Source organism: Grampus griseus, assembly GCF_964374135.1.
Source record: "Grampus griseus genome assembly, chromosome: 6".
NCBI lineage: Eukaryota > Metazoa > Chordata > Mammalia > Artiodactyla > Delphinidae > Grampus > Grampus griseus.
The window spans coordinates 79214775-79286863 of NC_139000.1; the positions used below are offsets into that span (position 1 = coordinate 79214775).

Consider the following 72089-nt stretch of genomic DNA (forward strand, 5'->3'; position numbering starts at 1 on the left):
AGTACATGGCACTAGAAGAAACACTTTCAGTCTCTTTTGAAAGCATCTCTTCATCAGCCTCCTTAAGGTTGTGTTCCCTAGAATTCTCACCTATGTCTGCTTCTCTTCTTGCTCTACCTCCCCTCTCTGGGAGATCTCATCCATTCCCACCGCTTCATTACTACTCTATTCCCAGTGACTCTTAAATCATCTCTCTAGCCCCAATTTTTTCTCCAAGATGCACACTCCTATTTCCAGCTACCCACTAGAAATCTTCATCTGCATGGTATGCTCTATTCCATGCTGTACAAAGAATTTTCTGAGGTGATAGAAATGCTTTCTACCTGTACTGGCCAATATGGTAGCCACAAGCTTCATGTGGCTACTAAACGTAAATAAAATTCCAAAGTTCCTCAGTTTCACTAGCCATATTTCAAGGGGTCAATACCCACATGTGGCCAGTGGCTACTATACTGGACAGCACAGCTCTAGGCAACTCAAACAGTCTCAAACTGAACTCTTTTTCCTCCTCCAACTGTCCCTATTTCTGTATTTCCTACCTTGAATATTGTCACCATGTGCCTCTCACAGCCCATTCTTATCAAAATGGTGCCCAAATCTCATCTCATCTACCCCAGAAATCTACTCAGTCTAGCGTCTCCTGGATCCCTATTTTCACTGTTCCACAGGCCCTTTTGATTTCTGGTTTGAACTACTGCAAAGGGCTTCTCAAACAGTTTTTTACTGAGCCTTTCCCCACTCCAAACCTTCTACATTATCTCTACTTGTTTCTTAAGAGCAAGACTAATTGTTCCATCCCCACCTTCTTTAAAATTCTTGTTGGTGCCCTCCTATTCATCCTTATAACCCTAGCATTTAGCATAATCTTGGTCCACAGGTACACAGCATCTGATGAATAAATGAATTTTACAGATAGAAAAGCAAAGAGATAGCCTCTTGCCTAGGAGAGAACTGTTCACCTATATGAAGTGCAGATGATCTTTCAGAGAAACAGAAGCCAGCCTACACCAGGCAAATACTAGATGCTTTAATTTTGCCCCATGTCTATAGAAAGCACACCACCTAACTGGCAAACATCGCAGTTGCGGCTCCTACTGGGATGAATTTAGACTCAGGCCTTGGCCTAAGTTGAATTCTATTTCCCTTACCTCTTGCTTTTCTCATGCACAGATCCAATGGTATTTACCGTTCCCCAATATCCTTGCAAAGTAAAGTAGGAAAGAATTTACTTGCTTTTCTCATGCACAGATTCAATGGTATTTACCACCCAATATCCTTGCAAGTAAAGTAGGAAATAATTTACTAATTTCCATGACATTGTAACAAGCAACTGGACTTTTTTAAGTGGCCATATAACACTTACTGTTTTCCAATACCTAAGAGATTCAGGTATTGACTGAAAACTCAAAATGAGGAATTAATCATTTACCAAGCTTTGGTTCTCTTCTGTGCATGAGTCAGCTGCTGCAGCAGAACATGAGTGTAAAGGACAAGATATAATACCAGTGACACAACTACCATTTTCTTGTCCATCCTGTATCTCCCACCATCATCCAGAGTGTTCTTCCAAGTAGAGAATACTTGACTGCCTCATAGATCATTATCCTCAATTCCAATCACCTTCACCTCCACCCGTTTTCGTTACTTCCAGTCATGGCTAGAATTCGGTGCTCTCTAAAATATTTTTTCAGTCTTCTTACTCCTGTCCCCACTATGCCTACTTGAACCTCACTGGAAAATAAATCCCCTGATATCTCACTGTTCTCTAAGTATAATGGTCACCTCATAGCTTCACTTCCTTCCCTACACAGCCCAGACACCAGAATGCACCAATTCAACTACACTCACCAGTATCTCCCTCAATTCCCTTGCCCCTTTTTTGACTACTTACATTCAGCGATACGTCAACCATACATCCATTTGTTCATTCACTGTAGAAATACTGAATGCATACTAGATGTCCAACATTAGTTTCTGCTTCTATTTCCATATTGTTGAATGCTACCAGGGCAAAATCACAAATTTCAGGGTCCCATAAATTTAAACATCCCAGTATCTCAGGTGAGACCTCAAAACTCATCAGCAATTCTTAACTAAGCCTCTCTCCACGACCCTCAAGGAACATTTTTCCACTCCTCTCCTCAAGCCCAATCCTACTCGGGATGCATCTTTCTCAGAAGATGGCATTGCTTCCTACTTCATGGAGAAAAGAGAGGCTTTAGAGAATGAACTACCTCACCTTAATCATCTACCCACCAGTGTCTCTCTGCATTTTTACTTCCTTCTGCCACTTTGGAATAAGACTCGCCTCTGCTTCTATATCCATTATTAATTCACATACCCGTTTTCTGGATCCCCTTTGCTACAGCACTTACCGTTCTCCTTTATTTTCAACTTCTCCCCATTCTAGGGCCTCCTTCCCCCAAATCTTCTCTCCCTCCCACCTGAAATTTTAAAAATAAAGCAAACTCTCCTTTCTTTGGTTTTATACCCTCACAAGCTTGCTTCTGAGCATGGAATCAAGAGTAGATTGTCTAGTGACTTCTGTTCTTTCTCACGGAGAAAGTGGCTTTAACAGTCACATGTTTGCCTTTGTGATTTTTTCTCCCTTTTGCAGGATATACAAGGCTGATAACTCACTGACACATTCTCACATGCAGGCAACCTTGCAGGCCTAAAGAAGCACTTTTGAAACTATTTCAAACTTACATGAAAATTACAAGGAGTACAAAGGATTTCTGTATGTTTTACCCTCGTTCACCAATTTTTAAATTGTACCACAACTTATCATTACTCCTCTCCAACTATATACGCATCTTCTAGAACCATTTGAGAGTAGGTTACATAATGATTATGATTTACATGCCCATGTGGGTTTTCCTAAAAGCACCAATCACCAGACGTGTCTATACAATTTCTAGTCTCTACATTATCATAGTAATTTAAAATGTCACCATTTCGATAGTACACAGGTCTAATGAGGTTAATGTTAGAAATGGATCCATGCTCAGGAATTCCCTGGTGGTCCAATGATTAGGGCTCCACGCTTCCACTGTCTTGGCCCGGGTCTGATCCGTGTCGGGGAACTAAGATCCCACATGACGCGCAGTGTGGCCAAAAATAAATAAATGAATAAATTAAAAAAAAAACCAAACAACAGAAATGGATCCATGCTCTGAATCCTGATGAAATCTGGTTTGTGTGGAGGAACCCCTTTCCATTTCTCATCCCCTGCCCCAATTCGTGGGGACAATGGGGTGCTGGTGGTTTCCAGTACGCCAAAGCACCTTCTGAAAAAATTTTCCAAGTCCAGAGATGCATTACCAGCTGGCTCAGGTGTCCACAGCCTACGGTAGAGGGGACTGCAATTATTCCCCGTGATGTAAAAATAATTCCCAGTAAGTACAGGACATCACCTGACCTTGCATAAATTCTGCTCCTCTGTACACACCACCTATTGTTACTACAGACTAGATGGGTTAGGGAAGCCCTTGGGTTGCCTCCCCCAAGAGGCAAGGCCAAATTGGACTATTTAGACAAGGAAGTAATAATAACAAGTTTTCCAGTTGTGAATCCGAGGATGAGACTGAGCAAGTGCTTGCCCAATGAATGAGCAAGTGCAAATGCCTAGTTGCATTTCCTTTACAGAAATAAGTCACAAAAACACTGAAAACCTGAGGTAAAATGAAATGTCTCATGGACAACAAATTTGGATGAATAGGCTAAACGAATGCAGTTAGGTTGAAAGTTTATAGAAAGTATAGCTCTGTGAAAGCAGAAAGCAGGTCTTAGCCAATTTAAAAAATCTCTAGCACCTATACATCCACCCAATAAGCGCTTTAAGCATATCCTATGTGAAAGAAAATAGAGAAGGGATATAGCAGAACACACACAGTTGCCAAAGAACTTTCAGACTGGTGAGAGAGAAGACATTAGTAATCAACTGCAACTTGTGATGCATACCCTAAAGGAGTCCAGGGTTGTTAAGAGGAAGTAATTGAGAGGAAATAATGGAGTGGAGGGGCACACTTTAACATTAACCTAGTTTAGCCAGAGAATTCAGTTCCCAGCAGAAGAAAAATGCTATGCATGAAGGCTCTGAATTAGTAGGGAGCAGCACCTCCACAGACCTGAAGCTGGCTAGTGTGGCCAGAGCACAAATGAAGTGAGAGAAAATCTAAAGATGGACTAGAGTCTAATTAAGCAGAGATCTGTAATCCATATTATGTTGGACTTTTGTTTCCTTTTAATAAATATCCTAAGAATAATAGGAAGCTACTGAAGGATTTTAAGTAGAATGAAAGGGGGAAAAAATGTTTTTAAAGGTCTTTTGAAAGCTACATCAAGAATGGATGGAGGTAAACAGTGGATGCAGGCAGACCCATTATGGTAGTACAGGTGAGAGATCACGGCTGCCTAGACTGGATGATGGTACAGACACATTAGAAATATTAGAAAAATATCTAGTGACCAAGATTTAGTGACTGGATGAGAGGGCTGAAGGAGAACGAAGAATCAAAGACTTGGAAATTTTTGGCTTGAACACCTAAGAGGATGATGTGATGGTGCCATGTATTAAGATGGGTATTCACTAAAATATCATGCAAAAGCAGAATGTGGAATACAACAGCATTCTTACATTTTTAATACTTAAGAAAAACTACAGTCATTTCATAATTTCAAAGTATATTCTTTGATCAGCTATAATCATCCCACAATGTCTCAACATCTGGGCTTACTAAAATTGTGTCAACTTTAGATTCTCATTACTTTATAAACCAGTTTCCTACTGCCCTTAGGATAAACACAAACTCTTAGCGGGGCCTACAAAGCTTGGTCCCTCACTCTCTGTCCTTTAGCTAAGCCTGCTTCTTTTAGTCCTTAGAATATGCCAGACTCCCTTTCTGCCTTTGGATCTCTGCACATCCCCTTTGCTGACAACTCTACTCCTAGTTAATATCTACTTGTTCTCTGGATTTCAGTTCAACCACTACTTCCACCTGAGATTAGGCCCCCACTGTATGCTCTTACAGGAAATTATACTTTGTCTCCAGAGAGCTTATAGTTTGTAATGTTTATATATATATATATATATCTCCCATGAGGAAACGGAGCATACCTGCTTTGTTCTGTCACTGAATCCCTAAAAACCTGCCACACACAGCAGACATTCCAATTTCTGTTGAACAATGAATGAACATGGGAGCAAGGCAAAGTGACGACTAAATTTAGATCTCATCCAAGTTCTGCTGTTCACTGGCAATCCTACATCAGGCTATAGAGGTACAGCAGTTTTTATCATCTCTAAACCAGAAGAAAACATAAACAAACACAGCCACTTTGTGTAAAAGAACTACCAATATAAAAGAAGTCAAGCAAGAGATATTTTGTTTTTAGCAAGCTACATACTACATAACCGCATTTTGCTGAAGACAGCAAATTAAGATACTCTTCATAATCAGATTAAAGAACTAAAATAATCACTAAAACTGTGAGGTTAAATGTAGTTCACATTAAAACTGTGAAATTCAGTATTTATAACACAAGGATATCCTTAACTATTTACAAGAGTTTAGCTCCACTAAAATAATTTGATTTAAAAAACAATCAATACTGCAAAGGAAAATTTTTGGATTGTTTTAAAGTGTTACTGTTTTATTTTTTCTTTTGTTGAATACACATTTGCTTTACTGGCAGTCCAGATAAACAAGTATATAAAGGAAATATTTAAAGTTTTCTTTTGGCAGATGTCAAGATAAACTGTGCAGATAAAATTCCTCAATTTAACCTGAAGAAATGGTTTGAATCATACAAATTTTTAAGAAGAAAAATAAAGACTGTCCAAAGGGATTCTCCTAGCTTATAACACATTTCCAGAATAACTCTCAAAAAAAAATTCAAAAATACTCATTGACTACTTTAAAAATATGTCAATACCATATGGCTTTATGAAATAACTTCTAAAATTTATATTTTTTATTTAAAAAGGATCCCAAGTTTTAAATAAACTGCTAGCAATATCATTTTCTTCACTTAAAAGTGCATATCTCTGAGGGTGGGACATACATATTTTTTGAACAAATAATGATTTTTACAAATTTTTAACACACACACACACAAAAAAAAATCACAAAATTTTTTTTTTTTTTTTTTTGCGGTACGTGGGCCTCTCACTGTTATGGCCTCTCCCGTTGCAGAGCACAGGCTCCGGACGCGCAGGCTCAGCGGCCATGGCTCACAGGCCCAGCCACTCCGCGGCATGTGGGATCTTCCCAGACCAGGACACGAACCCATGTCCCCTGCATCGGCAGGCGAACTCTCAACCACTGTGCCACCAGGGAAGCCCTACACAAAATATTTTTAAGGGGGAAAAGAGTTTTTTCACCAAGTGTCACCTTTAAACAGACTGCAGTAGATGACATTGTTCTTTTTTTTTTTTCCTTTTTATACCACTAGAATTCTCAATGAGACGCTTTGGCAGTTTTAAGACATATCATGGTCTCTACCAAGAGACACTGACATTAATGATATCCGTGGAGATGGCAATCGCCTTGATGACTCAGTTTGATAAGAGACATTACTGGGCTGGCTCTCCAAATCAGAGGCAAAGGTGCTCTCTTCTCTTACATCAAGAGTCTGTTCAATTGAAGCTGCCTGGGGTGAAATATTATCTACAGTTTTGTTGGCATTATTCAAGTTGTTATTAAGTGTGGTAATGTCACACTCCTTGCCCAGGACACCAAATTCATCTTCTATTGTAACTACATCTTTAGTTTCAAATGGTCCCAAGGAAGGAACCAAAAATTCGTTTTGTAGAGGGTCTTGAGGACCACTAAGGTCACATTCTGTATCCTCCTTTACTTCAGAATCCTTATCACTGTCACTGTCAATGGTAATCACAACTGGGGAACGTGAAGCATTATCACCATGGTGTTTTTTATGCTTCCTCTTATGTTTTTTCTTTTTCTTTTTATGGTGTCTAGTTGTATCGGTAGCTTTCCCTTCATAAACTATCTCTACACTTAGGCTCCGGGTCCTTTTTCTTCTCTTGTGCTTTGTCTCTCTGTCTGATGATCGGCTATCTGAAAAGCTGTCACTCTCATTTTTGTAGCTTCCATCCAATTTTGATGAAGATTTTGAGTAATGACCTTCCTTTACTTTAGAAGCAAATTCCCGAGATGGTTGAGCCACATCGTTAGAACCCTCCAAATGCCGTGTTTTGTATTTTCGTTTCCCACCAGGCTTTTCATTTCTCACCCGGTCAGGCCCTGTAGACGCAGTCTTTGATCTAGTACTAGATAGGCTCCTTGATCTATGCCTTTCATAGTAGTAATATTTCCTTTCACTGTGGTTATTTTTTTTCCTAGCATTTGTTCTTTCAGAAAAAGACTGAATTCTAAATTCTGGACTTGAAGATTGTCTGGAATAATGAGCTCTGGACAGAGTCCTCCTCCTGTAAGATGATTCATAGCCATCCCTGTCCTTGTTTCTACTATAGTAAGTATACTCCCACTTGTATCTGCTTCCATAATTATTTCTTAAATAGTAACGATCTCGATTTCTGCTCCGTGACCTTCTTTTACCACGATCACTGCTACGAGATCTTGATCTGCTTGTGCTTTCACTACTTAGAGATAGAGTTTGGCTTCTTCTTGACCAACTGCTATCTCTAGTTCTTGATCTCTTTTTGTCTCTTCTACCTCTGGGTCTGCTACTCTCCCTGCTTCTGGATCGTCTGCTTTTCATTCTTTTCTTCCCATGATGCTTCCTATGATTCTTCTGATCATGCCCACTCCTACTCTGGGAACATGAATCTGAACTTCTGGATCTTCCCCTCCTTCTGTGTCTGCGGGTATATGGGGAATATACTCTGTCTCCTCTGATGGATGAGCTCAGGTCTCTGGGAGAGGACAATGATACAGACTGTTTCTCTTCCTTCTTTGATTTGATTCTTGTACCAGAATCACAATGACCTTTATTTATTTGTTCATCCTTTCCAAGGAGAGAGTGTGGAGATGAACATCTACTAACATCACTATCACCAGAACTGTAAGACTGCTCTTGTTCTTGCGCCTTCACGGTCTCCATTTTCTCGTAGGAACCTAACTCCTCAGAATCAGAGGACAGTTCAACAAGTTCTGGGGTCCTCTCAGCTAGTGGTTTAACAAACCCAACAATGACACAATTATCTGAAGAAGAATCACTGTCATTATTTATGTCATCATTGGTTTGTACTGCTTGCATCTGAGATGTGGCTCTTCCTGTTACAAGTTCTTCATCTGAACTGTCGGAAGTATTTAAAAGGGAAGACATGGCAGCATGTACCTGCTCTGAGCTTGAATAAGATGGCCCTGGAGTTTCATCATCCCATGGTGCCTGACTAACAGTAGCTACATTAACGTCCAGCTCTTGGGTCTCTGCTTCATCGGGAGATATTGTTATGACCGAAGAATCAGAATGGCTACCTTCTTCATATGAAGGAGCAGGACAATCATAATTTGCATGCTGGTCAAAGGCTGCCATGTTAAATGGAGATCGGGCAAAACTGATAAATTCGTGTATAAAATGCTCAGTCCGATTAAGTAAAAATGGCCTTAAATCAGACACAAATGCCTGACTCTCCAAGTCATAGCGAGTAACATTACTCATGATGATATGCTGGACAATATTCACTAATGATCCATGAGCTCCAAACAGAACTGTGAGTTCACGTTTTAACCAGGGGACTAATCTGTGAAGGCAAGCCGGATTTCTACGGAAAAATTCAGCTGAAATATCCCTATAGCGGCCACCATCTTCAATATTTCTAACTCGAGCACCAGCACGATAGAGAGTTCGCCTAAAATTAATAATATCCTGTTCTTGAATTTTCCGCAAAGATCTTTCATCTGCAGTAGCTGGCCTCCGTATTGCAATCTGTCTCATAAATGGAGGAATTTCACCATCTCTAGGTCTTGCTGAAATGCCTAACCCTTCAAATATTACTCCACTATCTGGTGGAGTTGTTGTTCTTCTATTCATGGTACTATTAGGTGAATAAATAGAAGCACTTCGTTCCCTTGTCATAGTTGTACGATAGCGGAATCGTCGAACATCAGGGGTAGCAAAAGAACCATTGTATGAAGGCCTTAGGACATACTCCTTGAAGTCGTCTTCTGCCCTCACAGAATGGAAGATAGAATCAAAGGGCTGTTTACATAGTGGACATTCAGCTTTGTTTTTTGACCACTCCTGTACACAGCGAAAACAGAACTTATGTAAACAGCGATCTAAGTAAGACACATTATCAAATCTATCCAAGCATATAGGACACTTAGAATCAGGAGATGCATCAGCTGGTACTGTCTGTTGCAATTTGCTAGTGCCAGCTTTAGGTGAAAAGTTGTCCATTTTAAATTCCTTAGCGGCTGATGCCATTATCTGTAAAAGGGAAAAAAATACATCAGTAACCTGGTAAAAAAGAAATGACTAAATCTGAAAAAAATGCAAATGACTGTGAAACATACTTTGGTAAAAATAGTTAAGTAGTTTATTGTCCTTGTAACATAAAAGGGCAGTGTAGCATAGTAATACAGTACTTAAAGCACAAGCTCTAAAGTCAGATTTCCTGGGTTTGAATCCTGCTGCCACATTACCAGTGTGACTATGGATTAGTTACTAGTTACCGTCCTTATGCTTCAATTTCATCTGTAGCTCACTGATACTTGAACCTGCCTCACAAGATTTGTGAAGACGTTTAAAAAAAAAAAAAAAAGCCCTTAGAAAAAGTGCCTGGTCCACAGTAAGCTCTCAAATATTATATAATATCCTATTATTCTTTTTTAAAAAATAATTTGATATATACAAAAAAGTACAAAAGAAAATATAGCAAGTACCCATGTATCCTCCACTCAGAGTTAGCAGCTAACATTTTCTCATGGTTTTTCCAGATTTTTTTAAATGTCCGTTTATGTGCTTCCCCGCCGCCCCTGCCATCCTTCTCTAGAAAACAAAAACCAAAAATATCATAATTCTCAGTTGGAGTTATTTCTACACATGGTTTTATATCTTGCATACATATGCCCCAAACACTACGGACTACTCAATTGTTTTGTTTGTAGTATTATACATGTATCTTTAAAGATAGCTTTAGGGAGAAAATTTGCATACCAGAAAGTTCACCTATTTGAACCAATTCTGTGGTTTTTAGTGGAAGATTCTTTCACACAGAAAAAAGGATCTGTTAGTGACGATTAAATGAAATAACAAAATATAAAAGCACTCATGGGCAGTGCCTGGCTTATAGCAACTGCTGAGTAAATGTTAGTTGCTGTTATTATTACTACACTACTGATATACTACACTATTCTTACTACACTATTATATTCAGTTCATCACGGACTCCTTTCAGCATCCCTAAGAAGCTTTTCTTTGCCTTTTAATCCAGTCAGTCACTAAGTACCTTGAAATCACGTTTTCAGCCTCCTTCCTTACCTTTTCTCACAAGGATCACTAGAATCTTAAAGATTAGTTCTGTTTGCTTTAAATTTGTCAGTTTATATAGACCCATAACTTACAAAATGAATTTTCCAGAGCTGAAATCTAGTTGCATTACATTTTGGCCTTGTTATCTTAGAAATCTCTCTTTAGATGCTTTCTATACTAATCATTTTATAGATGTTATATATTAGTTTCTTCCTTTATGTTTTCCTGGGCCTATTACTGATCTTTCTCCACCATCACAGAAAGTCCCATCATGAGTCAACTGCTATCTAGTCAAATAATAGAATTGCAATTTTCTAAGCAAGAAACTCACTGGCCATACCTAGGTCTAACAAAAACAAATAAAGCCCGCGATAAAAACCTATCAATATTATTGTAAAATGTAAGTACTTCACCATAGACTTCAAATTAAACTTGCTCATCTAGGGCATCTTAGCTTTCTCAGAGCTATAACTTAATAGGAAACCAATTAACGCTGAACAAGTTTCTTCAGGGGGTTCCAAATACTTCCAGTCCTCTGTTTCTAGAGTGGAAATGAAAAATTACCTTTGTTCTTAAATAGAAGAGAATTATAAATATATTAATACTAATTGCATTTTTGCTAATATATTTAAAGTCTGGAACCTTAATATTACATAAATTTCTCAGCATTTCCCCCTACTTCTAATATTTTTAAATTCTCCTACTCAGGAGAAAAAAAATCTTTATAATAAAAACCATTAGGATAAGAGACTGTGCATGTGCATTAGGGGAAGGAGTGAAGAGTGAACAGGGCACTGGAGAGATTATCAGATCTGGATTGAAGACCAGGTTTCACCTAAAACTAACTCCATCAACTGGAGAAATCCACATTAACTCTGGACTTTAGTTTGCTCTTCTATATAAAAAAGGGATAACTAGAATTTAAAAAAGACTGGTGAAATTCAAGTTAATACATTTTATCTTAATTTGTTTCTTTGGAATACAAGATTTTAGTGTTTACTAAACATTTCCAGTTCACATAAAAATTACAACCCAGAATGCATTCATTAAAAAAAATTATTTGGTAATAACTTGAAGTTCAAATAAAACAAAATCTCAACTAATTATAATTTTAGTCCTCCCTTCCCTAGTTTTATAAGTCTGTTAACCAAATTGACAGCAGCAGTCTAAAGAATGATGAGTAACATCATCCATAGTAGGTAAAAAAGAACAAATTATTAGTCCTGTTTTGTATTTCTATACAGGAATATCTTTCGGTACAAAGAATGGTATTCATCGGAAACACCAAATAATAGCAATGAATATAAATCATCATATAAAGGATTTACTCTTTCAAAATCATCACTAAATACTAAAATTAAAATATTTGCTAATTCAAATGAAGTAGAATTACCACATGACCCAGCAACTCCACACCTATCCATGCAAGAGAAACAAAAACATGCCCACACAAAAACTTGTAAGTGAAGAGTCATAGCAGTATTTGTCCTAAGAGCTTAAAAGTGGAAATAACCCAAATACCCATCAACTGATGAATATGGAATCTCCATACAATGGAATATTTGACAATAAAAAGGAATAAAGTACTGACACATGCTACAACATGGATGAGTTTTTTCATTATGCTAAATGAAAAAATATCAATCACAAAAGATCACATGTTGTATGCTATTTTATAGGAAATTTACAGAATAGGCAAATGGATAGAAAGCAGAATGGTGGTTGCAGGGGGCAGGGGTATGAGGTTTCTTTCTAGGATGATGAAAATGTTCAGTTAGAGTTGCACAAATATACTCCATAAATACACTAAACACCACTGTATTTTATATTTTAAAGAAGTGAACTTTATGGATGAAATATAAATTATATCTCAACAAAACTGTTTCAAAAATACAAATTAAGGCATAGAACAGGGATGGCTAGCAGACAGATTTAAGATTTGAGGTCTGCGGGAGAGTTCCGGGTCAGGTAGTAAAGGTGGACCTGATGATAGATTTAGTGCTTCAGGTTCTAGAAGAAGTCTGTGGTAAAAGTTTCTCTATCCCGGGCTTCCCTGGTGGCGCAGTGGTTGAGAGTCCGCCTGCCGATGCAGGGGGCACGGGTTCGTGCCCCGGTCCGGGAAGATCCCACATGCCGTGGAGCGGCTAGGCCCGTGAGCCATGGCTGCTGAGCCTGCGCGTCCGGAGCCTGTGCTCCGCAACGGGAGAGGCCACAACAGTGAGAGGCCCGCGTACCGCAATAAAAAAAAAAAAAGTTTCTCTATCCCAGCACTCTAGGAATTAGGACTTCAAATTAATTTCCCCATAGGGGATAAGTTAATCAGTTCTTCTGAACCCCTTTCCTTAACTGCCTCCCAAATTCTAAATAAAGTTTACCATCTTTAGAATAAATTAAGCAAAACCTTCCCTTCCCCAAATCTTCAAATGTGTTGGCTTTAACAGGGATAAGAACCCTCCATATCACATGTTGGGGGAAATTTCAGATAATCAACGAGCATACATATCTAGGGAAAAGGGATGGGGGTCGGGGTGGACAGGTGGAGGGTGATAAAGAGTCGGGAGGCTAGAATCTAAATTAGACCACAAACCGGACATTTAAAAAACTGCACAGGGATACAAAGTAGGAATGCTCTGCAGAATTAAATATTTAATAACACCAGACTTCCTATAAAAGTCATCTTCTACGGCATTCCTTAAATTATCACTGTATATACAATTTAATCACTGGCTGATTACACTGACGGAGTGATGTTAATTCTAATGTAGAGCCAGGGCTGAGAATCAAAACCACTTACTAATGGCGTGATCTTGAGGAAGTTATTTTATTTCACAAAATCTTACATTTTCTCAATTCTAAAACAGGCTGAGTAACAGTACCCACCTGAAAAGGTGCCTGTGTGAAGGGATATATTCCACATAAACCCGTAGCAAAGTGCTTGGTGGGCTGTAAGAACTTAATATTGTTTTCCTATGTTATGTGAAAATAAAGTTAATTTTGATCATTTCCATCATCCATAACTGATTATAAAATGCCCAGAAAGATGACAGTCTATAACAACTAAATAATTTTCATATTAATATCAATATTGTACTTAATATATCCAAGCAAAGTGGCTAAAAAGGGTTCACAAGTGGATGAACTAGAAATATACCAAATATTAAAAACAATTTGGGCCTAATCTTTTGTGACCTTAAAGAAATCATGTATGTCTCTGAACTGCAATCTAATCACCAATTCCAAGAAATCAAACAGAAGTTATAGTATCTACTAACCAGACCCTAGAAAACTTAAATACTGACCAGACCCTACGATTTTAATTCCAGTTTCAGCAATAAAAAGAATTGCTTGGGAACCATTCCCCTCTAAAGCCACTCATTCCAGATAAGCATGACTGCTTTGGCTGACTCTGTAGCTTTCAAAGTCATTGACTAAAAACAAGCTAAAAAGCCCAACCCTCACCGCTACTAACTTAAATCTTCGGTAACTCTTTCTGAATTTATCTTAAACAATCTTTAAAATTACCTACCAAAAATTCTATTCACTTTTCCTCTCAAATCACTATTTGCCTCATCTCAGTACTGCCCCCTTCCAGTCTACCAATCAGCAGCCCGTGAGGAAAGCGGCGCTGACTTGATGGATGAAGAAGTCACAGGCTCACGCGGTGTAAACAGTGCACAAACTCTAACAGTCACGGCGACAGTCATTTCCTTTGGTTGAGAACTGCCACCTGCCAGGATCTAAGATAAGAACCGCGTACCTTACATTATCGCAACGAACTAAAATACCGTTACTCCCGTTTTACAGACATACTCAGAGAGGTTAGGGGCCCGCCCAAGGTCACATCTCTGACAGCGGCGATGCCACGACTCAGACTCTAACGTTTTGTGTTTTGTGTCGGCTTTTTCCCCCGGAGACCAATCTCCTTCCAGTACACGGCTGGGCTGGCGCCCTCGGGAGTGCTTCTCCGAAAGCAGCCTTCCCCCGCCCACCGGCACGGATCCACAGGTGCGCGTTGGGAGCCGCCGGGACGCCGGCCTGCCGGGCAGCCACTGCGCCTCAGGCCCGGACCGCAGCTCCCTCGACCCTGGGCCTAGCTGCAGGCGGGAGCTCCAGATCGCCCAGCCCTTCCGACCCCGGCGCCCCATTGTTCCCGATCTCACTCACCTCGGAGGATACCGGCGCAGGCCCGGCTGGGGAGCTCGTGGCAAGCTCCCGACGGCCCAGAAAGCTGGGTCGGTGACGGCAAGACCCGCGAAGGCGAACCCGGCGACTTCTCCGCCGGCCCTCAGGAGCGGGAGTAGGCAGGGGCGCTTCACCCTCCTCGCGAGAGAGCGGAGACCCCGGCGGCTGCTGCGACCCCTGCGACGTAAAGAGCTCATCACCAATGGTTGCTTGGGGGTGGTGGCAGAAAGCGGTGGCAGAAAGCGAAACCCACTCCGCGACCCCCAGCAAGTCAAAACACAGCACCCGCCTGCGTAACGCATGCGCGGTAGAGGACGCCGGCACCGAAGGCGGGGCTTAGCGCGCTCGGCCCGAGCCCGGCCCTTCCCCCAACCCCCTCCGCTCCTGGAATGAGAGAGGCCTGACCCACCGAGGCAGAAATCGCTATTTTACCGTCACTCTGGTTGCTACTAATCTCTGGGGATTACAGGGGCACTAGTTTAAAGTTCGCTTCTAATTTACCCGGAAGACACGATAACTAGCTTGGTCTCATTTAAACCTCACCAAACTCTGTGAGAAGTTTCTAAAGCTGTATCTGGTGTATAGATAAAGGAACTGAGTTACCCGGAGGTTAAGGGACTACCTCCGGCTGCAGAGTTAGGAAACAACACCGGGATTCGAATGGAATACCCAAATCAGAGGCCTACAGTTTTCAGAGACAGATCAACTCCAGTACAGGGATAAACAGGGATTCAACCTAAGAGAGTAGGGCCTTGAAATCTTCCCAAAACAGATAACGTTTTTACCCTTCCCCACTCTCCGAAATCTGCATTAAAACTCTGTTTAGGCGACAGCTGAGATTACAGAGACATAACGTCTGGTGCTTAAAGCGGCCCTCTGCCCCATTCTTCGCCTCAAACGTGAGTATCCCGAATATTCCAGGGCTGAACTTGGCTCCGCGTGCCAAACTCTGTCCTTCGGTTTAATATTTGATCGTGCTACCGTCCTAAGCATACAAACGTTCAATACTTGTTGATTGGCAGCTACATTCTGCCGAGTAATTCATGCCACGTTATTTCTTTTTCAGAGTATCACTGACATCAACAAGCCATTGCGTTCTCAAACACTTGTTTCTTGAAGAAAAGCTCAATTAACAGGGATTCCCACAACGATTCGTCAGTTATATAAAAGCGGGTGGTATTCTTGTTTACAAAGATGAATACACGAACTACCTACATTGTGGGAACAGATCCGGGAGGAAACATTAATTCTTTGAGCACGAGACGTCGGCGTAGCATTTAAAACGTGGATTTTTCCAAATAAACTTTTAAATGCACACGACGGTACCTTATCTCGTATTAATACTGCTCTGGAACTGAAGGAAGACCGGCTGACGACGAGTCAAGCCTATCCTTCTAAGTGGCAAAAAACACTTCCAACATACTTTCTCGTTTCTCTCACCTCCTTCCCGAAAGGCGGGCTTGGCCCAGGGTCACGTGACACCGCCCACAGCTCCGGGCGGAAGAGGCCGGCCCAGCCGAGGGGAAACGCACCGGAAGGCGAGTGGGCGGGCACTCGCGCCCGGCTGAAAGATGGCCGCCACCGCCCGGCAGCCACCGCCCCGGAGGTTACTCTAGGGCCTGCGGCTTCCGCCCGTGCCCGCGGACCGCCGCCGTCTCCTTACCATGAAGCCAGTGAGTCGCCGCACCCTGGACCGGATTTATTCAGCGGTAGGTCCCGGGCCTGGAGGGGCTCCACGGAGTCGACTCCTGAGGCCCGCGGGCGAAAGCCCGCTATTTTTTCAGCGCCCAGAAACTCCAAAATCCATTGCTGAATTAAGCCTTTCACTCCCTCACCTCGACTCCGCCTCTTCCGGGAGGACACGCTCTTCCGCTTCTTACGTAAGAGCGGCTTGGTGTACTCGCTTCCGGAACCACATTTATACGAGTTTGTCACTAAAATTCCCACCAACTTGATGGGGGGGAGGAGGAAGTGCCGCTCACGTGTTTTTGCTTTTACTCCTCCTCTTGCATTTCTTAGTTGCTCCTCGCGGTCGTATTGCTCTCCTGGGGATACGTCATCTATGCATCAACTGTAGCTGCACGACGACAGCTAAGGAAGAAATACCCAAAATCTTCGGGATAAATGAAAATTTGTAATTCCTCTGGATTTGATTCTATGCATATACAATTCTTTACCTCATGCTTATCTGACACGTGTCTCGATTTAAAGTAAAATCTTTAATAAAATGCTTCGAAATTCATATTTGTATACCGTCCTTTATAATAATCACTAATATGCTACTTTTTCATATACTTAGAGATTTGTCTTTTATGTTCCCACATAACAAAGCAACCTACATCTAGGCCTTTTAATCTGAAGTTTCTAAAATACTTCTTTTGAAATGCTTCAGAAAGGCTTTAAAAGTGTGTGGAACTTCTGTTATTTGTTTATTGCAACATTTCATTACATTGTATACCTTCACATCACAGTAGATTAAGTACTGTTTAAGAAAAAACTATCATGTGACTAAATAATTTTCTACATGCTGTTTTCCAAATTAAAAATGGCCAGAAAAAGTAGGTGATTGCCCATACCATTTTTTTAGCATGTCCAGTTTTTACTTATTGTTAGATAAGTCAGAGTCTCAAATTCTACAGAGGGAATCATACAGTTTGGGAAGAAACAGACAACACACATCTGAGTAAACTTTATTAAAGTTACTTTTCCAGAAAATATATTCAGTAAGTGTGGTAATATAGCAACAAACTTGGGCTCAAACATCTTTGAAATTTTAAAAGTAATCTTCAGTGATGTTGATCAGGAAATTCTTTCATTGGTGGGATTACTTCTCCAGTTTCCAGAATTGTATCACCCTAGAAAAACAAAGATGCATTAGTGAAAAATCTTGTCTGCAGAGGTGATAGTTCCATTTGGTCAGTTCTATTTGGTCATCTGGAAAATCTAGTTCACTTCTGGCATTCACACTTTAAAGGGACAGAGGCAAAATAGAAGCTGTCTAAAGATGAGCAACCAGTATTCAAAATCTTAAGGTGTAAGGGAGAGAATAGGGAAAGTTTCACTCAAAAATGACTAGAAAGGACATGAAAGTTGTCTTTACAAAGTGATAAAAGGATAATCTTTATTTGCTTGGCCCCAAGAAATAGAAGCCCTAGAAAGCTGCAGGTAAACATCTTCAATATAAGGCGGTAATGTATTCCCAGCAACTGAATGTGTTAGGCAGTCACCAGTTTACCGTTTGGCTCAGAATGGATATTAGAAACAGAATGCAAACTTTCCTTGGGCAGCTGGTTCGGGTGTCTTTCCAAACCTAGATGCAGTGTGTATGGCAGAATGGGCATGGACTTTAAAGCCAGAACCAAGTAGTGTGAATCCTGGAACCCTCCACTGACAAGCTGTATAATCTTAGGCAAAGTACTTAGCTTTAATTTCAGCTCTCTGTTTAAGACAGCAGGTTCCATCAGCCTGATAGTCCATGAGTTGACTTAGTAGAGTAGAATTATCCCCATCACCACCTACCATTCCTTGACCTGGTATGGCTCAGGACTGTATAAATTTGTATTACGTTTAAGACATTATATACTTGGGGGAAAACTTGTTACCACAGCTAGCATTACCCTAACACAGAAATTAATAACTTGAAGTGGTACTAACGCTGCTGTAATAAAAATTGAACCACATGGCACTGACTTAGCAGTGGGGCTACAAGGACACTGGCATTGGAGGCTATAAGATGGAAACGAAAGGCACTAATAACTTAGAAGCAGACTGTCTAATGAACTTGAGGTTCTAGGAGAAGTACCTGAAAAAACGTTATAGTATGTGTTTAACTACTAGTGGCTGCCTTAGTAATGTATTTTAAGAAACATAAGCTCAGGTAAGAAGTGGCTGATTTGAGAGGAGAAATAAAAATAAGAATCTAAAAATTCGGGACCTTGCAATATTAGAAAATCAGATTGATTGTTTCTGAATCTCTAAACAGTAACAACACTGAAAAGATTCTGAGAAACAGAAGCCCAATAAAACTCAGTAAACAGAGGGACCCAGCACCGTGGCAAAGATCAGACTGAAACAAAGGTAGCCCTTGAAGTAGAGTGTGTTTCTGGTGGCTTCCACATAGCTGCCTCTCAACTGAGTTGAGAGAGGCAGTAGAATAAGGACAAAGAAATGAGACAACAATGTATAGAAACCACAGATACTGGCATGTGGGACTGACTAGAAGCAAAAAGATTAGACTCCTACCAAGTATTTTTCTTTCCATGCCTGCCAAATGTGAGAACTAGATGGTCAAACCAAACATACAGACAATAAAAGCCTATGACTGTTTCTGATTAAAACAACCTGTGGCCCTCAACCTTCTGTGAGCAGAAGGTAGATTTTAAAGGTTGTACAACCCTAAGGAGGGCATACTTCCCAGTACTCATTTTAGATGTGGTCTAGGTTGATAATGGAAAAGAAAGAATCCCCCTAGACTGAGCCAGGGGCCAGGAAGAACAATGAACAAAGGTGTTCCTTCCAGAAGCAAAATCAGTTCCTGTTCAAGTAACTTCCCACACACAGGGGTTAGGAGGCTTTACAGTGTTTGACCACTGGGGTTTCAGAGCCAAGTGACTGCTATGCTGTCCAAATTCCATCGTTGAATAATGGGCGTGGTTGGGAGGCAAGGGATACAGTTTACTTGCCATTGATCCTCAAATCTCCAAGAGAAGAATCTCCAAGAATAACCCTGACGGATATTACTATACATCATCTGAAGATCTTAGGTTGCAGTGATGTAATGGGACCTTGGGGTTTCTCCCTAGGAAAGGGACTTGTGTTACGTGTGTGGGAAGAAGGAAGCAAAGAGCTATTTGTTGACTAGAAGGATACACTGTGGCAGAGACTCCAGGTATGGGAGGCTGAGAAACATAAAAAAGCACAAAGACATGTGGGATCATGAGAATGAGTTCTGGCCGACAGGACATGAAGAGAAGTGATGTAAGCTACTTCCAAGCTTAGACCTTAAAATCATCCCCTGAGACATCCAGCCCTCTCTTTCCCTATGATCTTGGAGCCTCATAGTCCCAATGGCCTCACTATAATTGTCTGACCTATGCTAGTCTGTGATGTCAATAGGAAATAAACTTTTGTTAAACCACTGAGATTTGGGGGTTTGTTTGTTACTGTCTATCCTATTCTAAGGTATGTACAGATGAGCATTCTTCAGGTCTTCAAAGGGGCAGCTTCTCAATGGTACAGAAACAGGAAAGAACCACAGTGGCAAAAAATACGGAAGTAGGAGAGATGCTATGGAATCACTATATGGTCTTCTAAAGAGAGTCCTCCTTCTTTTCCTTTGAACAGTAATGTCAAAATAAACAATAAACAAATGTATAAATGGAAGAATAAATAAATTACCTAACTTGTTGAAACCAACAAGATAATTGAGCCTACCTAGGCCCTGACACACATCAATTATACACAATGAAATACAGAAGAAATCCCCTACTATTTCCTAAAGCAGAATTCCAATTGGAAGAGTTAGCCAATTTTGGTAGTTCTCCCTAAACTTCCCTTCTGTTGCAGTCGTCAGTGGATTACTGTGACCATGTCATTTGATAGAAGCAAGAATCTACATCAAGTTTTGTTTTCTAAAATTATATAACTTAGAGCTTGATGGTAGTTCATTATCTGTGACTAGAAATGGAACAAGAACATAACATGTATTTGACTCTGCTAAACAATAACCTCACAAACAGCTAGTAAGATACCAACGGACTAATAAGTAATCTTTTAATGATGAAGACTTATTTTAAATTAGGATAATAGCCTACATATTCATAACATAAAATTTAAAGCACACATTGACAGATTATAAATTCACAGATGGAGACGTTACGGTCAAACTGCCATAGGAAATGATAGTTTGGAAATAATAACAGAGGAATTTAGTTGCTGTTACAATGCTCAGGTGTCTGCTCAGGCTAGTGCCCTAAGTCCTTAACCCTACGTGAAATGGCACCAGTGAAAAACTGTTCGTACCTTCAATTCACTTTAGGACTACAAAGGTCGCACAACCTTTACAGCCAGGGTGAAAAGAAATGTGCCCACATCCCAGGTTCAACTGTAATTGCTACCTCACATTATTTCCTCCTCTTTTTTTTTTTTAAGAATATACAAAACAGGCACTTAAACTTTCAGTGAGAAGAAAGGAAAATTTTAGTCTAATGATCACTTGGGAAAGGAAAGAGAAATATAATAAACAGAAGAAAAACCAGAGATGTTTTAAGACTTACTGGGAATAGTCTGGGCTTCCTTTCAACGATGGCATATGGTTTTGTCTGCAATAAAAGTAATGCTCTGTTAATTATAGTTTTAGAGTTTCTTCTAAAATAAAATAGATCATATCCCGATTTTTTTTTCAGTAGAAACGCTGGCACCAATTTTTTTTCCTTTTTTTTTTCTCATATCCCAAATTTTTAACTTAAGCCCCAAACTTTCACTAAGCTCCAGACTCATACATCCTATTATTTACTCAAGATCTCTACTTGATCAAACAGGCATTGCAAACTTAATCAGGTCCAACACTTAATGTCCCTCAGTGCCAAACTGTTCCCTATCTCTGTAAATGGCATTTTCACTCTCCTAGTTACGAAGGCCCAAAACCCTGACTCCTCAGCAGGAGGAGATTTTATCCTGAATCTAACTGCTTCTCACCACCTCTAGTACTACTACCCTTGTCCAAGCCTTTATCATTTTTTCACCTACTAGTCTCCCAGCTTCCGCTCATGCCCTCCCTAAAGTCTATTCTCCACACTGCAGGCAGAGTAGAGTGATTTTTTTAAGATGCATCACTCCTGTTACTCCTCTGCGCAAAGTTTCATAATGCTTCCAAAAAAAAAAGCCAAAGTCCTTGCTGTGATCTCTAAGAAACGATCTGGCCCTTGGCTACCTCTCTGATCCTCTCTCTCTCTCTCTCTCTCTCTCTCTCTGAACTGTAGCTGCAGTGGCTTCTTTGTATTAATACAATCAGTTAGGCCTGCTTGTGCCTCAGAGCCCTTATGCTTAATGATTCCTCTACGTGAAATGCTCTTCTCCTAAATACTTGCTTGGTCCAGATCCTCATTTCATTTGTGTTTTTCAAATAGCACTTCCTCAAAGAAGCTTAATAAAAATAGCAGTTCCTGTCACTCTCTAGTCTTTTACCCTTAGTTTTTCTTCCATAGACTTATCACCTCCTATAACATTACATACCTCTCTGCTTATCTGCTTATTGCCAGTCTCCCTAAACATTTCACGAAGACAGGAACTCAATCTGCCTTGTTCAGTGCTATACCCCTGTGTTAAGAACAGTGCCTTGCACATAGGAGGTGCTAAATAAATGTACTTATTAAGCATACACATCTGTACAAGATACCACACCAAAAAATTTAAAAGATTATGGGCATGATTTAAGACTCAGGCAAATTGGAGCCAAAAGCAGGAGAGAAACTCAGAATACAATGTGAGGACATTCAAATGTCTCTAAAAACTGGCCAGAGGCAAGAAGATACTGAAATGTCTTCAGAGAGAATGTTGAATTCAATTAAGCATAAAGGTGTTAGCTGAAGTGAACTGGGTGCAACAGTAGAGGATGCAGGCCTAATCAAACCAAGACAAAGAATAAGGTAAAAGAGAGGCTTTGGGACATCTACTGACATAAAACCTTTAACTACGTCCATCTGTGGCTCAGGAAAAATCACCTAGAAGTATGAATCCCTCAGGTAAGCAGCCATATTAATGTCTTGAATTGTCAACCCAGTAACTTCAGCTTGTTAAATTTTCTTCTCTTAGGAGATAAGTGTTTTTTTAATCCTAGAAATATTTAGTTAAATACAGATATGACAAGATAAATTAACCCAGGGTATAAACAGATGAATGTCAAATTTAGTAAGTTCTGAAAACACTGGGACAATCCATATATTCTGATATAGAGTATCTGTAATGTTTAAGATAATCAGGCTATTAGAGATTCTAAAAGATTAGTTTTAGGATTCTAGTTAAAATGTGTAATTGATTTAGATGTATGATTTTTAAGTTTAAAAAGATTTTCCTTTTTAGGGTCATTAATATGTCCTATAAATACTTAGAAATAAAACTCAACTTAATTTGAGTTATTTCTACCTGAAAAAGTATCTTCTGGCTTCACTTTACTTTTTCATTCCTGTTATCTCTGCCCTAACCAGATTCTCATCAACTAATATCTACTAAACTGCAATAGCCTCCAGCTGATTTGCCTGATGTCAATACTTTCCTCCCTCCAATTCACCCTACATATCAAGGTTTTTTATGTTTAAATATATCACTTTATCAACTCACTCTCCTATTTAAAAATGGAAAGCTTCCCACTGCCTACCACGTAAAGTTCAACCTCCTCTGCCTAGCTTTCAGGACCTTCCATTTATTGGTTCCACCCTACTAAGCCAAGAGACTCGCAGTTCCAGGCAATCCTATCTTCGGTAAACAAGACCATGCTAACTACTAACTCCTTGTTTTTCTAACTGGAACAGATTTTCTCCTCCATACTTTTACCCAAATCATACCTATCTTCCAACTTTATTATAAACTCCTTGAAGTCAGGAATTTCATCTTATATATTCTTTCCACAGCAATAAAGGAAGACATACTAGGCATTCCATAGTTGACGATCAACAGAGGTAATCTTAGTGAAGAAAACAAAGGTGTTGTCAGCAATCAGAAATTTAAAGAACCCACACAGTCAACAGAGAACAAGTGACATAAGAGTGAATTTTCTGAGAACCCCACTTATTTGTTTCACTCTCCTTTCATCAGGCTACAGGAAAGCAAACCTCAACTGGATTAGCTACAATTTGTTACGCAGTCCCAAACTTTTTTTTTTACTGAATCACTTCATAGTGAATTGCTGACTGGTTTATTACTTTAGTGTGTACTTCCTACAAATAAGGACAATATTCTTAAAATAATCACAATACAGCCATCAGGATCAGAAAATTAACATTGATATATTAATACCTTCTATCTAGTCTGAAGAACCCATTCAAATTTTATCACTTGTCTCCATAACTGTTTGGAGTTATCAAAAAATCCCCCCTTATATAACCAGTTCTCCATCCATCGTGTAGGCTGTTTAAAGTTCTGACTGCCAATGCCATCTCTTTTTTTTTTTTTGACGAAGCAGATTGTGCCCATGAATCAAGTTCACATTTAGTTGACAAGTCCTTTTAGTCTTCTTCAATCTGGAACAAATCTTCCATGGTTCTTTAACTTTCATGATCTTGACATTTTTGAAGGTAACAAGCCAATTATTATGCAGAAAAGTCCATCAATTAGATTCAGCTTATACATTTTTGGCAGGAACATCGCAAAACATATTGTTTTCTTCTTATTGCATCCTATCAAGTAGTACTCAATTTCAGTCTGTCCCATTATTGGTAATGTAATTTAGATTTCTTGATTAAGATGATGTCTGCCAGGTTTCCTCCATCACAAAGTTACTCTTTGTAACAAATAAGTATGTTGAAGGTAGGAATTTGGGGATTAATGTTAGCACCTTTTGATGTTCCCTGGCTGAATAAAATATTACTATGATGATTCTCAAATGGTGACTTTTTTTGTCCATTTCTTATTTACTCTACTGTACAAAAAAAAAGCTTTCTCTTCTGTCCATTTATTAATTAATTTATATGAGCATGGACTCATGGATTTGCGTTTTATTTATCCAGCTGGCTCTCATCTATTACTATCATTTATTTTGCTGCTCAAATTTGTTCCAGTGGGAGTCTTTTCAAGCTGACTCTGTCCTTTTGATTCATCTCCATCATTCTTTGAACACACTTCTTTACTTTCTGGCACAAGCTCATCTTGTACTTTCCCTGCCCCGGCCCTGGAATCAGCCATTTCTCCAAGGAGCTCTGGATCCTTTCAGTGGAAAACTATATTTAGAAAGTAAGCCCAGCTGCTAGATGTGCTAGTTATTGATACCATGGGGTAGCAATGCTCACAGGCCCTATCAATGGACAGAGCTAGGTAAATCTGCATTTACAGCTATATTTATTTCTATATTTATCAATACATACTAAAAATCATGAGTCACACCAATACTTCCAATTCCATTCCAGTACCACAAGGTTTTCTCCCTGTATTCCATATGCATAACTCCCTTTTCTGACAATGAGAATTCAGGGTTCCAGTATCATCAACATATGTTCTCATTTGATCAACCTTCCTGTATATAACCAATCTCCTGTCATCTCCACCACCACACTCCAGTATAAATAACCTCCTCACCTCATTCGGTTTCTGATACTTTACTTTGGGTTGCCAACTCCATCACTGCCCCAAACCACACTCCTTCCTGATGTCTTCCTCCCCTCACTCAGGTTCCAATATCCTACACCAGGTTGCTGACACTGCTGCCCTCCAAACAGGTACACTCACCAATTCCCTGCCCCCTTACCCACTCAGCAACCCACTCAGGATTTAAGCCTCCTCACTGGGTACAAGAATGCCCTCCTCACTCTTTGGGTTACAAAACTCCATGCTGGGCAACTACCAACACTCTCCCTTCCATGCCACTCCCCAAAATGCACTCCTTCCTCATCCTGCCTGGGATTTAACACCCTACACCAGGGTATCCCTAGCCTTTAAAATATGGCAACAGACTCAATTCAATGCAAGATCTTTCAGTGAAAAAAATTCAAGCTTTTGGACATGCCGAATTCTAAAGAAAGTAAGTTGTGAAAAACCAGACAGAGCAAAGGAAAAGGAAATGATGACAAAGATAACCTTTATCTATTGTGAATTTTATCTTATACCAGATCTGTGCTCAAAAAAAAGGAGCAGAAATTATTTTCTCCCTTCCAACTCAGGACGCTGAGTTTGCACCAGTAGTATTAGGTCAACTACATTTCTGATCATTTAAACATTGTTTCATGAGGAAATGCAATTCAAGTTGTAAACAACTAATATAAAGATCAACTTTTTGAAAAACCATACATTACCTAAGTTTCATTAAACCTTTTACCTAAAAGGATTCAAAGTAATTCCAAATCAGTTATAAGTGGCAGATTATTTCCACTAAGTAGAGCCGGGTAAGGCATTGCCACATAGGAAATAATTTTGTACAATATTAAAAATAAATTCTGAAAAATACATACTTAAAGCACACTTACATTCACATGATATTTCAGATAATAATGAATAATCCAGAAAGGGATCAGTACATGAGTAAAAGCAAAGATACTGTGTCGGTACGTCTTATAGATCTGGGGGAAAAAAAACATACACAAAATAGATATCTTATTTTTTATACATTTGTGGCAGAAAAAAAAAGCATCAGTGATATAAAAAATCACGATTATTGTAAAATCTCTAAATGCTACGTATTTCCATATAGTCTGTACACCGAATATTTTTACTAAACATAGTGCCTGCTAGGTGACACCTACAGAGTTCAAAGCAAAGGAGGCTTAAGAGAAGCAGCATTTTGCAAAACTATAGTACTGTATTTATAAATATGTTTTTTAAAAGACTTCTAAAAATATCCTTATTATAAGTTTGTTTAAGATAAAACATGGCATAAATAATGAAATAATTCTAATCAATTTAACCAGAGTAATCAGAACTACAGAATTTTCAGGTAAAGTCATTTCCCTAATTTATCAATTTCAGATATCCATAATAAACACCACTTGTATCATTCTACCTGTAGGGCAGACAACCTTAAGTGCACTAATGCTGGAAAAAGAATGTTTTACATACTGGGATAAGGGTGTTCCAAGCTCACTTTGAGGTGCCTTCAGACACAGTATTTTTAAAAAGAAAGGCAAAAGACATCTAAAAATGGAACTTTTCCATGGCAGCCAATTTGACTGAAACAGACCTATCCTGTCAGGGAAAAGACAATCTAGATTCTAAGTGTTGTAACAGATATGATTATGAAAGAAAAAGTTAACTCAAAGTAAGGTAAGACAGATTTCAACAAATGATTATTTACTTCCTTACATCACTGGCTGACGGGTGGGATGTCAACTTTAAACCAGTGGCTGCCAAATCAGTTAAGTAATGCCAGAGATACAAAGGGTGAGAAGAGAGGAGAGTTCAATTAGAGTTTAATTTTACCATCATAAATAAGTATCTAATACCACTTTCTTAGAAAAATTTGCACCAGACTTTGTAGCACAATAAAATACACATGGATTTCAAAGTGAACTTCTTCAATTCCTAGCCCTGGGACCACAGGTAAATCACTGAATTCCTGCAGGTCTCCGTTTCCACATATTTAAAACGAGGATTAGGGATGGTTTCTACCTTATGGAAGTAAAAAAATAAATAAAGTAACACGTGTAAAACCCTCAGCAAAGTGCCAGGCACAAAGTAAGCACCGAAGTGTTCCTTATATTATTACCATTATTATTAGCCAAAGTTGCAAGGAATTCTGAGATACAGCATTCATCATTCATAATTGATGTGATTTAATTAACGACCTCAAGAAAATGTCAGGAGACCCTGAAAATAAAGATAGCACTTGAGTGAGTGACTTTCTGCAAAGTCCAGGAATGGCATTCTTAAATGAAAGCGTGTGTTCAACGTACGTAGTAGCGGTTAAGAAAGGGGGCTTTTGAATATGACTCACTCAGCATACCAATAGGACCCCTTCTTTAATGGTCATTACATAGAGCTGTATTACCAGCTAGAGGCTCATTGTGCCTTCTGGTAGTCGAGTGCAGAGTTAGTTGGTCTCTATAATCTCAACCTCAAAAATCAGACAAGTGTCTTCAAATACTAAAATCATTGAATTTTAGCTCTAGTGAATCCTTGGCCATCATTCTGAGGGAAGGTCTCCACAGTCAAGAGAGAAGCAAGCCTGCAGTGTCCTGTAAAACCCAGGCGAAGATTCGCCTCCTTCTCATCACATTTGACAGCCAAAGGACAAGACCATCCCGAAGCCATACAAGCTCCGGACTCTGACTCCTGACTCCCGACTCCCAGCCTATGATTCCTGGGACCAGTGAGCGTCCCAGCTAAACCTAAGTCTCGGTAGAATCTGATTCTCCCTTGGGGAACTACCGGAACTTTCGGGGGTGGAGCGAGTCAGTCCCTAATGTGGCTACAGTGAGCAGGCGTCCCAGCAGCCAGGCCGGGGTCCGCGACGGGGCGGGAGTCAGGGTGCGAGTGGGGGAGGGCCGTCACTCACCACGTTCTTCCAGGAGGCCCCGTCCTGCAAAAACTTATTCCAGAATTGCTCCATAGGCCACATCCTCCGCGGGGGCAGCACCGGTTCCCGGGGGCTCAGCTCCTGATCCTTCAGCCATCGCCTTCTCAGCTCTCGCAGCTGCTGCAGCCGCAATTTCTCGTCGGACGTATACCCTGACATGTCGCCACTGATACCAAGGCAGCAGGATACGGCGCGCCCCCGAACCAGGGTCTTGTCACTTACGCGCGCACTTGCACTGCAAAGCGACCTTGCTAGGACGCCAGGGAGCGGCGCGCCGTTAGGACGTCACTCTGGTCCTGCCTCCGAGCGGCTCCAATCTGCGCGTAGTGGCTGGGCATGCGCAAAGCCCTCCACACACCTTCCGGGTTTACTGGCCCAGATTACCAGTGGCGGCAGTGATACCTCAGTTACCGGATGAGGAGGAAAGTGATGAATGAGAGAAAGTATGAGAGCTCAGAGGACTAGAGGTTCTGATAAGGAAGAACTGGTGCGCTGGGAGTTGGAAGCGTGAGAATATGTGATTCAGTGAATGTGACTTCCAAATGCAAAATTCTTCCTTTGCCTCTCCCACCTTGCAAATCCTCTTCCCGTGACCTACAGAGTCTGTGGAGACCCGTTACATCTAAGTTTAAACCCCAGACTTGTCAGTGACTGGTAAGGTGACCTTGAGCAGCTGTCTCAGTCTGTTCTTCCATCTGTACTGCAGAAGTAAAAAGAGTCTCAATATCTAGCAGAATTATACACATTCACACTTTGAGCCAGCAATCCCACTTCTAGAACTCTATCCTAAAGATATCGTGGTAAAAGTATGCGCAAGACTATTCACTGCAGCACCATATGTAATAAAATACTGGAAATTGCTCCCAAAGTTCCTCAGTAAATGGCTACTTGAATAAATTATGGTAAACTAATGCAATGAAGTGCCCTATATACAACTGGAGTGAGCTCCTGAATACATATATTGTTAATTGAAAAAAGTTGTGGAAAGAAGTGTATATAGTATGCTACCTTTCATCCAAAAAGGGGAGGGTGGTAGTAATACTAAATAAGTATATATATATATACATATACTATATCTAGTAATACTATATATATATATATTTGCTTAAAGTTTAAAAATAACAGAAAGGAAAATTACTGATTTTTTTAATGTTACTTGAGGAAGAGAGGAAGGCAGTAGGCTACAAGAGACAGAGATAGAACCTAAACTTCTCTGAATTTATAAAAAGCAGCCTTTAAAAATCAAAAGAAAAAATACATGGGTCTAACTGATCTGCTTGTTGGCATAATTTCAAAAACACACACCATTTCAGGTAACTTTAAACTATGAAATTACTGTACATCCATAGAGAGATATACCTCAAAGAAAAAAGAACTGAAAAAAAAGAAAAGAAAGCAGTCAAACTGTTTTAAGTGATCATATTGTTGGTAGTGATGGTAGTGGTGCTATTGTTAATGTGACACTGAAAATAAACATTTATGCCGGGATTTTTTTTTTTTTTTTTTTTTGCGGTACGCGGGCCTCTCCCTGTTGTGGCCTCTCCCACTGCAGAGCACAGGCTCCGGACGCGCAGGCTCAGCGGCCATGGCTCACGGGCCCAGCCGCTCCGCGGCATGTGGGATCTTCCCGGACCGGGGCACGAACCCGTGTCCCCTGCATCGGCAGGCGGACTCTCAACCACTGTGCCACCAGGGAAGCCCTATGCTAGGATTTTTGTTGTGGGAGAAAGGAGATACAAATGTAAATTGTATGAGTTTAAGTAAAAACTCTGTAGTCCTAAATTTGGACAGGAATAAACAGTATTAACTCATGATGTATTTTATCTTTAAATAAATATATAATTTTATCTTAACTCTGCCTATGAAATGGCCTAAAAACTATGGCCAACCCAGTAACCATGAACATCTTTAGCTCCTAGATTGTGATCTCTAAATACCATTTTCCATTAAAAGGAACCAAGACTCCTTGGAGCAGCAGTTCTCAAAACATTTTGCTCCCCAAATCTCTTTAAATTCTTAAAATTGTTGAGGGCCCAAAGAGTTTTTATTTATGTGGGCTATATCTATTGATGTTGACTGAATTAAAAATCAAAATATTTCAAAATAACACAGTATCTATTAACAAAAATTAGTGAGAAGAGTACAATTGTTTTACATTTTTGTGAATCTATTTAATGTCTGGCTTAATAAATGACAGCAGAATTCTTAGAACTGCTTCTGCATTCAATCATAATATCGCACATCATGTAACCTTTGGGAAACTCTGTATATATTTGTGAGAAAATGAAAGTTTAAAAGGGCAAATAGCCCTTAGTATTAATATGAAAATAATTTTGACCTCACAAACCCCATGAAAGGATCACAGGGACTCCCAGGGGCTCCCAGATCACACTGTGAGAACCATAACCTTGGAGAAATAGCTAATTTCTGGTTCGAGTTAAGAAATATAAAATAAGCCTGGAACAGCTTGTCTTAGCAGAAAGCAGGGAAGTTTTTAAAGACTAGTAGGGTCATGTCAAAAAGATTCAGGAGAGAACTTCAATAGACTTACGTTGGTCAATAAGTATAGTGACTTCAGTGGAATGAAAAATATCAAATACATTCACATACATAATTTCATGATTTTTTAAAAACTTATTGATCACTTCTTGATAGTATTAGGGAACCAACTCATTATTTTGAAAACTGATAAGTACAGGAAAAATCAAGCATTTTTCTGTCCTCTTTATATCTTAAAGTAACATCTTAAAGTAACAAAATAGTTGATGAGGGGAAATTTATTCAAAGGAACATGAAAACCTAATAAAAGAAGAATGGATGCAGTTAGAATATCACTGTTTTGCAACCGTTGGTTTATTAATCAATCAATGCCCCTGATTATCTGGAGGTTGACATCCCAAAAAGAGAGCAACTGCGCCTCCTGGTGGAAGACTGCCTCACTGCCTTGTGAAGTAGCCTTGCCAAACAAAAAATTGAACTTGAATCTGATCAAGTTTCTCAATCTAACCACTCACTTAAAGGAAATATAGGGGAGAGAGAAACTCCTTATATGACACCAAAATGATACATTCAGACAAATCTATATTGTAGAAACTTTAGACACGCAGCTTAGTTTCTTAAACAAAAATATATGGAGGGGAAAGAGAGAGAGAGAACCTATAGATTAGGAGAAAAAACTTAATAAGAAAACAAACAACGCAATTTAAAAATTGGCCAAAGACCTTAACAGACACCTCACCAAAGGAGATATACAGATGGCAAGTAGGCATATGAAAAGATGCTCCACGTCATATGTCATCAGGGAAATGCAAATTAAAACAATGAAATACCACTACACACCTATTAGAATGGCCAAAATTTGGGACACTGACAACATCAAATGCTGTGGGAGAGGGATGTGAAGGAACAAGAACTCTCATTCACTGCTGGTGGGAATGCAAAATGGCACAGCTACTTTGGAAGACTGTTTGGAGTCTTCTTCCAAAATGAAACATTCCCTTATCATAAAAGCCAACAATTTTGTGCTTTGGTATTTACCCAAAGGAGTTGAAAACTTACATCAACAAAAAAACATGCACACAAATATTTACAGTAACTTTATTCATAATTGCCAAACTTGAAAGCAACGAAGATGTCCTCCAGTAGGTGAATGGTTAAATAAACTGTGGTACATCCAGACAATGGCATATTATTTAGTGACAAAAAGAACTGAGCTCTCAAGCCTTGAAAATACATGGAGGACTCTTAATTTCATATAGCTAAGTGAAAGAAGCAAAGCTGAGAAGGCTACATACTGTATGATTCCAACTCTATGACATTCTCTAAAAAACAAAACTATGGAGACAATAAAAGATTAGCGGTTGCCAAGGGGGTGGTGGGGACACCAACAGGCAGAGCACAGAGGATTTTTAGGGCAGTGAAAATATTCTGTATGATACTATTATAACAATGGATATGTTATTATACATTTGTCCAAATCCATTGAATTCACAACACCAAGAGTGAACACTATGGACTTTGGGTGATTATGATGTGTCGACGTAGGTTCATCCTTGTTTAAAAAAAAAGTACAATTCTGGTGAGTGGTGTTGGTAATGGGGGAGGCTACGCATGTGTGAGAACAGGGGATATGTGGGAAATCTCTATACATTTCTCTCAATTTTATTGTAAACCTAAAACTGCTCTAAAAAAATTATTTTTTAAAAAAAAGGAGACAATGAGAGAAATTTGAACACTACCTCAATCTTTTATGATATTGAGAAATTTCTGTTCATTTTTATGGGTGGTGATATTGTGGTTATATTTTTAAAGGGGAGTTCTTATCTGTTAGAGATACCTTCTAAAATACTTATGAAAGAGAGGGTATGACGCCTGCGATTTCTTCTAAACGATGGAAGGGGGAGGAAAGAAGTATGGCGAAAATAAAATTAGTAATGAGTGGTAATTCTTGAAGCCGACTGATAGGTAAGTAGGGGTTCATTATTCTCCTCTCATATACTATTTTGCATATGTCTGAAATTCTTCCAAATAAAAGAATTTTAAAGATTTATGCAGCTGACTTAGGTTAGGCTCTCAACTCTGTCATGATGAGATCCCTACTGAATACACTGTAATGGCCTATATGGGAAAAGAATCTAAAAGAGTGGATATATGTACATGTATAACAGATCCACTTTGCTGTACACCTGAAACTAACACAACATTGTAAATCAACTGTACCCCAATAAAAAATTTTTTTAAAAAAGAATTAAAGCCACAAACAACAACAGCAAAAAACAAGTGTAAGTCCCTGAGTGCTAATTATCTCCAGAAGGGCTGTGTTTAGGTCCGCAGTGAGGCATTTGAGAGCCCAAATAAGCGTTTCCTTTGTGAGTAGAGTTAAAAGACCCCTAGCAGTTTCTTGAATCTGGGGCCTTCATGCTGACTTGCTCTGGAGCCCTACCACACTTTCCCCCACTTTCCACCATCACCACATTTAAAAAGGAAAACAAAGAAATGAAATCAACATTGTTTTGGAAAATATATTCCTATACCACTGGCTACTGCCTAACATATTTCCACCCCTTCCCATTTGCCTATGGCTGTGAAATCCATCAAGATGAGTTTAAGAAAAATAAAGCACAATTGGGGAGCATGTCCAGCTCAACACACCTAGGAAATGGACTCACAAAATCAGACGGTTGGCAGCACCTGGATTAACTACTTGATATTCCCACAAGAGGTCACTCTAACTTTCTGAAAAATCATAAAATCAATTAAATTAGGTTTTATATAAGGTCTAATTAACCAGCACATAAAACTTGGAAAGAGCTAAGGCATGGTGGACAGGGAAAAGAAGGGGCCAGGGGATAAAGCGAGAAGTTGTCTTCTGTCAGTAAACTTACCTCTTCAACATTGGATCTGTCTAATAAGGGTCTATACTTCCAGCTATGTTTTTATAAGCCAGTTCACTTTGACCCCTGTAAGAGTGCACTAGTTGGGGAAGACATGAGATTGAGGCCATGGATTTCAGGTGATGTGGGACAGAAGGCTGAACTGTGTGCAGGACCTCCGCTCCCTCCCAACACGTGCACACACACACACACACACACATACACACACACACACACACACACGAGTCTGAGTCTGCCAGCAGGAACTGAGATGAGCGTTCCACATCAAAGTTCCCTTTCCTTCCTTCAGTCAAAATTTAAAAACCCTTGTGCTGTCTTCACTTTAAGTACTGCTTAAGGCTACTGTTGAAAAAATATTTAATTTCCCTACAAATTCCTTTATCTCCCAGTAAGATTCTTTCATCTTGTACTTCTGCTTTAAAGAAAAACACTGTATCATCCTACCATACAAGGCATCATTATTTCCAAAACGGCAAAGGGGAAAAGGATGCTTGCTTATGTTGGTCAGAAAAATCTGTGAAGCTGCTTAAGAGGGGGCATTCTCCTACAAATCCCTATTCTGAAGCTTTTTTTTTTTAAACCAATGTTTTAGGGGTGTACAGAAACTAATATAATGAGCAACTTCATGGTGAAGTTCATTACTAACAGAGGCAGAATATCACACACCGTGTGCCACAGATAAAGATCAGATCAGAAATAAATGAAAAAGAAATGAAGGAAACAATAGCAAAGATCAATAAAACTAAAAGCTGGTTCTTTGAGAAGATAAACAAAATTAATAAACCATTAGCCAGACTCATCAAGAAAAAAAGGAAGAAGACTCAAATCAACAGAATTAAAAATGAAAAAGGAGAAGTAACAACCGACACTGCAGAAATACAAAAGATCATGAGAAATTACTGCAAGCAACTCTATGGCAATAAAATGGACAACCTGGAAGAAACGGACAAATTCTTAGAAAAGCACAACCTTCTGAGACTGAACCGGGAAGAAATAGAAAATATGAACAGACCAATCACAAGCACTGAAATTGAAACTGTGATTTAAAATCTTCCAACAAACAAAAGCCCAGAACCAGATAGCTTCACCGGCGAATTCTATCAAACATTTAGAGAAGAGATAAGACCTATCCTTCTCAAACTCTTCCAAAATATAGCAGAGGGAGGAACACTCCCAAACTCATTCTATAAGGCCACCATCACTGTGATACCAAAATCAGACAAAGATGTCACACAAAAAAAGAAAACTACAGGCCAATATCACTGATGAACATGGATGCAAAAATCCTCAACAAAATACTAGCAAACAGAATCCAACAGCACATTAAAAGGATCATACACCATGATCAAGTGGGGTTTATCCCGGAAATGAAGGATTCTTCAATATACGGAAATCAATCAATGTGATGCACCATATTAACAAGTTGAAGGATAAAAACCATATGATATTCTCAATAGATGCAGAAAAAGATTTTGACAAAATTCAACACCCATTTATGATAAAAACTCTCCAGAAAGTGGGCATAGAGGGAACCTACCTCAACATAATAAAGGCCATGTATGACAAATGCACAGCCAACATCGTTCTCAATGGTGAAAAACTGAAACCATTTCCTCTAAGATCAGGAACAAGACAAGGTATTCACTCTCATCACAATTATTCAACATAGTTTTGGAAGTTTTAGCCACAGCAATTAGAGAAGAAAAAGAAATAAAAGGAATCCAAATCAGAAAATAAGAAGTAAAACTGTCACTGTTTGTAGATGAGATGATACTATACATAGAGAATCCTAAAGATGCTTCCAGAAAACTACTAGAGCTAATCAATGAATTTGGTAAAGTAGTAGGATACAAAATTAATGCACAGAAATCTCTTGTATTCCTATACACTAACAACAAACAATCTAAAAGTGAAATTAAGGAAACACTCCCATTTAACATTGCCTCAAAAGGAATAAAATACCTAGGAATAAACCAACCTAAGGAGACAAAAGACCTGTATGCAGAAAACTATAAGACACTGATGAAAGAAATTAAAGATGATACAAACAGATGGAGAGATATACCATGTTCTTGGATCAGAAGAATGAACATTGTGAAAATGACTGTACTACTCAAAGCAATGTACAGATTCAATGCAATCCCTGTCAAACCACCAATGGCAATTTTTACAAAACTAGAACAAAAAATTTTACATTTTGTATGGAAACACAAAAGATGCCGAATTGCCAAAGCAATCTTGAGAAGGAAAAATGGAGGTGGAGGAATCAGGCTCCCTGACTTTAGACTATACTACAAAGCTACAATAATCAAGACAGTATGGTACTGGCACAAAAACAGAAATATAGATCAATGGAACAGGATAGAAAGCCCAGAGATAAACCCACACACATATGGTCACCCTATCTTTGACAAAGGGGGCAAGAATATACAACGGATAAAAGACAGCCTCTTCAATAAATGGTGCTGGGAAAAGTGGACAGCTACATGTAAAAGAATGAAATTAGAACACTTCCTAAAACCTAAACTTAAAGTGGATTAAAGACCTAAATGTAAGGCCAGACACTATAAAAATATTACAGGAAAACACAGGCAGAACACTCTATGACATAAATCACAGCAAGATCATTTTTGACCCACCTCCTAGAGAAATGGAAATAAAAACAAAAATAAATGAATGGGACCTAATGAAACTTAAAAGTTTTTTCACAGCAAAGGAAACGATAAACAAGAGGAAAGGACAAACCTGAGAATATGAGAAAATATTTGCAAATGAAGCAACTGACAAAGGATTAATCTCCAAACTATACAAGCAGCTCATGCAGCTCAATATCAAAAAAACAAACAACCCAATCCAAAAATGGGTGGAAGAACTAAATAGACATTTCTCCAAAGAAGACACACAGATTGCCAACAAACACATGAAAAGATGCTCAACATCACTAATTATTAGAGAAATATAAATCAAAGCTACAATGAGGTATCACCTCACACAAGTCAGAATGGCCATCATCAAAAAATCTACAAACAATAAATGCTGGAGAGGGTGTGGAGAAAAGGGAACACTCTTGCACTGTTGGTGGGAATGTAAATTAATATAGCCACTATGGAGAACAGTATGGAGGTTCCTTAAAAAACTAAAAACAGAACTACCATATGACCCAGCAATACCACTACTGGGCAAATACCCTGAGAAAACCATAATTCAAAAATAGACATGTACTATAATGTTCATTGCAGCACTATTTACAGTAGCCAGGACATGGAAGCAACCTAAGTGTCCATCGACAGATGAATGGATAAAGAAGATGTGGCGCATATATATAATGGAATATTACTCAGCCATAAAAAGAAATGAAATTGAGTTATTTGTAGTGAGGTGGATGGACCTAGAGTCTGTCATACAGAGTGAAGTAAGTCAGAAAGAGAAAAACAAATACCGTATGCTAACAGATATATATGGAATCTAAAAAAAAAAAAAAAGTTCTGAAGAACCTAGTGGCAGGACAGGAATAAAGACCAGATGTAGAGAATGGACTTGAGGACACGGGAACAGGGAAGGATAAGCTGGGACGAAGTGAGGGAGTGGCATGGACATACATACACTACCAAATGTAAAATATATAGCTAGTGGGAAGCAGCCACATAGCACAGGGAGATCAGCTTGGTGCTTTGTGTCCACCTAGGGGGTGGGATATGGAGGGTGGGAGGTAGACGCAAGAGGGATGAGATATGGGGATATATGTATAGTTGATTCACTTTGTTATACAGCAGAAACTAACACACCATTGTAAAGCAATTATACTCCAATAAAGATGTTAAAAATAAATAAAGGACTCCTTGTGTGTTAAACGTGTGCCAAGTACTGCTTCCACTAGTGGCTCAGGTGAAGGGTTTTCCTATATCCCACTCTGCCCAGCCTGAATATACCTGGAACACCAATTACTATATGGAGTCAGGCACGTAACCACATCTTGTAGGACATCTTGGAAAAGAGTTAACTGAGAATTTTAATTAGCCTGAAACAACACGTGATAACATAAGTAAATGCCTCGTGGCTAAAGCTGACAAGCCCTGTTCCATTTCTCATACTGTAAACACTTCACACTGCAGTCACCATGTCTCAAGCTGTGGGGAGCATCTCTGTCCAAGCTTCATCATCTCTATCCACAGCCCGCCTTTCTGACCCCATCACCTCAAACCCTATGTGGAAGCACTCTGTGCTTCTCCTTCCAGCTGTTCTGCTAGATGTTTTCAGAACTCCTCAACCATGTGCTTACTCTGAAACCTGAAGAGTCAGAATGCTCCCCAGTGTCTCTGAAGGAAATGTGGACCTTATTGCCCTTCTCTCACATCATCTTCTTTCTTTCCTCCATTGTTTCTTCTCTCCTGTATTTATCAGGGTAATCAACAAAAAATCCTCAAGTCTCATTGGCTTAAAATGATAAAAGCATATTTCATGTACATGTCACAGTTGTTATAGGTTGATCAGAGGGCAGGGGTAGGCTCCACACAGACATTGAAGTACTCAAGTTGATAAAGGTTCCTGTTGTCCACGGGGGCAATGACACCCACCAGATGGCGATTGATAGGGAGACTAAAGAAATGTGGAGGTTGGTGCAGGGTATCTTAAGAGTCAGGACTGGAAGGGCTGTATATCTTACCCATCCACATTCCATTTGCCAGAACTCAATCACAGGACCCCACTGAATTGCAGGGGATGCTGCGAAATGTAATTTAGCTAAGTTTCCAGGAACAGAACAAAATGTGTTTGGTGAACAAACCCTCCATCCCATTTGGTTAGGGAGAAATTTGTATATACCTCTCCTTAGGGGCCTGTTCTCTCCAGTCAGTCCAAGGAAACACCCTTTGACACCTCATACAATTCCAACAATGTGTTTGATCGTTCATCTGCAGTTACATTTGTAACAAAGGTCTTTATCACGTCATACACTGTCTTGTATAATTCTCAGACTGTCTCACATTTACATTCCTTAATTCTTCAATGAGATTTCCTGGTGGAAGGGGTGGAGGAGGTGGAGGGGTGGGGAGGCATGAGAGGAGGCTGGCTAGAAGGGGCTGTTTTTCATAGGAAGAGAAAAAAGTAAACAATTTAGAACTTTTAGAAACAATTGAATGTGTACCCAAAGATTATGATATCAGATTAATCAACACAGGAATTTGAGTGGAAAGATATTTATTTCTGAGCAGACTATTTATATAAGGAACAGTTCATTTGGATTTAGAGGCGTTACAAAGAATTTTTAAATTTTTATTTTGAGATTAAAAGATTTTTATTTTATTTTAAAAATTTGAATGTAAGATCTTAGAGGATGCACCCATTTTTTCATAGTTAGAGAATTCCACTAGATGGCCCTGTTTCAAAATATTACAAAGCTGGAGATGAACGGCTTCCTGATGAATTGTAACTCTCATACCTTTTCAAGTATTTAGGGCACTTCATTATCAATTGTAGCTGGTTTTCCTAAAATACTATTGATGTGGCAAATCTCATCTTTTAGTATGACATGTAAACTATTTTGGTAAAAGAATTTAGCCCAAAGTTTTCTTAACAGAGCGTATTTTGTTCTGAACAGATCATTTAAAATGAACAACCTGGCAACACTGAAATGACAACCTGTTCCCCAAAGTGCAGAATCAGCAGTGATGTCGGGAGAGTCCACAAAGCAGCCCAAGCTGTAAATTTCCTCTGCTCCAAGTGGATTTTAAAACCAACACAGATTCTACTCCTTTTTATTCCAGCTCTATTTTGAGACACACATTTCAAAATCCCTAAGGTTATTGTGCTATGTTATATGGATTCTGACAACTCCAAATAAGTCAAAACCATCCAATTAGAATATGCTCTGAAACTAAAATGGGATGATTATACTAAAAAGCTGCAAACCCAGTATTTAGCAACCAGAGCCTGGTAGTTGCCATTATAAGGCATCTCCAGAATTGCTGACGAGAGAGAACTAGTATCTCTTTTTTCTATCTGAGCATCCATTAAAACTGGTGTCCTTTGTATCAGGAGCTAGCTCTCAGTGCAAGAAATGAGTTCATCTGATTAAAAATAAAGAAAGTCAAGGAAATGGATAGTGGTCTTTGACTCTCTCCTTCCTGCCCTTCTCCAACCGTCAATCTTGCTCAAAGGGACCAATGGTGGGGTCTCCTACCACTTCAGCTCTCATAATCCCTCTAACAAATCTAATAATAGCAACACTGGTTTGTTCCCAGAAACGAAGGAAGCCAAGACCAGAGCCTTCTTCCTCCCCTCCTACCATCCTTCAAAATGCTTCCTATACGTAAATGGTGCTGTCACACTACACTCAACATTACTAAACCATTCTAATATATATCCACAATTGTAGACAAGAAATCAGAGCAGTACATTCAGGTTAGAATAATTTCCCACCCGTACTGCAGTCATCTGAGTTATTTTAGACATTATATTGAAAACATTTCCCATCCTGATTCTTCCAAACTTATGGCAGTCATATATATCCTTAACCATTAAATTCTAGACCACAAAAATTCCACATTTGTGTGTCCAGAGAGTTGAAGGATTAAGTTTGGCCAAGCTAATGTGTATGTAATTCCACCTCTGGCCACAATGAAGTAACAGGTACTAGATTTACCTTTCTGCCTTAAACAGAAAATCAGACAACAAAAGTAATGGTTTTCAGACATTGGACACTAGACAACATAGGACTATAATCCCCAAGAGAAGGGAAATGAATGAGGCGAGCACTACAATTGCTCCAGTTTTCTGCCTGGAAGAAGTTTCTACGTTGTACAACACAAAATGATAATCCAGAGTGCAGCAGTCTCACTGAGTTGAGGAGATAGAGATTGAAGTCCGCGGAGGCCAAGGCAGCTAGATTTTCCTTCCAAGAGGAGGGGGCTAGTGGAGAGAGAGCTCTGAAGTCTTCAGCTGGGTAATGATCTATGCATGTGGTGAGGGAAAACCACCTGAGTCCAGAGAAAGAAACCCAAGGAAGCCATATACCAAACAGTGCCTGCAGCTCACACAGTTCATGTTCCCTACCAGCAATTGTGAAAACATCTCAGAATACAAGAGACATCAGGTAATGACCTGAGGAGCATATTGCCTTCTTGGTAGTAGGGCTACTCTGGATTCATCCTAACAAAGCTTTAAAGCAAGGCTTGAAACAATCCAACTAATTCCAAGTAACATAATTATATATCAGGAAAAAAGTCCAACACTACGTAAGGCACACAACAAAATGCATCATCCAACAAAGTAAACAACATGATGTACAGAATTCAATTTTTTAAAAAAATCACCAGGCATGCAAAGGAGCAGAAAAACTAAGATCTATAATGGGGGGAAAAATAAGTTTCATCACCAGAGCCAAAAATGACAAAAATAGTGGAATTAGCAGAGAAGGATGTTTTAAAAAGCTATTGTAAAAATGCTCCATATATTAAAGAAGGTAGAAGAAAGTTAAGAATGAACAGGAGGAGACTGAAAGATATAAATAAAGAACCATAGAATTTCTAGAAAATAAGACAACAATCGGTGAAATGAAAAATACAATGGATGACATTAGCAACAGCTTAAAAATTGTAGAATAAAAGATCAGTGAACTTGAAACACAGTAATAGAAACTGTCTTAAATGAACAACACAGAGAGAAAAATACTGAAAGAAATAAACAGAGCATCAGTGTCCTGGGAGACAATATCAATATGTGAAACTGGAGTCCCACATAAACTGTAACAGTATAAACACAAAGACACAGATAGATTAAAAGTAAAAGGATAGAAAAGATAAACCATGAAGACACCAGTATTTTCAGACAAAGTACATTTCAGAACAAGGAATAATATCTGGAACAAAGAGAGACATTTGATAATGACAAATGTGTATGTACCTAATAACAGAGCTTCAAATACATCAAGAAAATATTCATAGAAGTGGAAGAGGGACTTCCCTGGTGGTCCAGTGGTAAAGAATCCGCCTTCCAATGCAGGGGACGTGGGTTCAATCCCTGGTCAGGGAACTAAGATCCCACATGCTGCCGGGCAACTAAGCCCATGTGCCACAACTACTGAGCTCACACGTCTCAACTAGAGCCTGCGTGCTGGAAACTACAGAGCCCACACACTCTGGAACCTGCGTGCCACAACTACAGAGCCCACATGCCCTGGAGTCTGCGTGCCACAACTAGAGAAGACCCGCACACCACAACTAGAGAGAAGCCTGCACACCACAATGAAGTGCCCGCACGCCGCAACGAAAGATCCCGCATTGCCTCAACGAAGATCCCATGTGCTGCAAACCAAAAAAAACCAAAATGCAGCCAAAAAAAAAAAGAAATGGAAGAAAAAACAGATAAATATATAATTATAGCTGGAGACTTCAGCAATCCTTTGTCAGTAGTTTATAGAACAAATATCAAGATAATCAGTGAGTACACAGTGAGTAATCAAGTACCAAACAACTTAATCTAATTGATATTTATAAGACATACCATGCAACAGTAGCAGAAGACACATTCTTTTCAAATGCATGTGGAATATTTACCAAGATAAACCATATTCAGGGTGACAAAGTAAGTCTCAAATTTAAAAGAATCAAAATCATACAAAATATATTCTGTAACTGCAGTGGAGTTAAATTAGATATCAATAACAGAAAAAAAATACTGGAAAATACCTGACTAGTTAGATACTAAGCAGCACATTTCTAAATATTCCATGGATCAAGAAAGAAATCACAATAAAAATCAGAAATTTTTTTTTGAAAAATTAAAAAATTAGGAACACTTTTCACTGAAAGTAAAAAACAAAACACATCGACCCAGCAATCCCACTACTGGGTATATACCCTGAGAAAACCATAATTCAAGAAGAATCATGTACCACAATGTTCACTGCAGCTCTATTTACAATAGCCAGGACATGGAAGCAACCTAAGTGTCCATCGACAGATGAATGGATAAAGATGTGGCACATACATACAATGGAATATTACTCAGCCATAAAAAGAAATGAAATTGAGTTATTTGTAGTGAGGTGGATGGACCTAGAGTCTGTCATACAGAGTGAAGTAAGTCAGAAAGAGAAAAACAAATACCGTATGCTAACAGATATATATGGAATCTAAAAAAAAAAAAAAAGTTCTGAAGAACCTAGTGGCAGGACAGGAATAAAGCCCAGACTCAGAGAATGGACTTGAAGACATGGGGAGGGGGAAGGGTAAGCTGGGACGAAGTGAGAGAGTGGCATGGACATACATACACTACCAAATGTAAAATAGACAGCTAGTGGGAAGCAGCCACATAGCACAGGGAGATCAGCTTGGTGCTTTGTGACCACCTAGAGGGGTGGGATAGGGAGGATGGGAGGGAGACGCAAGAGGGAGGAGATATGGGGATATATGTATATGCATAGCTGATTCACTTTGTTATAAAGCAGAAACTAACACACCATTGTAAACAATTATACTGCAATAAAGATGTTAAAAAAAACCACATCAAAATCTGTGGGATACAGTTAAAGCAGTGCTCAGAGGGAAAGTTATAACATTAAACAATAATATTTAAGAAGAAAGCCCTTAAATCAATTATCTAATTTTCCACTTTAAGAAATTTTTAAAAAGAGCAAATAAACCAACGTAAGCAAAAGGTGAAAAAAGAGCAGAAATTAATGAAAGAGGCAACAGAAAGATAGTAGAGAAAAATAAATGAAACTAACAGTTGGTTCTTTGAGAAGATAAAAAGCAAATTATAAATTTCTAGCCAGACTGATGAGAAAAACTATAGAGAGGTTACAATTCACCAACATTAGAAATGAAAGCGATGATGTCACTACAGATCCTGCATACATGAAAATGAAGATAACAGAGTGTAATGAACAATGCCATGCCAATAAATTCAACAACTTGGATGAAATAGACAAATACTTTGCAAGACACATACTCCCAAAACTCACACAGTAACAAATAAATAACATGAATAGCCCTATATCTATTAAGATAATTGAATTTGTAGTTTAAAAACTGCCCACAAAGAAAATTTCAGCTTAATATGGCTTCACTGGTGAATTCCATAAAACATTTAAGGAAGAAGTAACATCAGTTTTATGCAAACTCTTTGAGAAAATAGAAGAGGAGGGAACACTTCCCAAGTCATTCTATGAGGGATAACAAAACCAAAGACATTAAGAAAAAACACCATTATAGACCACCATCCCTTATAATATAGATACAAAAATTTTGAAGAAAATTTTAGCAAATCACCTCCTCTAGTATATATTGGATTGGCCAAAAAGTTCGTTCGGGGTTTTGTACCATCTTATGGACAAACCCGAACAAACTTTTTGGTCAACCCAATAAAATGATAAAAAATCATGATCATATAGGGCTTATCTCAAGAATACAATTTTGGTTTATTCTCTAAAAATTGGTCAGTGGAATTCATCATATTAACAGACTAAAAGAGAAAATCCAGGGACTCCCTGGTGGCGCAGTGGTTAAGAATCCGCCTGTCAATGCAGGGGACCCGAGTTCGATCCCTGGTCCGGGAAGATCCCACATGCCACGAAGCAGCTAAGCCCGTGTGCCACAACTACTGAGCTTGTGCTCTAGAGCCCACGAGCTGCAACTACTGAAGCCTGCGTGCCTAGAGCCGACGCTCCACAACAAGAGAGGCCACTGCAATGAGAAGCCCGCGCACTGCAACAAAGAGTAGCCCCCGCTCACTGCAACTAGAGAAAGCCCGCACGCAGCAACAAAGACCTAACGCAGCCAAAAATAAAATAAAATAAATTTATAAAAAAAAAGAGAAAATCCATAATCACTTCACTAGACGAGGAAGAAACATTTGACAAGATTTAATACCCATTCATGATTTAAAACACAAATACACACACACACACTCTCTGGAAACTAGAAGAAGGGAACTTCCTAAACCATATAAACAGCATCTATGAAAAATCTATGACTAACATCATACTTAATGGAGAAGGACTTAATGGTTTCCCTTAAGATTGGGAATAAGGCAAAGATACCCACTCATATAATTTCTATTCAATATTGTACTATATTGTACTAAAGGCCTTAGCCAGTGCCATGGCTAAGAAAAGAGATAAAAGGTAAACAAATCAGAAAGGAAGAACTAAAACCATCTTTATTTGCAGCCTAATAAAGCTACTAGAAATAATAATTTAGCAAGATTGCAGGATACAAGGTCCTATCACCTGTTTTTCTATATACCAGAATGAACAATTAGAAATTTAAATTAAAAGCATGATTTATAAGAACACCAAAATCTTAAATACTTAGGCATACATCTAATGAAATAATTGCAAGAGCTACACACTGAGAAACTACAAAACTTTACTGAGAGAAATTAAAGACCTATCTAAATGCAAAGATACAGCATGTTTATGGATCAGAAAACTAAATATTGCTAAGACGACAATTCTCTGCAACTTGATCTATAGAGCCAACACAACCCCAGTCCAAATACCAGCAGATTTTTAATAGGCATGGCAACTTTTACAACTCAATAATAAGAACACAGAAAATCTGATTTTAAAAATGGGTATAAGATCTGAAACAGACACTTCACCAAAGAAGAGTTATAAATAATAAAATGCTCAACATCATTAGGCATTAGAGAAATGAAAACAACAACAACAGCAAAAAACCCACAACACAATGCAATTTAAAAAGAATGATAATGCCAAATGTTACAAGGATGTGGAGCAATCACAACCTCATATGTTGGAGGTGGGAATGCCTAATGGCATAGCCACTTTGGAAAACAGTTTGGCAGTTTTTTAGAAAGTTAAACATACATTTACTTTATGAACTGGCAATCCCACTCCTAGATTTACCCAAAAGAAATGAAAACATGTGTCCATACAAATATGTATAGCAGCTATATTCATAACAGTCAAACCTTGGAAACAACCCTAATGAATCAGCTGGTAAATGGATAAACAAATGGTGCCATGTCCAGGTAACAGAATACCACTCAGCAATAAAAGGAACAACCTAGTGATACAAGCAGCAACCTGGACGAATCTCAGAAGCATTATGCGGAGTGAAAGAAACCAGACACAAAGACTACATACTGTATAAGTCCACTTATCTGAAATTTTAGAAGAGGTGTAATTATAGGGATAGAAAGCAAATCAATGATTGTCAGGGGCTAAGGGCTGGGAGGCGAGGACTGACTGCAAAGGGACACAGGGAATGTCTTGGCGTGATAAAATGTTCTGTATTGTGATTGTGGTAGCGACTGCATAACAGTATGTATCTGTTAGTACTCAGTAAAGTATATACTTTAAATTGCTGGATTTTATTGTGTATAAATTATACCTCAATGAAGTGTTTTTTTTTGAAGTGTTTTATTTTTGATTTTTTTTTTTAAATATAGAGAGGTGAAAAATCCACAAAGTCCACTGCATAGGGATGGTGACAAAAATATACATACATTCTTTGGAATTCCAATGCTGAGTTCCCTAGACAATTGGAATCTTTAATCTGACCTCTGCTGGTAGGAAAGGAAAGTGTAGAGTGAACTAACTAACTAAGGTACAAAGGGTATCCTGGTATGCGACCTACTTCAGATGCTTGAGATGGGGTAGGCTGGGGAAGAAAGAGACGTGAATTTGGAATGCAACGCTAAGATAAGCATCTCCCAGCCAGCTCTACAAAGCAAGTTAATTTGTGGTTCCCATTTAATCAACATATACACCTAGAGCACCTACTATGAGTCCGGCAGTGTCAGTCTCTTGGCAAAACATAAAGATGAATAAGACAAGGCATGTGTCTTTAAAGGCAAAACCAGGATTACAGTACAAAGTCATCAGCGCAAAGTGCTGCTGAAATATCGAGAAGGATCTATCTACTCATCTAAAAAACATGTATTGAGTCCTAATTATATTCCAGGCACTGTATGAAGGGCTTTGAACACAATGATGGGCAAAATAGCCACAGAACTCCCTCTCCCACAGATGAGTCGGCCATTAATAAAGGAATCACACTGCACTACTCATTGGGATTCTTGATTATAAACATGACACTGACTCTGGTTAAGTTAAGCAGAAAAATGACCTCCTGCAAGAGTATCAGATGACTCACAGAATTGATAGAAATGTTAAAGAGCCAGACTAAGGCAGGAACCAAGAGAGGCTAGGCATAGTCAAGACTCTGCTACAGGAACTAGCATCTGCCTCTAATGACTGCCACCCATGGATACTTGCCACCACGACACTGAACTCTCCCTCTGCCCAGCCTCTAATCAGCCCTGTGCTTTTTGCAACTTTCCCTCAAGATTTATTTGCTTGTCCAGGCTTAGATCATGTGCCTGCCTGGATGTGGGGAGAAGAAATGGTCTTCTCCCCCTTTGGTTTTTTGTACTAGGGGGCAGAGTCTTAGTTAATGGGTGAAAAGGACAGAAAAGAGTGCGTTGACAAAAAAAAAAAAAAAAAGTACAACCTAAAAGTTGAGAATTATGTTTTATTTGGCAGACTTTCAGAGGACTTCAGGCCCGAGAGGCAGCCTCTCAGATTGCCCTGAGGGACTGCCCTGAAGAGGTGAGGGAGGAGCCAGGATTTATAGGAGTTTTGCAACAAAGACCAGGTAGTGGGAACATCAAAAGATTACTGTTAATTAAAGAAAACCAGACATCTCAAGTTAATGAATTTAGCACTTTTCTATGTATGGGAACATGCAAGAGACTGGGCTCATTGAAATAATTCCTTTGATATGCACCTTAGCTATCTAGGGCCAGTATCCTTTTCTTTCCCATCCTGAGTCCCTTCAGGATGCACCGTTGGGGGTGGCTGTAGTGGCTGAGGGCTTGATGGTGGGCATCCTCTTTGTTTCCACCCTGAGTTCCCTCAGGTTCACCATTGGGGGCAGTGGTAGTGGCTGATGGCTGCAACATTCTTTGTTTACCGATATGACAGGCAACATTTTGCATTCACCAGTGTTCCAAGAAGAGGAAACTTCATGTTCTGAGGTCCCACGGTAGGAGGGAGCATGATGCATATCAGGCACTGAAAGTAGGGTGGACGATTCAGCATCTTGAGGGCCATGTTTGAAGGTTTTGACTTTTCCAAGTGCAATGAGAAGCCATTGTGGGATGTTAAGCAAGGAATGAGATAATTGAATTTGTGTGTCTAACAGATTACTTGCACTCTGGAGAAAAAAAATGGAAGGAACAAGAAAAGGAAGTAGAGTGATCAGTTACTTGGCTACTCCAATGATCCAGGCTAGAGGTTGACTCAAGTGGTGGCAGTAGAAGTGGAGAGACAAGGATAGTCAAGAGTTCTGTAGAAGGTATATAGGACAGGCTGTGATGGTAGCCAGATGTGGGAAGTGAGAGAGAAGTGGATCTAGGATGACTCCTAGGTTTCTGACTGGCATAACTGGACTAATGGTGGTACCAACCATTGGGAAAGGGAACACAGCGAGAGGACCTGTTTGGCAGAGAAAATAATTTGTTTTAGTATTCAACCTGTTTACCATGAAATGGCTTCAGACACCCAAAAGGCAATATCAAGTAAATGAGAGAATCTCAGCCCAAACGAGTTAAAAAAAAAAAGGATAATGAAGGGTTAGTAATGCACAAATTGCAAGGTAAAAAGATATCATGGAGGTAGGTCATCAGACACAACTGGAGTTAGAGTTGAAATAATATTAAGGTGATTCATTTTCTCTCCTCATTGCTCAGAAAAAGTAATATTAATCCATTCAAATGAAAAATATTTCTTAAAAAAAAAACTATGACCTCAAAAAGGTCCCAGAATCAAGTAAGAAAGAAAGATGGATGGACTGAATGACCTTCAAAATGCCATCCAGCCCTAAGGTTCTATTATATTGTCTAAGTTTTGAATTGTCTAGAGTGTTGATTTATTCCTATTCAAACAAATTGTTTCCATTTTTTAACAGTAATAGCTTTATTATTACTATTATAATTATTATTATTTCAAGCAAGCTACCTCCATTTCCCTGATGTAAATTTTCAGAGGCCATAATGATACATTAGATAAAAGCATAAAGTTTGAGGGCAGAGGGAATTCCCTGGCAGTCCAGTGGTTAGGGCTCCACACTTCCACTGCAGGGAGCATGGGTTCCATCCCTAGTCAGGGAACTAAGATCCCGCATGCCATGCAGCACGGCTAAAAAAAAAAAAAGTTTGAGGGCAGAGAGTTCTGGGTTCCAATTCCATCAAACATTAATCAGTTACGCAAACCTACACAATATATTTCACTTTTCTGAGCATCAGTTTTCTAGTTTTCAAAATGAGAATAATAATAGTGCTTATGTCATAATTTTTATGAAGATTAAAAGTGTTCTTGAATATAAAAAAGGCAATGTCAGGTAGGTGGTTGTATATATGAGCCTGGAACTCAGAGAAAAAGTCTGTGTGAGAGATATAAATTTGTGGATCATATTTATGCCAATAATTGAAGCCTTGTTATGAATGACATCACCCAGGAAAAGAGTAGAGATAATGGGCAAGGCCCAGGACTGTGCATTGTGGAACTCCTGAATTAGACTTCCTGGGCATTATCAGAGTAGAAAACTTCTTAATGAGGTTTGAAATTATGAGCAATTCTCTAGGTGAAGAAGAAAGGAAAGGGTGTTTTGACAAAGTGTGAACAGGAGGAGAGAGGCCTGAAGCTACATGGAGTATTCTGGAAAAGGAGAGATGTTCAGTGAGGCTGGAAGGTACATGAGAGAGCGATGGGTGCTGAGGCTGATATGGTAGACACTGAGTAATTGTGCATACCAGGAGTTTAGACTTTCCTGTAAGGCATCCATGAAGTTTTATGATCAGAGTAATAGGGTTTGTTTGTAAAAACAAAATTTACCCAACAATGCAGAGGCCAGCCAGGAGAAAGAAGAGCTTGGAAGCAAAAAGAACCAGTCAGGAGGCAAGTACAACAATCCACCCACAAGGAGGTTAAGTGTTCCTCTAAGGTAAGGAGACATATGTGTGACATATGTGTGAGATGTTTTGGAAGTATCACCCACAAGACTTACTAATGGACCGTGTGTGAAGGAGAGAGGGGCATTAAGAGGGGCATCCAGGCCCCTAGAAAGTTAGGTTAAAAGAAATGCACACATCCAACAATAAGTATCATTTGTTAACAGGCTGCCAGGAGAATCATAGCAGAACCATCAACTCTAATTAGGTGAGGTCATCCTATGAAGTTAGGCTATTGGTAAGTCACAATCTGTGGTGCTGTGAGATCCATTTTACCTGAAGTTCTTGGATGATACAACACAGGTGGTGAAAGCAACAATGTTGGATTATAGCCTGTATGATCAGGTCAATGGTGGAGCCATTAACTGAAACAGGGAATATGACTGCTAGCAACTCAAAGAGCTGGTGGCCACTGCACAAGAACTTTGCCAATAAAGGAGACATGGGGAGTAATTAAGATTTCAGGAGCAACCAGAGGAGGAAACATACACATGGATGTTTAGGAAAATAGAACAGTGCCTGTCTTGGGAGAATTGAGCCAGGATACTGGTAGGCAGGGGAGTCAAAGAGTGGATACCAATACTTTTTGTTGGAGATGTTGAACCAATGAGCAAAACAAATTTGGCAATGTCTAAATGTTGAGGGGGGTTGGGAGCAAGATGACAGAGCAGGGTTACATTAATCTATATTTATATTTAAAGTAGGTTTCTTTTCATGACAAAACTACAGCTAACATCATACTCAATGGTTAAAAACTGAAAGCATTTGCTCTATGATCAGGAACAAGACAAGGATGGCTGCTCTTGCCACTTTTATTCAAGTCCTAGCCACAGCAATCAGGCAAGAAAAAGAAATAAAAGGAATCCAAATTGGAAAGGAAGAAGTAAAACTGTCACTGTTTGCAGATGACATGATAATATACATGAAAAATCCTAAAGATGCCACCAGAAAACTACTAGAGCTCATCAATGAACTCAGTAAACTTGCAGGATATAAAATTAATACACAGAAATTGGTTGCATTTCTGAACACTTAAAACAAACTATCAGAAAGAGAGATTAAGGAAACAATCCCATTTACCATAGCATCAAAAAGAATAAAATACCTAGGAATAAACCTACCTAAACAGGTAAAAGACCTGTTTCCTGTACTAGGAAAACTATAAGACTCTGGTGAAAGAAATTGAAGATGGCACAAACAGATGGAAAGATATACCGTGTTCTTGGATTGGAAGAATTAATATTGTTAAAATGACCATACAGGGCTTCCCTGGTGGCGCAGTGGTTGAGAGTCTGCCTGCTAATGCAGGGGACGCAGGTTCGGGCCCTGGTCTGGGAGGATCCCGCATGCTGTGGAGCGGCTGAGCCCGTGAGCCACAGTTGCTGGGCCTGCGCATCTGGAGCCTGTGCTCCACAGTGGGGGGGGGGCGCGATAGTGAGGGGCCCACATGCCGCGATGAGGGGTGGCGCCCACTTACCGCAGCTGGAGGGGGCCCTCACGCAGAAACAAAGACCCAACGCAGCAAAAATAAATTAATTAATTAATAAACTCCTACCCCCAACATCTTCTTTAAAAAAAAAAAAAGACCATACTACCCAAGGCAATCTATAGATACAATGCAATCCCTGTCAAAATATCAATGGCATTTTTCACAAAACTAGAGCAAATAATTTAAAAATTTGTACAGAGGGCTTCCCTGGTGGCGCAGTGGTTGAGAGTCCGCCTGCCGATGCAGGGGACATGGGTTCGTGCCCCGGTCTGGGAAGATCCCACATGCCGCGGAGCGGCTGGGCCCGTGAGCCATGGCCGCTGAGCCTGCACGTTCAGAGCCTGTGCTCCGCAACGGGAGAGGCCACAACAGTGAGAGGCCCATGTACCGCCAAAAAAAAAAAAAAAAAAAAAAAAAAATTTGTACAGAAACACAAAAGACCACAGATAGCCAAAACAATCTTGAGAAAGAAGAACAGAGCTGGAGGAATCACACTCCCTGACTTCAGACTATAATACAAAGCTACAGTCATCAAAGAGTATGGTAATGGCACAAAAACAGCCACACACAGATCAATGGAACAGAATGGAGAGTCCAGAAACAGACCAATGCACTTATAGTCAATTAATCTATGACAAAGGAGGCAAGAATATACAATGGAGAAAAGACAGTCTCTTCGATAGGTGGTGCTGGGAACACTGGACAGCTATATGTAAAGGGATGAAATTAGAACATTACCTAACACCATATACAAAAATCAACTCAAAATGGATTAAAGACCTAAATGTAAGACTGGAAACCATAAAACTCCTAGAAGGAAACATAGGCAGAACACTCTTTGACCTCAATCGTAGCAATATTTTTTGGAAACATCTCCCAAAGCAAAAGAAATAAAAGCAAAAATAAACAAATGGGACCTAATTAAACTTAAAAGCTTTTGCACAGCAAAGGAAACCATCAACAAAATGAAAAGACAGTTTACTTAATGGGAGAAAATATTTTCAAATGATATGACTGATAAGGAATTAATATCCAAAATATATAAACAGCTCATACAACCCAACATCAAAAAAACAAACAACTCGATTAAAAAATGGGCAGAAAACCTGAATAGACATTTTTCCAAAGAGGACATGCAGATGGCCAACAGGCACATGAAAAGACACCCAACATAGCTAATCATCAGGGAAATGCAAATCAAAACCACAGTGAGATATCACCTCACACTTGTCAGAATGGCTATCATCAAAAAGGACACAAGTAACAAATGTTGGAAACAATGTGGAGAAAAGGGTACCCTCATACACTGTTGGTGGGAATGTCAATTGATGCAGCCACTGTGGAAAACAATATGGAGTTTTCTCAGAAAACTAAAAATAGAACTACCATACGTCCCAGCAATTCCACTCCTGGGTATATATCCAGAAAAGAAACGAAAACACTAATTCAAAATGATACATGCACCCCAGTGTTCGTAGCAGCATATTTACAATTGCCGAGATATGGAAACAACCTAAGTGTCCATCAACAGATGAATGGATAAAGAAGATGTGGTATATATACATATATACATTTGTGTGTGTATACACACACACACACACACACACATAGACATACATACAAAGAATACTACTCAGCCATAAAAAAAGAATGAAATTTTGCCATTTGCAACAACATGGATGGACTTGGAGGGTACTATGCTAAGTGAAATAAGTCAGAGAAAGACGAATACTGTATGATACCACTTATATGTGGAATCTAAAAAAGTACAACAAACTAGTGCATATAACTAAAAAGGAACAGATATAGAGAATGAACTAGTGGTTACCAGTGGGGAGAGGGAAGGGGGAGGGGCAATATAAGGGTAGGGGATTTTGAGGTATAAACTATTATGTATAAAATAAGCTATAAGAATATATTATACAACACAGGGACTATAGCCAACATTTTATAACAACTATAAATGGAGTATAACCTTTAAAAATTGTGAATCACTATATTTGTACACCTATAATTTATATAATATTGTACATCTACTATACTTCAATAAAAAAATAAATAGTAAAAATTCAGGTGGTCAAAAAAATAATAAAGTAGGTTTCTTTTCAACAACATATAGTTGGGTATTTTTTTTGATCCACTCTACCAATCTTTACCTTTTAACAGGTATACTTAGACCACTGACATTTTAAAGTGATTATTGATACAATTGGATTAATATCTGACATATTTGTTACTATTTTCTATTTACTGACCTTATTATTAGTTCTTATTTTTGTCTTCCACTCTTTTTCTGCCTTTTGTGGTTTTTTTAAATAAATTTATTTATTTTTATTTTTGGCTGCATTTGTTCTTTGTTGCTGCTTGTGGGATTTCTCTAGTTGCAGTGAGCGGGGGCTATACTCTTCATTTTGGTGCTCGGGATTCTCATTGCGGTGGCTTCTCATTGTGGAGCATGGGCTCTAGGCTCACGGGCTTCAGTAGTTGTGGCACGTGGGCTCAGTGGTTGTGGTTCGTGGGCTCTAGAGTGCAGGCTCAGTAGTTGTGGCACACAGGCTTAGTTGCTCCATGGCATGTGGGATATTCCTGGACCAGGTATTGAACCTATGTCCCTTGCACTGGCAGGCAGATTCTTAACCACTGTGCCACCAAGGAAGTCCCTCTTTTGTGGTTTTATTTCAGCATTTTATATTATTCAATTTTCTCTCCTGTCTTAATAATTATATCAATTATAATTGATATCAATTTTACTTCTTTTTTTTTTTTTTTGCGGTACACAGGCCTCTCACTGTTGTGGCCTCTCCCATTGTGGAGCACAGGCTCCGACACGCAGGCTCAGTGGCCATGGCTCACGGGCCCAGCTGCTCCACAGCATGTGGAATCTTCCCTGACCGGGGCACGAACCCGTGTCCCCTGCATCAGCAGGAGAACTCGCAACCACTGCGCCACCAGGGAAGCCCCAATTTTACTTCTTTTTTATTGTTTTTTTTTTTTTTAGTAGTTGCCCTAGAGTTTGTAATATACATTGACAACTAATCCAAGTGTACTTTCAAATAGCATCATATCTCTTCACGGGTAGTGCAAGTACCTTATAACAGCACAATATTCCCAAATCCTCCCTCCCATCTCTTGTATCATTGCTGTTATTCATTTTACTTATGCATAAACTATAATCATCAAATACACTGATATTATTTTCTCAAACAAACTGTTATCTGTTAGATAAATTAAGAATACAAAATTAAAGTTTTTATTTTACCTTCACTTATTCCTTCTTTAATGCTCTTTCTTTCTTTATGTAGATCTCAGTTTCTGATCTATATCATTTTGCTTCTCTCTGAAGAGCTTTTTCTATTTCTTGCAAGGCAGGTCTACTTGCAACAAATTCCCTCAATTTTTATTCATCTAAGAAAGTATTTCTCCATTTTTAAAGGATAATTTCACAGGATACAGATTTCTAGGTTGCTGTTTGTTTGTTTGTTTTTTCTCTCTCTCTCACAACACTAAATATTTCGCTCCTCTCTTTTTGATTGCCTGGTTTCTGAGGAGAAGTTGGATGTAGTTCTTATCTTTGCTCCTCTACCGGTAAGGTGTTTCTTCCCTCTAGATTGGTTTGCTGCAGTTTGAATAAGATATGCTTAGGTGGTTTATAGGCAGACGGGGGAGGCTATCCTATATGATGTTTTCTGAGTTTCCTGGATCTGTGTGGTTTTCTGTCTGACATTAATTTGGGGAAATTCTCAGTCATTATTGTTTCAAATATTGCTTCTGTTCCTTTTTTTTCTTCTCCTTCAGATTTTCTCATTATGTGTATGAGAGAGGCCACCCAGGACTGAAACGTAGTTCTAATGCCACATGATTTTCGCCATGCTGCTTTATGAAGAGTTTGTTAGAAAATACTTAGTGTTAAGCCATAAATTATTCAACCTGGAAAACTACAGTGGCATAATATAAAGTGAGCCTGAATGAACAAACAAAACAAAGCAAACACCTGTGTTTAGGGCTCTGAGAAAGGGATGGGGGTGGAAAAGAGATTACAATTACTGAGCAGTTAGAATACATGAGGTTCTGTGGTCTGGTCTTTACAAACTTTTTCTCTTTTACTCCTCCCAACAGCCCTGTGAAGCAGAGATTATTATTTTCATGTTACCAATGAGGCTATGAAGCACAGGGAGGGTTAATTAACCCTTGGCAAAACTGTCAACTTAAAGATTGGCTCTTATGCTTTTGTTCCTTTTTACCTATTTCCCACTCCCTTATCCCCAACATTTTGATCCTCCTCCTTCTTGATACCCTGAAGTAGGTGAGGCTTCCTTTGACATTTGAAAATATCATCCTTGACAATCTCAGAAAAAAAAAGTTGATAGAAAAATTAGGTGCTTTAACCTTATCTCTTGATTGGCTTGATTTTATTGTCAAAGAAGTGTGTGTGTGTGTGTGTGCACGTGTGTTTAAAATGGGCTCTATTTTCCTTGTTTCCTTCTTTCCTTCCTTCCGTTTTCTTCACACACACCCCTCTTTATTTTCTTTTGTGTTTAGAAATGTCTGCCTTTTGCCTTGCAACTCGAAAGACAATTTGCCTTGGTATAATATCATTGGGTCTTACATTCTTTCTGGCAGAAATTGTAGGTACCGCTCACCTGTCTTTTGTGGAAAAGTAGGGGGACAGCCTGACCTTTCCCCATTGTAGGTAGATAGGCTTTTCTGCTTGAATGCCTCAGGAAACCTTTCTTTATCCCTAAAGTTAAATATCTTATTCAATGTCTATTGTTTTACATCAAATAATCTCTGGGTATATGGTGTACCACCATTTCAACAGGAGATTTCATTCTTTCATTTCAGGGGAATTTTCCTTCATTGTATTTCTGAATAATTTTTATCTTCTATTGTTGAGTATGCTATTTCAGGGACAATAATTATCTGTATTTTGTATCGTCTAGATCTGAACATCTTATTTTGTCTCTAATTGTTTTAATTTCTTTGTAGTTTTCTGCTGTGTTCATTGTGATTATTTTAAGTCATTCTTCAATGCCAGTAACTCTTCAGTTGTGTCTAGACTGTTCTTTGATTTCTAATTTATTTGTTAGATCTGTAATAGTATTATTTTGGTTCTGATGGGTTTCCTCAGCCTTGCAAGTCTCTTTCATCTCTTTCTGTTGTTTCAGCATTTTGTCTTTGAGTTCTTATTTATTGATAGCATATTTTAAAGTTTCTCTTTAGCACAAGACAATCTGGGGGAGTTTTCTTCTGTTTTGGGGGTTTTGTTTTCTTCCAGGCTGTTTCCTTTGTGTCTGGTTCTGTCTCTCTCTCTGGCACATTTACAAGGTTGACATGACTTTTTGGGGGGACATGCCATTTATTTTCATTTTGCTTAAGCTACAGTTGAGCAGTTCTGTATACTCTCCAGTCTCTCTGACCTACTGTACTTCTCCTTGACCTTCTTTGTACCTTCCCCGGAAACTATCAGCCCAGTGGATAGCAACTTGGGGGCTGGATGTCATTTTCTATTTACTTTCCTGCAGCAGGAGACTTGAGAGGGGAAGGAGAAGAGCTCCTCTGGACCTGCCTGCAGCCCTTGCTGGGATCCTGGACTGCATTCTCTCTTCTGAGTCCCAGCGAATGTCCTTTACCAGGGCCAGTCTTCCCAGTGAGGGCCAGGAATCTCCTAATCCATGGCCTCTGGTTGGCTCCTCCAACTCAGCAATGACCTTGGAGAACTGGCAGACCCTGTCAACCCCTCTTTCCTCAGCCAGGATTTGCGATGGTGCAGAGTGGCTCCTATGCTCAGAGTTTCCACAGTAACTCACCCTTCTGGCCAATTCTCTTCAAATCAAGGTGAATTCAGAGTATCAGAATTTTGTTGACTCACCTCTCTCAGTTCTCTTTCTGAGGAGCGGGCGTGGTACGCAAGGTTAAGAGCTACTTTTCAAACTTTATTACATGAAGTTTTATCCTTTTTCAATTTTGATTGCTGCTGCTGAATTTTTGGCCTTTTGAAAAACAATATTTTTGTTCATTTCATTAGGTATTGAGGGAGAAATGTTCTCTGATCTTATTTCCTTTACCCCAAAGTTTCAGAACAACTTTGCAGCAAGCACTACTGGTGATTCCAAGGGGATGGTTCATGAACCAAACTTGGAAAAAAAACAAAGCATGAAATTCAGAGTCAAGGTAAAAATAAAATTAAGGATGGGGTGGAAAGCAGAGAGCCTTATTTTGTATTGGCTTTAAATAGTGAGAAGGTTCCTAATATCATATTTACTTAAATAATATACTTATTATACTTAAGAGCTAAGAAAAAAGCCAGGACACTTTGCTTTTACCTTTCCCAATGTTAAAAAGCACTGAAGGTGAATAGGGGCAGGTTAAAAGCTTCATATATTAAATACATTTAAAAAGAAATTCAAAGCATTTTCACAATCACATAAGGTATCAGAGTGGCATTAAAATGTGTCCCAAGTACACAGTATCCTTTCCCAAGATGTCTCCTTCTAAAAGCAGATGAGCTGAGCACCTCTGACTTTACCATACTTTGCATTTATTTATCTTACAGAGTGAAACTAAGTCTTTTATCACTTTAAGAGATTAATTCTGTGTGCTTACTTCAACAAGACTTGATGTTTCCCATTTGTGCTCAGCCACATTTTAAGCAACACCCTGGGAGATAGTCAGTGCTGTGTACAGGGATTTCACTGCACAGTTCACATAGAGATAAGCAAAAGGGTGGATAAATCCTTAGGTGCAGCTTTAATTTTGTTGCCAGAAAAAAAACCTCAAAAAACCAACCAGTGTTCAGAGTCCATCAGGCTTAGCTTCTCTGATGTGCCTCTGCGAAGTGCATCAGGCAGCAAACAGCACATATTGGGGCTTGACCTCCCTTGAATCACAGCTGCCAGCCAGACGCAGGAGGCTTGGTCCTTGGAGTCCAGCGACCACGCTGCCCAGTGTTGTAGGTCACCGGTTCTTGAGAGCTGCTTATCCTCTTTTCAGCACTTGCCAGATGTGCTTCACCATTAGCTCAAGTCTCCCTGTGTTCCTTAGATGATTCACAATGACTGCTCCACATGTCACCTTAACCTAGTGAGCACATTTGCAAGAGCTGTTTATTCATTTTAAAGTGTACGAATGCCTCCTAGTCACAGTGACTAAAGAGACTGTGTGAGCCAATGGCCAATAAATACCATTGATTTCCTCATATGCTTCACAATGACTAGTTAGGTATAGTTATGGGGGCAGGGTGGCAGTGGTTGAGCTCCTGTCTCCACCACTAAGTTTTTTTATTCCTTTAATTTATTTATTTGGTTGCATCGGGTCTTCCTTGTGGCGTGTGGGCTTCTCTCTAGTTGTGGTGCACGGGCTTAGTAGTTGCAGCACATGGGCTCTCTAGTTGTGGTGCGAGGGCTCTAGAGCGTGCGGGCTTAGTTGCCCCGCGGCATGTGGGATCTTAGTTCCCTGACCAGGGATCGAACCCACGTCTCCTCCATTGGAAAGCAGATTCTTAACCACTGGACCACCAGGGAAGTCTCTCCACCACTAACTAACTGCATGACAGAGCTAGGTACTTACCCTCATCGGGTTCCATATCTGTGAAATGGGGATAATAATGGCACCCATTGGGAAGATGAAAAAAAAGCTAATCTACAGGGAATTCTTAGCCCTGTGCAAATGACACAGCCACTGAACATGATTATCATCACACTATTTTATTAGAGAAGTCTGGTACCAAAGGTTCAAGATTATACATTTTAAATTTCTATTGAGTTGCTTTAGCAATGAACACGAATATAGTGAAGTACTTCTGAAACCATATGCCCTTTATTTTCAAGTTTTAAAAATTTATTTTTAACTGTATAAAACCACCACCTGGTTTTATGGATGAGGACTCAAAGAAATACAGAGACCTCCCTGGGGTCACAAAGCTGACTAGAAGTAAAGTCAATACTAATAAACCTCTAGTAACCTTATTTTGAGTCCAGTGCTCTTTTTAATACATTACCTTGACTTTCTTTGTGTGATCATATTCATCAGTGGAGGCTCTCATATTGTAGCCATGTTTCTATAGGGACTTTCTAGATGTTAGTAACTTCACATTTTAGCTGTTGTAACAGAGAGCCTCAAAATAGCCCTGGGTTAAACAAGACATTTACCTCTCTTGTTAAAGTTCAGCTAAGCAATCTGGGCTGGTATGGTGGCCCTGCAATCATCAGAGACCCAGGCTTCTATTTTGATGCCCTGCCCACTTCAGCAGATGGTGTCCATCTTTGGTCCAAGAGGGCAACTCCAGCCTTTACCATCATTTCCACTTTCCAGGAAAGATGTGGAAAAGGGTAAAAGTCGGCTCACTACTTTTTTCTAAGAACACATAACATTCTGGCTCACAACCCATTCACCTGAACTTAGTTATGTAGCTACATCTAGCTGCAAAGGAGGATGGGAAATGTACTTTTTCGATGTATCCACCTGATAATTCTATTTCTATGTAAAAAGGGAAGACTGGATATTGGCGTATAATTAACAGTCTCTGATTCACACACACAATGAGCTTTAAGTAGTTTGATGTTTTTACAAATGTACGGAAGTTTCTAGAGTTTAATACAACAGCTGGAAGGTATACATAGGTCCTAAGTGCCTACAAAGGATAATTAATCTATTGCTTAAAATATGGTTCAGGACTGCAGCTTCCATGTAAGGATCTAAGAAGGTGGTATGGGGTTCCACACAGCTTTTACAATATTTACAAAGCCAATAGATGAAAAGATAGATACTAACAAGTGTTGGTGAGAATGTAGAGAAACTATAACTCTTGACTCTGCTGCTGGCAATGTAAAATGGTGTAGCCACTCTGTAAAACATCTGGCAGTTTCTTAAAATGTTAAACATAGAGGTATTGTATGACCCAACAATTCCAATCCTAGTTATCTGCCCAAGAGAAATGAAACATCATGTCCCATAAAGATTTGTATGTGAATGTTTATAGGAACATTAACATGGATAGGAATATCCAAAAAGTAGAAACAACCCAAATGTCCATGAACTGGCAAATGGATAAATAGAATGTGGTATATCTATGTAGCGCAGTACTATTCCAGCAATAAAAAGTAACCCAGTACTGATATATGTTCCAACATGGATGAATCTCAAAAACGTTGTGTTAAATGAAAGAGGCCAGATACAAAACACCACATATTGTATAATTTAATTTATATGAAATACCCAGAATAGGCAAATCTATAAGGACACAAAGTAGGTTAGTGGTTGCCTAGGGCTGGGGGTAGGAATGGGAGTAGGGGTAGGGTGGGGTGGGGTGCGAGAATTCTGACTGCAAATAAGCTTGAGGGTGTGTGTGTGTGTGTGTGTGTGTGTGTGTGTGTGGTGATGGAAATGTTCTAAAATTTTGATTGTGGTAATGGTTATACAACTCTGTAAATTTACTAAGAATTATTGAATTGTACAATTTTAAAACGCCAGTGGAAGAAGCATATATATCCTTAACTGGCAGGCACAATAGGCTAAATGAGCAAGGCCAGGCTGGGCCAGGGACAGTGTAGGTACTGGAGGTACCAGAGAAGAAAATACTTGTTCTCAGCTTGCAAAGGGCTCAGATCTTAGGTTCGTGATTTTTTACTTCTCACGTGTCCATCCTCATAGCACAGCTGCCTTCTAATTTGATAACTTTACCTCAGATGAGGTCTTTTGTTTTCTGATAACCACACTCAGGCCTCTTGAAATATACTCTTAAATAAGTCTTGCTCCTACCAACAGCTCAGCAGTTGCCTCCAGCTAGATGCAGCCTTCCATGCGTCTAAGCGTGTTTTTCACTTGTTGTGTAGCCTGAGAAAATCTAGAATTTGAGGACACACCTGATTCGTGGCTGGGGAAATTAAGTGGTTAAAAACAGCCACAGCCTGTGCCACACTCAGGGATGGGAAAACCGAGAGTCAGTCATGCTGGACTTCTGCCTGGAGAATAAACATGTGACAGCTCCAGGGGATGTGGGGTAGAGTGAGCCAAGCATGCAACAAAAGCATGAGGCAGAGTATATTCCCAAGGTCTCTGATGGCCACTCATGATCCTACAGTTTCCATGAGACCAAACCATGCTGATATTCCTAATCTTTTATTCATTGATTCATCCTTCACATATTCAGCAACTAATATGTTTTTGTCCCCCCTATTGCCAGGAGTAAGGATGCTCCTAAGAGCCTTGACTTGGCTTCTTGTTCTGCCTGCCTCTCAAGCTCAGGTCTCATCTCAGTATCTTATAAATTCTCCTTTCATGTTTCTTTTTAATTTCAAGGAGTCTGTATCCCCTTGAATTTTATGAAAAAAATAAGATGAGGACTAAAATTAGCTTCTTGTACCTGCAATATACCAGAAGGTACTACCTTCCCACATTTCTTGAGCACTTTGTTCCCTTCCTTAATATTACAAAGTACTTTCCAAGTTCACATACAAAGCCACAATGCACAATTTTAGACTTAATATGAAAAAAACATTAAATGACTGTAACTAACTCAGTTATCCAATCTGCATGCCAATAACAAAATTAAAAAATGATCAGAGAATTCTTTCCAATGAAACCTCCTGGCCCAGATAGCTTCATGAGTAAGCCTTTCAAATGTTCAGAAATCACATGATTCTCATCCTTTGTAAACTCCTTCAAAGATAAAAATATGGAAAACTACCTAATTAATTATTTAAAAAAAATTACCTTGGTAGCAAATTACCTTGGTACCAAAACTTAAAACAATAACTCTAAACAACAACCAATCTTATATATCAATATGGATGCAAAAACCTTGGGTAAAATACTTACAAATGAAATTAAAGAACATTTTTAGGGACTTTTCACCATGTCCAAGTAAAATTTCCCCAAGAAATGAGAACATACTAATAATAGCATTTGAGACAGACTAAAGATGGCCTCAAATTCTTTGACACTCCTCCTTTGAGAGGTAGGGTCTATTGGGCCTTCCCTTGAATCTGGGACAACCTGGCCACACTGACCAGTTTAGAATGGTGGACGTGACACTATGACAGTTATGGGTCTAGGCTTTGTGAGGACTGGCAGCTTTCATTTTGGTTTCTTGGATACCTGAACCACCTGTAAGAAGATGGACTTCCCTACTGGGGAGTCCACATAGAAAGGCTCTGAGAACTACATGGAGAAGAACCAGGGTCTGCCTGCGTACACCCTTCTAGCTATCCCCACTAAGAGGCCAACAATGAATGAAGCCATCTTGGACCCTCCAGACCATCCCAGGCATGGCTCCATACCATCAAGTAACCCCCCTCAACATCATGTAGAGAGAAGAGTCACCTGACTGAGTCCTGTCCATATTCCTAACCCACAAAATCATGACATATAATAAAACAGTGGTTGTTTTATTTGGGGTAGTCTGTTAAACAACAATAGATAACTGGAACAATGGCTCAGCAACATGTGAACGGACATTCCACATAAAAAGAAAATATCTAATCTATACATAAAAATGAATCTTCAATCTTGCAAGTAGAGCATAGGGAAACCAACATTGCTATACTACTGTTGAGTGCAGAGTCTGTGTGACCTTTTTGAAAGGTAATTTGGCAATATGCATCCAAATATAAAATTTTCAGACTCATGATGTAAAAATTTCACTTTTAGGCATTCCTTCTAAGGAAATAACCCATTAAGGGCACGATGATCTATGTACAAAGATATTTTCTGTAGAGTTATATGTAACAGAGAAAAATTGGTAGCAGTCTAAATGCTCATCAGCATAGGACTGGTTAAATAAAACACACGCATCCCTCCAATGGCATTACACCAGTTATTAAAAGAGATGCCTGGAAGATATAAACCAAGTTGGTTATATGTCTATCCCTGAGGCCTAGAGTTAGGGGGGGACTTTCACTTTCTGCTTAACATTTTCCCCTTCCCCCAATCATATATTACTTTTATAAAAGAATAAAGAGAAAGTATTTAAATTTGAAAAAAAACAAAGATACAGTATTTAAAAGGAGTCCTCCATATGGTTCAGCCTAAGTGGACTTCTGCTCTGGGGCTTGGAACTCACCTCATAGTATCTGTTATTTCCTCTTGGGACCATGCAAGGACCAGTATTTGGTAGAGACTAGGATTCAATCGTTCAGCATCTGATATCCCAGCCATCTGCCTCTCAATTTATAAATATCTCTTGGCATCCAGAGATATAACTATGTACGTATACATGCCCTCTACAGTTAGAATTTGTAAACAGAAAAATTTTCCACCCCTTAGACAGCCCTGGAATTAACAACATAATATGAAGACTTTTTCTTTACCTAAATTTTGAATCTATATCATTAAGCAATGTCTTCACCATCTTACCTCTAGCTCCTTGATTTTGTTTCTCTTAGGATACCAGTTCCCTGTCCCTTACCTTTGTGTCTTCCTTTCCTGTGCTTTACACATGATGCTCCTGGAGGCTCTGACTGGAGACACCCCACTCCCTTGTCAACTCCTATGGCTTCAAATCTCATCTCTATGTTAGTGAGTCCTGTTCTCTCCATTGAGTATCTCTAACCCACTTCTAAGAATTTGTCCTACAGCTATACTTTCAAATGTCACAAAGACATATTCAAGAATTCTCATTACATTATTTGTAATAACAGCAAAAACAGTCACAAAGGTAGAAAAAAATTTTGTTATTGTTAGATGAGTCAAGTAAATGATGCTACATTTATGTAATGTGATACAATTCAACCATTAAAAACAATTGATTTACATTATGGAAAGCTATCCAAGACATATTTGTGGGGAGAAAAATAAGATGCAAAGCAATATACACAACATTATCACATTTCTGTTTCTAAAAAATGATAAATAATATACATACAAACACATTCAGTAAAATTCCACCTTAGTATGATAAGTAGAGTGTAAAAAGTTCAGCAGCCCAAGATTTGAGTTTCCTTTACTGTGAGGTTAATAAAGTGATGCCATCTGGAGCTGAGGTCCAGTTTCGAGACCCAAATCCAACCTAGTCCTAACTTCAGTTTGGCGCCACCTGGTGGCAGAAACCAACTCCAGCTTAAATATTACCGGCCGGCAGCTTCTAGAACAGTGGCAGTGCTTCCAAAAATCCTCAGATTCATTGGCTCCCTTACTTAGGGGAGATTGGTAGGAGCATAATGAAGGTATGGGAACCCATTTTCGCGTCTCCATTTCCCTAGATAGGGTGGCTTGTCACGTGGCCTTCCTCCTACCTCCCCACCATGTCCCACCACCTCTCCCAGAGCCTGGGCTGAGCAAGAACAGGAGGTAACCACATTTATGTCAGAATCTGAGCTCCCTGGGCCATTCTGCCGGTAATAATAATATATAAAATTATATTATAAAATATAAAAACCACACAGGATGGCTATCAAAGTGCTGACCCTCCCTGAGGGATGTAGTGTTGCCCCCGGGGGATAGAGACTGACAAAAAGTTTCCCACAGTCATAACTGGAGGCTGTCAACCTTCTGTGATGTCAAGTGGTATAGGAAGGATATCAAGTGACCTTACCAAACAAGCTAAAGGAAGCATTTATTGACTCAGAGACTCTCATCCAAAGATGACCCATGTCCCAAGCTTGCCAGTTATCATCTTCACCTCCCACTGGACATCAAGAACCAGGGAGATATGAGGGAACTAGAAGTTCTCGGTGATGCAGGAATGTGCCTGAAATCACATGCACAATGGCCACCTGGCTCCACATTGGATACCCGGACCACAGTTACTTCATTTTTATTTTTAAAAGCATTCTTTTCTTTAATGGTTAAGGCAGATGCAGAATGCATGTTTAAAAGACTACAAAACTGGCTGTTCTAGTTAGCATAAAGTTTAAGCCAAATCATGTATAAGCCAAAATGACTTACCCATATCTCAATATGTGAAAATTGCTTCCATCAGTCTTTTTCCTCATTTATTGTACTTGTAGAAAAATTTCTTTGCTTCTTGTTCTTTTGTGCTTAACAACATATTGAGAATTGCTTCTCCTTTTCCTTGTTTCCTTTAGGAAATTAATAATATGTATTAAATCAAATGACCTACAGATGACTTAAAAAAAATCATCTGTTAGCAACAGTTAATCATGAAAATAACTCTTTAGACAAAGTAGTTAGTTAGTTTAGTTTTTTTTTTTTAAGGTAATTAGTATACATATACCATGTAAATAGGAATTCATAGGGAATTCTTTCTGGAATTCTTCTGTTATTCTCCACAATCTTATTTCTCATAATTTTTCTTTATTGCAAAATTCCATTTAAAAATATAAATATCATCCATTAGAGTGGTGTTAATTAATCCATAAATAGAATCTATTCTTTCTAAAATCACTCACGGTTTACAAATATTCACATGTAAGTTGACTATACATTTGTAAGTCATGTTTTACTTCTATGTATGGGGAATAATTGATTTTTTTAATTATTTTGTTTAACTCAGCTCCAAAGTATGTTAGCTTCCTAATCTATAAATTGAAGCACTTCCAGAATATTCAGGAAAGTCATCTTCTAAAGCATATATATGCATTATTAGTGATTATTTGCATGTATCCCATGTGTAAATATTTTGGGATGGCTAATTGATATATGTATAATGAAAGCAATTTCTATTTTAGATTGATAAGCAAGAACTTATATCTAACTTTATGCATAGTCAGTATTCCTCACTTTGTATATACATTAAAATTTTATTTTAATAACAGCAATGAAAATAAGAAAAAAGCATGAATTACATTGAGATTAAAAACTCAGAAAAAGCTTGCCTGGGCTTTTTGACATGAAGTATGCAGGAAGATAAAACCCAGGGATATTATTAGTGAGGCAGGCTGCTTTGTTTTAAAGAGGCATTCTTTTTTTTAATATAATAAGAAAGTACTCTTAATAGCAACTGACTGTAGGCTGCTAAAGAGTTTTTAGAATTAACACATTTTTTTTCGATCACTTAGGGTGTGAACTTTCTTCTGGAATTGCATAACGATTGGCATATATGGAACTGAACACTGAATGGTAAACCAATATAAAGTATTTTCGAAAAAGAATAATAGAGACAAAAATTCAAAGAAAGTTCAAACTCCTAGACTAGTTCCAAAGATCACACATGAGGCACACAAAACAAGCAGCCTCCAACTTTGAGAAATGGAGATGGCTGACCCCTTAGGCAGGTAAATCAGAGCCCTGCTTTCCCGCCCCCCGCCTCCCAGGTGGAGAAGTCTTGAGGATAGAGTGGCAGAATTTCTTTCTTTACTTAATAAAATAAAAACTTACACATCTCCAAATATAATTTTAATCATTTTTTCAACAATAAAGTGCTTACCCCTCTATTTATCCAGTTGTATGCAGCCCATTTCCCTTCTATATGCTAATGTTTTCATTAGCACTGAGATTTCTGCAGGATCACATGCACATGTTGGTTATCTGAGTGCCTGTATCCTTTTCTGGGTCATATAAAAAAGTCTACTTGACCCTGTGACTGACTTTTTATTGATTAAACTTCTATATAGATCCTCTATTATACACTAGTTTCAGACCAAGAAATGTACCAGCAAGAAGGTCATGTTTCTGGGACTTCCCTGGTTGTCCAGTGGGTAAGACTCTGTGCTCCCAATGCAGGGGACCCAGGTTCGATCCCTGGCTGGGGAACTAGATAGAGCTCGCATGCCGCAACTAAGAGCCTGCATGTCGCAACTGAAAGATCCCACATGTTCCAACTAAAAATCCCACATGACGCAACAAAGATCCCACGTGCCGCAACTAAGACCCGGGGCAGCCAAAATAAATAAAATAAATAAATAAATATTAAAAAAAAAAAAGACGGTCATATTTCTTTGCTTTTCCAAATCAAGATAAATTGAGCTTGAGAACCTCATTCTCTAAGAAGTCATTATTAGTCATTTAGGGGTGATTGAAGAACCTCTGGCTTACAGGATCCAATAAAAAGGAGGATTCTGGCTTGGTCCTTGCGAAGGAACCTGGTGATCACCTGTGTAGTGTTAAGAAAGAGAAGTGCAGAGTACTGTGAGGGCAAATAATATAATTGGTGAGCCATCTGAGGGGTCAAGGAAAGCAGTCCTGAATAGGCGGCATTTAACAAGAGACATGAAGAAGAGTAGGATTTAGTTGGGCTGAGGTAGGAGATGAGGGAACAAGGAGCACATTCTAGGAAGAAGGAACACCATGTGGGAGACCTGGAAGCAGAACAGAGCCTGGAACTGAGAGAAGTCCAGGGTCCTCTCAGCACATCGATGTCACCCAACAATCAACATGAACTGAACCCCCCAGGGCGGGCCACCCCAGACTATAAAGACACAGGTAACCTGGCTCCTGCTCTCAGTCTGGGCGTGGAGCTGGGAAGAAATGAGCTGAGGGTTGTAGAGAGGTAAGCAAGCAAAGTGGGAGACATGAGGGAGTACCAACGCATTCTGAGAGGATTTGGAGAAGAGGGGATGACAAGTTTGCCTAGGAAAGGGCATTCCCAGCAAAGGGAACCCCACATGTGCAAGGAAAGGCCCACCAGGTCAGGGAACTTCTTGCAGTCTGAAATGCAGGATGGAGGGTGCATGAATGGTGGGAATGGAGAGGGAGACAGAAGCCAGATCAGGAAGGACCTGTGTGCAAAGCTCAAGAGTCTCAACTGTAGCCGGTAGGTCAGTGGTTCTCAGTGGAGGTGACACCACCTCCCTGGAGGCATTCTGGACTTTGTGTGGGGGGTGTTTGGTTGTCAAAATGATGGGAGGGGATGTGCAACTGGTATTTATTTAGTGGACAAGAATCAAGGATGCTGGGCATCCTGAAATGAGAGGGACACTCGCACACAATGAAGAACTCTTCCGTATTCAGAAGGATTCAGGAGGATTCACATGGGCAGTAATCTGTTTATAATGGTCTGAGCTGAGAACCTAACTCCTCTTTTTGTATAGAACCCCAAATTTGTTGTGGTGATGGTGGTGGTTGTGGTTTTGTTTGTTTTGTATGGATTTCGTACACTAGATTTTTCAGGAATGAAACTTCCTTATAAATCAGGGAACTTTGTTTTGTCTAGAGCTTTACCAAGACTTGTCTCCATTTTGGAAAATCTTGTCACCAGTGGCAATGCTTCTTGTGGTATCTGAGCTGCCAGTAATACACAAATGCTCAGCTGTATGTGTAGCTGTCACGTCCACGGCATTTTGGCATTAGCCCTTGACCACTTCACTATGTCCTCCCATGTAGTCGTGGGCAAGCATTTGTGGTTGAAATGCATACAATTTTATTTTTCTTATTAGTCATCAATTTAATACACATCAGTGTATACATGTCAATCCCAATCTCCCAATTCATCACACCACCACCCCCACCCCCCTGCCACTTTCCCCCCTTGGTGTCCATATGTTTGTTCTCTACATCTGTGTCTCAATTTCTGCCCTGCAAACCGGTTCATCTGCACCATTTTTCTAGGTTGCACATATATGCGTTAATATATGATATTTGTTTTTCTCTTTCTGACTTACTTCACTCTGTATGACAGTCTCTAGATCCATCCACATCTCAACAAATGACCCAATTTCGTTCCTTTTTAAGGCTGAGTAATATTCCATTGTATATATGTACCACATCTTCTTTATCCATTCATCTGTCGATGGGCATTTAGGTTGCTTTCATGACCTGGCTATTGTAAATAGTGCTGCAATGAACATTGGGGTGCATGTGTCTTTTCGAATTATGGTTTTCTCTGGGTATATGCCCAGTAGTGGGATTGCTGGGTCATATGGTAATTCTATTTTTTAGTTTTTTAAGGAGCCTCCAGACTGTTCTCCACAGTGGCTGTATCAGTTTACATTCCCACCAACCATGCAAGAGGGTTCCCTTTTCTCCACACTCTCTCCAGCATGAAATGCATACAATTTTTTATCATAAATCATTTAAAGATATTGCCTTTACTTTACAGTTAAGGCACTAAGCTTAGTTTTGTGTTTGTAGAATGGTTATATTATCTACAAATTTTATTTCTGAAGAGTAAATGGTTTGGGAATATATACTTGAGAGAATCATTAGGTAGGTAACAAATGAAGCTATGTGTGTTGATGAGACCGAGCAGAGACCACATATAAAACAGTGGTCAGTTTTTGTGGGGTTTCAGACACCTTTGAGAATTTAATGGAAGCTATGAACCCATTTCCCATGAAAACAAATAAGCACACAGATCCCAAATCAATCACACAGTGTCAGTGGTGTTCTCAGAGGTCAGGGGAGCCTAAGCTCAGCATGTAGCTGGAAAGGAGTGTTTATGACATGCTTTCTTCTCAGAGATGTAGCGCTATTCTGCCTGTTGTATACATTACAATACAAAGATCAGCTTACCTTCCCAGAAGGAGAATCTTCTCCCTACCCACAGGAGCAGATATATTTTGTTTAATGAATAATAATTGTAACTGAGCCCTATGGGGCCTTCCCAGGACAAACTGTCCCCCGTGAATATCGCCTTCCTCTTGCTTCCTTCATCACAGCACCGTGGGCCAGCAGCACCTGGTCGGTGGCAAACACTTGGGACTGTCCCTGAGACAAAGGTGCTCAGGTTGCTGCTGGACTGAATCCAAGAGCTACCACTGGCCAGGAGCCAATGTGCCATGGGTGAGGTGCCCACTCGGGACTGCCATCCCATCTGGGGTGCCAAAATTGTTACCCAGCCAAACTTGGGTCCCTTCACCCACAGGCAGTAAAGCCAATCTATTGACAACAGGCTGTGGTAAAGGAAAGGGTACTGTTTATTGCAGGGCGCCAAGCAAGAAGTTCAGGCCTTTTAAACATTAGCTGCCTGAACTCTGCTTGGCGCCCTGCAATAAATGTTACACTTTTCTTCATCACAACCCAGTGTCAACAGATTGGCTTTACTGCAAGTGGGCAAAGGGACCCAAGTTTGGTTGGGTAACATAATCACCTTGAGTGAGGTCTGGAGGTTCGACTCCTCCTGGGAATGCTTGAGTAGCAGTGGATGGCCGTTAGAAGGCTGGATTCCAATGACCGAAAGCCTACTGCTTCACTAATTGGCGATTCCCCATTCAGTGATCCTCAGAAGACCCACCTCACGTCTGACTGCTGCAGCTTTTTTTACTGGCCAAACTCATTGCTGGTTTTGCTCTTTCCTTAGGACTTTTTTCTTCAGGAGGCCCCTAGTGCACCGTGTTAACAATCCTCCGGATGGAAATACCTCAAGTACCTGAATCCCAGCAATGAACACCACTTGGGCTCAATCTAGAACGTTCCCTCCATTCCTCTTTTTTCCTACTGTGTGCTCCACAACCACCAAGATCATAGCTGTGATATGTTAAAGTACGTATGCTAGTGGAAACTAGAATATTTGGGGGAGATTTATAATGGAAACATACAAATTTTTGTTTTCTGTCATGTTACATTGTCTACTCTTTTTTCAAGTGAAAACAAAATTTATCAACTACAAAATTTATCATTCTCCAAAGTGATTCAGTCACCACTTAGCATCAATAAAAATGAACGTGATTCTATCATCCACATGCAAGTCTTTAAACATTGTTAGATGTTTCATTTCTGTGGAATCCCAACCATAATGTTATTAAAAATCAATGCCAATACCCCAAACTAAACAAACCAAAATCAAATCAAAACCATCAAAACACAAGAAGAAAGAAGTACTTGCATTCTGGGGAGAGGGAGAGAGGGAGGATGGAAACAAACTACAGTTAGTAACAGACAATTTAACTGTGTTATCTTTAATCTCCTGAATTCAGTTACTGTTTAAATGGAAACATGAAGTAGTAAAAACATGAGAGTCAAACAATAGAATCTTTCCCACTGAGAAAAAGAAAGTAAATGTGGGAAACTTCTTCCCTCAGGACAAAACAGATACTAAAAAAAGCTGATCGCCACAGCGTGGCAGCGGTAAGGAGGATGCAGCGGGAAGGGTTGGGGGTGCTGGATAAGTAATTTGGAACTACACAGGCTCCCCTAACTCTCCTGAGTTCTGATACTTCACTCCCACCCCCAACAATCTGCCCCTATTTAGATACCCCATGATGGAAAGCTACTGTTACTCACAGAAATGAACTGACTCCTCTAAGCATACTGGGACAGAAGAGACAGCCACCAGTCACTGTTCCAGGGTATCTGTGTATAACATCTACTTCTTTCCTTACAGGAAAAAAAAAAAAAGAAAGAAAAGGAAAACTAAATTCACCAGGAAGCAAAATATGCAAAGACCAATATATATTTTTGAAACTTGTAATTAACAATTGATTTTTGTTCTTGGATATGTATCCCTTTAACTTAAATAATTTGGCATAGAATCTAGGACATAGTAGATGTTCAATAAATATTTGCTGAATACACGAATGAATGAAAATATATTACATAGCTGATATTCTTAAATTGAGGACATCACGGTTATTATTTCTCTTCCAATGAATTAAGTATGACTCCTGCCAGAGTAATTTTAACTTGCATTCAGTACACTTGAGGACGCTAGGAACTACATTTAGTATCTTTAAAAAAACCAAATCTGTACACAAAGCAAACATGCATTGGGCACCTACCACGTCTAAGGCTCTGTGCTTGGCCATGGTGGGTCACTACAGAAGCGCAAGACAAGGTCCTGTCCTCAAGTTACAAGTCTACTTCTCCCTCCTGCTCCAGGGGATGTAAAACATCAGCCAAATTAGTGAGGCAGCTGAGCCCATGGCAAATGCCCTTCATGTGAGAACATCCTTGGCTGTCTGGCCATATCAGAGGGGACCATGAGCCCAAACACAGATGACAGCAGGAAGGACCAAAGGAGCACTGAATCAGATGAGGAAGTAAAAGAGCCAAATGGAAGGGAGAAATGTGAAGTGATAAGCCTTCTGCCCTCCCTGAATTAAAGGTCCATCATTCTCCGGCTCTCAAAAAACTTCCATGTGTTCTGTCAGCTGTCCACAGAGGTGACTGAAATGTCAGACCAGTGCTGAAAGGGTCAATGTGGCTTTTTAAAAAGGAATTCTCCTTTTAAAATAAGATATAATATTAATATTTGTTAAATATTATACTTATTTAATAATTTAATAATACTTATTAAATAATATACTCAGCAAATATTAGAGTACTATTTCACTGTATGTTTATAGCAGTTTGTTTATCCATTTACCAATTGATAAACATTTCCATTTTTTGACAAGTATGAATAAAGCCACCGTAAACATTTGTGAACAGGTTTTTGTGTGGATATATATCTTACTTTTTCTTGGGTAAGTATCTGGAAGTGGGATTTCTGGGTCATATGGTAAGTGTACATTGAACTTTTTAATAACTGCCAAGCTGTTTTCCAAAGTGTCTGTACTGTTTCACACTAATACCAGTGATGCACGTGAGTTCCAAT

The 72089-nt window shown here is 39.3% G+C and overlaps 2 protein-coding genes across 5 annotated transcripts; both read right to left on the reverse strand.

Moving 5' to 3' along the window:
* Positions 1–5660: 5660 nt before the first annotated feature.
* On the reverse strand, positions 5661–16327 carry TOPORS (TOP1 binding arginine/serine rich protein, E3 ubiquitin ligase). Of its 3 annotated transcripts, none has more exons than XM_082656451.1 (3): positions 16310–16327; positions 14629–14823; positions 5661–9420 (listed from the first exon to the last, which is right to left on the reverse strand). In XM_082656451.1, exons 1-3 carry the CDS (start codon positions 16310–16312, stop codon positions 6484–6486), a joined length of 3135 nt encoding a protein of 1044 aa, XP_082512577.1. In that variant the 5' UTR covers positions 16313–16327; the 3' UTR covers positions 5661–6483. The 3 variants fall into 3 exon arrangements, with proteins under 3 accessions (XP_082512577.1, XP_082512575.1, XP_082512576.1); XM_082656449.1 differs by lacking the exon at positions 16310–16327 and adding an exon at positions 16087–16100; XM_082656450.1 differs by lacking the exon at positions 16310–16327 and adding an exon at positions 15862–15868.
* A 1014-nt stretch (positions 16328–17341) lies between these two features.
* On the reverse strand, positions 17342–28138 carry NDUFB6 (NADH:ubiquinone oxidoreductase subunit B6). 2 transcript variants are annotated; one of them, XM_082656675.1, is made up of 4 exons: positions 27842–28138; positions 25818–25910; positions 20922–20966; positions 17342–17501 (listed from the first exon to the last, which is right to left on the reverse strand). In XM_082656675.1, the coding sequence occupies exons 1-4, from the start codon at positions 28019–28021 to the stop codon at positions 17433–17435; spliced, it is 387 nt and encodes a 128-aa protein (XP_082512801.1). In that variant the 5' UTR covers positions 28022–28138; the 3' UTR covers positions 17342–17432. The 2 variants fall into 2 exon arrangements, with proteins under 2 accessions (XP_082512801.1, XP_082512802.1); XM_082656676.1 differs by lacking the exon at positions 25818–25910.
* Positions 28139–72089: the final 43951 nt, after the last annotated feature.

Excerpts from the sequence above, each read along its gene's own strand:
- TOPORS (XM_082656451.1), bottom strand. Across the intron at positions 9,421-14,628 it reads CTGCGCCGGTATCCTCCGAG|ATAATGGCATCAGCCGCTAA; the intron begins GTGAGTGAGATC and ends TCCCTTTTACAG.
- NDUFB6 (XM_082656675.1), bottom strand. The coding sequence starts at position 28,021 with ATGTCAGGGTATACGTCCGACGAGAAATTGCGGCTGCAGCAGCTGCGA. Across the intron at positions 25,911-27,841 it reads GGGCCTCCTGGAAGAACGTG|ATCTATAAGACGTACCGACA; the intron begins GTGAGTGACGGC and ends TTTTTCCCCCAG. Across the intron at positions 17,502-20,921 it reads GGAAGCCCAGACTATTCCCA|GGTGATACAATTCTGGAAAC; the intron begins GTAAGTCTTAAA and ends TTGTTTTTCTAG.